General features: G+C 30.5%; 6 protein-coding genes and 1 pseudogene across 8 annotated transcripts in view; 2 read left to right on the plus strand and 5 right to left on the minus strand.

Annotated features, from left to right (window-relative positions):
- Positions 1-2,895: 2,895 nt before the first annotated feature.
- LOC114182193 (disease resistance protein Roq1-like) lies at positions 2,896-6,696 on the minus strand. Its single transcript, XM_085672773.1, has 5 exons — positions 6,141-6,696; positions 4,929-6,033; positions 4,479-4,769; positions 3,596-4,384; positions 2,896-3,516 (listed from the first exon to the last, which is right to left on the minus strand). Exons 1-5 carry the CDS (start codon positions 6,608-6,610, stop codon positions 2,959-2,961), a joined length of 3,213 nt encoding a protein of 1,070 aa, XP_085528899.1. The 5' UTR covers positions 6,611-6,696; the 3' UTR covers positions 2,896-2,958.
- Positions 6,697-13,510: 6,814 nt separating this feature from the next.
- On the minus strand, positions 13,511-16,320 carry LOC114181790 (disease resistance protein Roq1-like; annotated as a pseudogene). The gene is made up of 4 exons (XR_014994677.1): positions 15,789-16,320; positions 15,307-15,597; positions 14,427-15,217; positions 13,511-14,341 (listed from the first exon to the last, which is right to left on the minus strand). The product of XR_014994677.1 is annotated as a disease resistance protein Roq1-like (transcript).
- A 2-nt stretch (positions 16,321-16,322) lies between these two features.
- LOC146886668 (putative disease resistance protein At4g19530) lies at positions 16,323-19,812 on the minus strand (the record flags this gene model as incomplete). The annotated part of the gene is made up of 4 exons (XM_085672629.1): positions 19,258-19,812; positions 18,689-18,918; positions 17,726-17,777; positions 16,323-16,774 (listed from the first exon to the last, which is right to left on the minus strand). Coding segments are annotated over exons 1-4 (1,173 nt in total), but the record flags the coding sequence as incomplete, so codon positions are not given.
- A 19,355-nt stretch (positions 19,813-39,167) lies between these two features.
- LOC114181730 (Leucine-rich repeat protein kinase family protein) lies at positions 39,168-41,581 on the plus strand. The gene has a single exon (XM_028068266.2). The coding sequence runs from the start codon at positions 39,334-39,336 to the stop codon at positions 41,149-41,151; it is 1,818 nt and encodes a 605-aa protein (XP_027924067.1). The 5' UTR covers positions 39,168-39,333; the 3' UTR covers positions 41,152-41,581.
- A 3,805-nt stretch (positions 41,582-45,386) lies between these two features.
- Positions 45,387-46,948, minus strand: CLE25 (CLAVATA3/ESR-RELATED 25). The gene is made up of 2 exons (XM_028069316.2): positions 46,475-46,948; positions 45,387-45,697 (listed from the first exon to the last, which is right to left on the minus strand). The coding sequence occupies exons 1-2, from the start codon at positions 46,762-46,764 to the stop codon at positions 45,658-45,660; spliced, it is 330 nt and encodes a 109-aa protein (XP_027925117.1). The 5' UTR covers positions 46,765-46,948; the 3' UTR covers positions 45,387-45,657.
- A 4,786-nt stretch (positions 46,949-51,734) lies between these two features.
- LOC114181217 (methyltransferase) lies at positions 51,735-56,387 on the minus strand. 2 transcript variants are annotated; one of them, XM_085672164.1, is made up of 9 exons: positions 56,154-56,387; positions 55,959-56,059; positions 55,206-55,307; positions 53,433-53,537; positions 53,214-53,318; positions 52,854-52,992; positions 52,595-52,710; positions 52,461-52,517; positions 51,735-52,069 (listed from the first exon to the last, which is right to left on the minus strand). In XM_085672164.1, the coding sequence occupies exons 1-9, from the start codon at positions 56,296-56,298 to the stop codon at positions 52,043-52,045; spliced, it is 897 nt and encodes a 298-aa protein (XP_085528290.1). In that variant the 5' UTR covers positions 56,299-56,387; the 3' UTR covers positions 51,735-52,042. The 2 variants fall into 2 exon arrangements, with proteins under 2 accessions (XP_085528290.1, XP_027923410.1); XM_028067609.2 differs by having other exon boundaries at positions 51,735-52,050; positions 56,154-56,383.
- A 13,565-nt stretch (positions 56,388-69,952) lies between these two features.
- Positions 69,953-72,089, plus strand: part of LOC114180342 (uncharacterized) — a 4,276-nt gene continuing 2,139 nt past the window's right edge. Inside the window, exons 1-4 of the mRNA XM_028066638.2 lie at positions 69,953-70,308; positions 70,545-70,616; positions 71,340-71,561; positions 72,051-72,089. The exon at positions 72,051-72,089 is cut by the window's right edge and continues 97 nt beyond it. Coding sequence (XP_027922439.2) covers positions 70,137-70,308; positions 70,545-70,616; positions 71,340-71,561; positions 72,051-72,089 — 505 coding nt within the window. The 5' untranslated portion in view covers positions 69,953-70,136. The remainder of the gene's footprint in view (positions 70,309-70,544; positions 70,617-71,339; positions 71,562-72,050) is intronic.

Genomic DNA, 72,089 nt, shown 5'->3' on the forward strand with positions numbered 1-72,089 from the left:
TCGAAGCAAGTTGACGTTGGACCTTGCAAACATTGTATATTTGGAAAGCAGAAAAAGGTTAGCTTCTCCAAAACAAGTAAGTCGTCTAAAGTTGAAAGACTAGCACTAGTGCATACAGATGTTTGGGGGTCAGCTCCAGTGAAATCTCTTGGAGGTTCATAGTATTACGTAACCTTCATTGATGACTCTACGAGAAAGGTAAGGGTTTATTTTCTTAAAAATAAATCTGATGTGTTTTCTGTGTTTAAAAGGTGAAAATAGGAGGTTGAGACTCAAACAGGTTTAAAGATTAAATGTTTGAAGTCTGATAATGGTGAAGAATATAACAGTAGTCAATTCAAGAAGTTTTATTCAGAGAACAAGATCAGAATGATCAAGACGGTTCCAGGAACACCAGAGCAAAATGGTGTGGCAAAAAGAATGAATAGAACCTTGAATGAGAGAGCAAGATGTATGAGAATCCAGTCAGGATTACCCAAGGTATTTTGGGCAGATGCAATAAGCACAACAACCTATCTCATAAACAAAGGACCATCAGTTCCTTTAGGCTATCAATTACCTGAAGAAGTATGGTCTGGAAATGAGGTAAACCTTTCACATCTGAAAGTTTTTGGTTGTGCTTCATATATTTTGTTGAACTCTAATAGTAGAGATAAATTGGACCCTAAGGCAAAGCGATGTGCTATTTCATTGGTTATGGATCTGACATGTATGGCTACAGGTTTTGGGATGACCAAAACAAGAAAATTATCAGAAGTAGAAATGTTACTTTTAATGAAAACATGTTCTATAAGGACAAGACTGCAGAATTTGCAAATGCAAATAAAAGGCCAGAATAGGTATCATTAGAAGAAATTTCAGAAAGTGATGTAGTCAACAGAAGGCAGAATACAGAAGTAGAACCTAAGTCAGAGTCTAGGTCAGAACCTGAACAAATAGTAGAGTCAGTAACTCCTGAATTACCGACTAGAAGGTCTAGCAGAACAATTGTAGCACCACAAAGGTATTCCCCTTCATTGCATTACTTGTTGTTGACTGATACTGGTGAGCCAGAGCATTTTGCTGAGGCTATGCAGGGAGATGAATCTATTAAGTGGGAGCTAGCAATGGAAGATGAGATAAAGTCTCTTCAGAAGAATAAGACATGGTCTTTAACCAAGCTTCCAGAAGGAAAGAAGGTTTTGCAAAACAGGTGGGTCTATCGGTTAAAAGAAGAACCAGATGGCAGCAAACGATATAAGGCTAGACTCGTAGTGAAAGGGTTTCAATAGATACAAGGAATTAACTTCACAGAAATTTTCTCTCCTGTTGTCAAGATGACTACCATCAGAGTTATCTTGAGTATAGTAGCTGCAGAAAATCTTCATTTAGAGTAGTTAGATGTGAAAATTGCATTCCTAAATGGAGATCTTGAGGAAGAAATCTTTATGGCACAACCAAAAGGTTTTGAAGTACAAGGCAAAGAGAATCTTGTGTGCAAGCTTCATAAAAGTTTGTATGGATTGAAACAAGCACCGAGACAATGGTACAAGAAGTTTAATGAGTTTATGAGAAACTCAGGATTTCACAGATGTGAAGAAGATCATTGTTGTTACTTGAAGAAATATGTTGACAGTTATATCATTCTTGCCTTGTATGTTGATGACATGTTGATTGTTGGTGCTAATATGGCAGAAATTGACAGGTTGAAGAAACAATTGTCAAAAATTTTTGAAATGAAGGATCTTGGTCCAGCCAAGCAAATTCTTGGTATGAGAATTTCCAAGGATAGATCTGAAGGTATTCTGAACTTATCTCAGGAAAAATATATAGAAAAATTGCTTAGCAGGTTCAATGTTGGAAATGCTAAAACCAGGAATACACCTTTGGGAACTCAAAGTTCTCAAAAAGGCAATCTTCTCAGACAGAGGAAGAAGAAAGTGACATGTCTAAAGTGCCATATGCATCTGTAGTAGGGAGCTTGATGTATGCTATGGTTTGCACCAGACCTGATATAACACATGCAGTGGGAGTTGTGAGCAGGTTTCTATCAAATCCCGGAAAGGAGCATTGGGAACGCGTGAACTGGATATTGAGATATTTGAAGGGCACTTCAAAGATACATTTGTCTTTTAAAAGAAGTAATTTCACTTTACAGGGGTTTTCTAATGCAGATTTGGGAGGTGATTTGGATGATAGAAAGAGCACAACAAGTTACATTTTTACGTTGGGTGGTACAACTATCAGTTAGAAGTCCAAACTTCAAGGTAGAGTCTCCCTTTCAACCATTGAAGCTGAATATGTAGCTATCTCAGAAGCAACAAAAGAGATCATATGGTTGAAGAATCTTCTAAAAGAATTAGGAAAAGGGGAAGATGAATCTCCATTGTTCAGTGACAGTCAAAGTGCCATTTGTCTTGCTAAAAATCCAATTCTTCACTCCAGATGCAAACACATTAAATTGAAGTATCATTTTATCAGAAACTTGATAAATGATGGAGACTTGATTTTGTTGAAGATTCCAGGTGCAGAGAATCTAGCTGATATGTTGACCAAGACTGTCACAACAACTAAGTTGAGACTTTGCATTGCCTCAACTGGCATTCGAGAAAATTGATGATGAAGGCACTACACTAGGTGGTAATGTAAATCAAACCCCAAGTGAGAGAATTGTTAGTATTATGGTGCTTGATTTAGTCCCACATCGCTTAGAATTGTGAGATGTGGTTATCTATTTTACTATATAAAAGACCTTATGTAAAGCTTTTGAGATACACCAAAAATAAACATACTTCTTAGTATAGTTGTGGACGTAGGCATACACATTGTACGCCGAACCACGTTAAATTCTCTGTGTCTTTTTCTCTCCTTTATTCTTTCCTTTATTGCCTTGTTCCTAACATTACAAAATCCAAATGGATCAACCAATGTCAATTGATTTGAAATATATTTTATACAACATAAACCCAAATAGAGTTGTCATATTTGGGTTGAGTAGGCCATGAGACTTGTAAATAAAATGAGAGCTAAGAAAAAGCAAAGAAGGAAAGGAAGAGAAGTTATAAACATTTTTGTGGTGGTGTAAGGATCATCATATCTAATGTCCTTCATGCCTCTTCTTTCCTCTTTGACTACATGGATTCCCATTGCTTTGATGAGTGAGGTATCAAACATACCTTGGTATGTAATCTCCACATGATTCCACTCCTTTTCTGAAGGCATTTCCATCAGACCTTCCCGGAACGGTAACAGATGTAGATCAAAGATGTGTATATGATCAGATTCCAGCATCCTCACTTCTCTCTCCATACTATTCCAACGATATTCTTGAACTTTGCCGTTGATTAACACCACGGGTGTATTAAATTCCACAGTGATATCAACCGGTTCAGGTGCAATAAGAAGACAAAGAACTTTGGGAGGGAATTCATTACGAAACCAGAAAGAAATTGAAGGTCCCCTGCTTTCTTTATCCAACCACCTTGGAATACTTCCTCCTGGAAGCACAAACATAGTCTTTCCAGCCTCGTGAAGTTGCTGCAAGCCACAGTTCATTGAAAATTCATTAAACGAACTATATATTATAAAATCAAATTCATTAAAAACAAGGCAAAACCTGATTCAACAACATGCTTGAAGCCGAGGAAGTCAATGATGTACACTTTATTGCCCTCAAACGTTTCAGGTTTGGTGGAAGCCCTCTAATTTCCTGTAGACGCTTGCATCTATTCACATTAAGATAATTCAGGCAGTGAAATTCTTTGATGCACCCAGGAAGGAATGTGATATTACTTCTCGATAGGTCTAAAGATATCACTGTGCTCAACTGCGTGAAACCTGCTGAAAAAAAATCATCATCTAGATTGCAACTCGGTAACCAAAACCACCTTAGATTTGAAGATACAGTTGAGCCCACTTCTTCACCATCTTCTGAATTTATCCATTTCCACTCCTTGCATTTACCAACGTCGAAAACATGCAATGTAGACGTGAAGGCAATGTTATTTAAATGAAGAAAATCACAGTCCACGTATAACACATGGAGTCCAGTAAGATTATGAAATGAGACTGGCAACTCTTTTATGGCAAGGTTAAACAAATAAAGTTCCCTTATATTTCCCATCTTTCCTAATATTTCTGGAAAATTCTCAAGACTTAAACAATATGAAAGTTTCAGTTCTTCAAGAGAGGGCAAGTTGAGAGGTGGAAAACTCATAACCTTGGTACATCCTTTAGCATTCAATATTTTAAGTTTAGTCATAAAGCCAACTGAGTCGTCAACTGCAATTAAATTCTCACACCATTCAAAAGAAAGTTTCTCCAAATTTGGGAGTTCAGATACTTCAGGTATCCATGTTAAAAGTTCGCAGCGGTCAAAATTCAAGTTGGTTAGACTCTCGAACTTCTGCAAAGATAATAATAGAAAAACAGAAATAAGAACAGGATGAATAAATTGGAAGTGTATTTATCAAGATGAGGAATATATTCCGTAAACTTGCCTTTGATGAGCAAGGGAATTTAAATGACGTAAAATGACTGTTGGGTAACTGGCATGTCACAAGTTTGTTCGGATGAAAATTTGATGGTAAACAATTTGAAGGGTATCCATGCCATTCCAGTACTCTCAAACTTTCTGGCAAACAATTGGGAGCTCCGGAAACTTTGCCATTTCTAATAATTACTATTTTTAGGTTTTCCATATTTTCAAAGACGTCTTCATTCCAATACAGTGTTTCTTCTTTCTCGGATACGGAGATATCAAGACATAAAATCTCAATCCTATTAGTTCCCTGTTAATGCAAAGAGGCACACGGATCAACTACTTTTATGCAACACATCCAGAGAAATTGTACATCATATTGAAAAAAAATAACTACGATGGAAATATATGAAACAGAAAAATATATCAATTTGAGAAACAAACCCAATCATCCATGAGTCTCACTTACTCTCTTGTCCTTTAAAACTTGAATTATATCTTTAGGTAACCATAACCTCTTGCGCTTTCCTGGCTTTTTCGGTGATTCTTTCAGGTCAATTTGTCTACCCATGTCCTCAATCAAGTCATGCATTTCAACTGTACTAGACCAACCAATCTTTATTAGAGATTTATCAACTAGCACACCAATATGATTTTTCATGTAGTCATCATATAGAGCACGAAGCATAATCTCAACCTCTGTCAATTCGTATCCTTTGAAGCAACAAGCAATGTCAAGAAAAACACTCTTCTCCTCTTCCTCCAAAGCATCGAAGCTTACTTTAAGTATATCTATGATTTCATTGTTAGGAATTCTTTTATACCGACTGATAGCAGATTTCCACTCTTCCACACTTTTTGCAAACAGATTGGAACCAATTACTTCCAAAGCCAATGGAAGGCCAGAAGCATATGTTACTACATCATCCAAGACCTCCACGTAACTTGGATCAGCTTGTTCCGTTTTGAAAGCCTTCCATGTAAGCAATTGAAGAGCATCATCTTTATTCAATGTCTCGACCTCATATGTTGTTTTGACCTGATGAGATGCAAGCAGTTGAGTATCTCGAGTTGTGATGATGACCCTGCTGCCGGGACCAAACCAATCAGGGCTTCCAGCCAGTGCCTGTAACTGCTTGCACTTGTCAACATCATCAAGAATCAAGAGAACCTTCTTTCGCTGCAACCTTCGTTGTATCATTAAAATTCCTTCATGTTCACTAGCTAAGTTGATGTGCTTCTCTCCAAGAATTTTTAAAAGAAGGATGGTCTGGAGGTGTTTTAACCCATTTTTATTTGATTCTTCTCTTACATTTTGAAGAAAGCATGAACTATCAAAATCATCAGCAATCAAATTATACATTGCTACAGAAAGTGTTGTTTTTCCTAACCCACCCATTCCATGGATCCCTATCATGTGAACATCATCAGATCCAACATCCAAAAGTTCCTTGACTTTCAGCACCTGTGACAGTAGGCCAACTGGGTAATCCGCAACATATAAAGGAGAACGATTAATCTCCCTACAAACCCGTTCAACAATTCTCCCAATAAACTCGTACTGATATTCATCTCTGTTCCAAACATTAAAGTTTGATTAAGGTAAACTAGAAGCATTGTATCCATGTCTTCATACATATGCTAATTTTAAATAAAATAAAAAGATTGGTAAGGTGGGTACCCATCTTTGAAGTGATAGCCAGAGAAGTCAGCAACTTGACGCAGAGTCATCTTCCATTTCTGTAACTTCTCCTTCTTCGACTTGAACCTTCTCTGATGGTTAGTCAATGCTTCTTCATAACTCCCTCTCTGGTGTCTCACATCTGAAGGATCCACCTTATAAAATACTGGTATAACAAGTAGCCCTTTATTCTTGCAGTCAAGGATGGCTGCAAGTTCATCCAAGCAGAAGGAGGAAGAAGCATAGTTGTGAGAGAGAACAATGATGGCAATCCTAGACTCTTCAATTGCCTTCGCAAGTGCTGGTGTGATTTCCTCTCCACTCTGAAGATCCTCATCATCGATGAAAGTGTGAATTCCTCTGTCACAGAGAGCTTTGTAGAGATTGCCGGTGAAACCATAACGCGTGTCTTCCCCTCTAAAGCTGAGGAACACATCATACGTGAATCTACGGGAACTTGGAGTTGCCATTAGAACAAAGTCTGGAGTGATTATTGTTAGCGTGTTGGGACTGTAAATGGAATCAAATTTTGAATAAACATGAAATTGCAAGAATGAAATGTGTTGGGAATAGTTCAAGTGTGAGTTAAAAAGTCCCATATTGGATAGAAAAGACAAAGTTAAACACTATATAAGAATAAAGACCCATAACAACATTGCCTTAAGGTTTTGGTGTAAAAGTGGTGTCTAAGGTCTTATATGTGTAAGACTAATGTCATATAACCATATAGAACCACAATCTCTCAATGACCATAACTATGCCATGACCATGTCTATAACCATATCATATATGAAAAATTATATAACCTATCAAAATGTAAGGTAATGCAGAGTGAAGGACCAAGCAGTAATTGAAGGGGTCCTGTTGCAGGTGAAAGCGCGTGAAACCTTTGGAAAATATTTTTTTTGGTTCTTTCTGATTTGCCTCACTATATTGGTCAATGCAAACGATAGCCACACAATAATATTCATTTATAAAGATTTATATAAATTATGGAATGACATAATTAATTAACTTGGATTAGTTCACTTGATTTTGACCTTTGATAATTCTATACCCAATCCAAACAGTTGAGTTTCAATTGATTTGTTTGATTAAGTTGGGTTGATCTAAGTCATATTCATTCCTAATAATCTCAAACTATTGTTTTTACTACTTCCATTCGTACGTGCACTTTGATTGTCTTTGCAACTACATCTCTTGTAATGAAAAAAATTTATTTTTAAATTATTGATTCATTTCCGTTAATTGTGAATGCTTTTTAGTTTTTCTCAATTTCAATCTTTCTTCTCTTTGATAATCTAAAAGCTGATTATATGTTTATTGTTACAGTATTATTGATTATAAGTTTCATGACTAGATTAGTTGACTTTTTCAAAAGGAGTAGGCAGCCCAATCTGTGAGTTAATGTTTAGAGATATAGTTCCGCGGATATTCTAGAAGAGATAAGAGGAAAATTTGAGATAAGATGCATAATGTAATGAGTGAATAATATTTGAGATCAATATGGTATCTCATAACATAATTGTTTACGCACTTTCAAATTCTTAAGTTTCAAGGCTGTCAGTAATAAACGAACGAAGAAACGAGTACATAAGAAATGTATATTTTTTTTTCTCCAAAAAATGTGATATTTTGTAATATACGGCGAAAAAATAGAGTTCAAGGATCCGTGCATGTTCAAAAACAAAAGTCCATCTTAGTTTTGGAATTGTTTCATGAGTACAATGATTTCCTTCACAAAAACCATGAAAATTTTTGAAGTGCATATGCTTATAGAAAGACAAGTACGAATGTTATCTTCTTTTAAGACTCCAAAAAATTACTGATATAAAAAATTATGATAAATTACAGAAGAATCACTCTCTAACTAAAGTTTTTGAAAAACTCTCCCTCTAAACAGACTTGAAAACATAAATAATCATCATAAACTTAATATAAATAGAATTTTGAGTGTTATTATTCACGCAAAAAAAAAATATTTATCAGATAATTCAGATAAAATGTTTCTACAAATTTGAGGTTGAAGCAAAATAAATATATTAATCTAATTGAGTTAGATTAAGACAAAGAAATTAATTAAAATATAATAAAGATACTATTAATATTTATTTTTAAAAAATTAAAGAAAAAATTATTCCGGAGCCAAATTTCATATCGAAAAGTCTATGAAGGAAGGTAATAACATCCTAAAACATATATTTATTTTATATTTTAATTTAATTAATTTTACGACAGCTAAATTGAAAATACATCTATCGAAAATACTTAAATAATTAAATGTCAAAGCAGTTTTAATTAATTTTTGTATGAATTACAAAGATTGAAGTTATTTAAATTAATTTTGTGTATACTTGTAATAACCATCATATTGAAATGCACCTGACATAGATATTACTAGAGATTTATTTAATAAATTATAAATATTTTTGTAATTTAGATATATGATGTTTTATAAGTTATTATTTAAATATTATACAAAATGGGAAAAGATTGGTTAAGAAATGAAAATGACATCATGTTGTAGGGTAGCATTGGTATACAATAGATCAATTAAAATTGTAAAAGGTCGAGAGAACATGCTGCCTCGTATGCTTCACGGATTGGAAACAAAGGTCCAAATTCTAGAAAGAAAAAAAACTTTTTTTTTTATACCTCATAACACTTTTAACTGGTTTTCATGAGTTTTAAAATGATTATTTTATCATTTATAAAGGTAAATTTTGGATTCTTTCCCCGTTATATTTTTGTACCGTTATATATATATATATATATATATATATATATATATATATATATATATATATATATATATATATATATATATATAATCTTAAACAAATATAATAAGTGAATTTTATAAAAAATATATATAATCTAATAATTATATTTTATAATAAAAAAAAATAAAATAAACATTTAAAATATCAAATCTTATATATTTTATAGATTTTATTTTTGTTACTAATCTTTATTTTATTTTGATAGAAGATAAGAAAGATTACTATTTTTATCCTTTAATTTCCTTTTTAATTTTTTTTTTAGTTTCCCTTTATTCTCTCAAAAATATCAATCTTTTTGATACGTATATATAATATACAATGAATATCTTAAACCTGAATAGTTGTGGAAATGTTCACTCGTGAGATTTTCACTCTGAAATTGGGATTCGCAAAATTTTTTTCCAAATTACGTATCTGATGCAGTATCCAAATAAATGAAGGCGTATCTGATGCAGTGTTCAAATTGATGGCCGCATCTCATCCATGAGCAAGCTCCGGACACCGCATCGTGCAGGTGTCTACACCGCCTCCGTGTCGGTGTCTGCTTCGGGAGCGGGAAGGGCGTTCCAAATGAGGTGTCGGAGCCAAGAATGATTCTTCATATTTTGGTGTGGTTTCTTGAGCGAAACAAGAAGATAGAAGAACCTCCAAGTTTGATAAAAAAGAAATGGTTCGAATGATACAAGGGGTGTTGCTAGTTTTTTACGGCAAGATGTTTGATGATTGGAAGATTAAGATGCTAGCCATCTTTGGCTTTCAAGATGCTGCAGAAGTGGTGGTCGATGAGCTGTCAGAACTGGGGTCCAAGATCACCGATGAAGAAAAGAAAAATTACAAGGTTCAGCAAAAGCTTGATAGCAAGGAATAGTTCCTCATTTATCAACGTGTGAGTCCCAAGATCTTCAACAAAATCTCAAAAGCAGCCATCGCCAAAGAAGAATGGGGAATTTTGGTCAAGACCTATGATGATGGTAATAAAATCAAGAAGGTAAGACTCCAAATTCTACTACAACAGTTTGAATTTCTGACTATGGAAGATAGTGAGACCACATCAGATTATTTTGAAAAAATTCAAGAACGCGTATTCATGCTATGGGATCTTGTTGAGATAACATCTCATATCAGCAGGTTGTGGACAAGATTATGAGAACTTTACCTCCAAGGTTTGACCATGGAGATCGAAGAGTTGCAACATTTGCTTGAAGCGCATGGTTACAGGATAAATGAAAGAAGACACATCCAAGGACAAGCTCTCCAAGCAAGGTCTGGTTATAAAGGGAAGAATAAAGGGGGAAAGAAAAGGCATAAACAAAAACTTGATCACAATTCTAATGGTTCTGGTGACTCTACAAAGGCTAAAGATTAGAAGGTGAATGCCTCTTCCAGTGGAAGGAAGGAGTGGAAGTTTGATAAAAAGGTTGTGTTATAATTGCAAAAAAATTGGTCATTTTGCTCGACATTTCTAGGATGGATAGGGAGTAAAGATTTTGTTCGTATCAAAGACACTCAAAGAGTTACCTTTCATAGTCATCATTAACCCTTTATGTAATAGTTGACCCAAGCTTAAGAGATTTGTGTTCAAACCTAATACATACAACACATCTTGGAAATGAAATCTCTGCCATGAGCTGCCTCATTTATACGAGCAAAGAATAAACCGAAAAACGAAGCAAATCTACAAGATGATAATTCTGATTTGGAAGGGATAATGTTGATGGCTCAAACTGGCACTGATGTTGTGGATGAATCATCCTGTTATTTGGACTCAGGATGTTCAACACATATGACTAGTAGAAAAGACTAGTTTGTTCGTATAAATGAGGCAGCTCATGGAAGGATTCACTTTGCTGATGATAACAACTTGATTGCTAAGGGCAATGGACATATGGTTTAAAAGATTATGATGGCAGAGATGTCATTATCGAAGATGTGTTTTATATACCAGGTTTGAACACAAATCTCTTAAGCTTGGGTCAACTATTGCAGAAAGGGTTAATGATGACTATGAAAGGTAACTCTTTGAGTGTCTTTGATACGAACAAAATGTTAGTTATACATGCTAACTTGTCTCAAAACAGGACATTTCGTGTCAGAATGAGCATTTTGAAATATCAGTGTTTTTCCAGTGCAGTGAATAGAAATGAATGGCTTTTGCATCTTAGATCTAGAAATTTGAACTTCAGAGATTTACATCAGCTCAACCAACGAAATATGGTGTTTTGATTGCCTATTGTACTGCTTCCAGATGAATTGTGTAAGGAGTGTATTCAGTGCAAATAGACAAAGGGAAAATTTTGTAAATTTTTACCCTAAAAGGCAACTGAAAAGTTGAAAGTCATCCATTCAGATATTTATGGGCTAATATAGGTTGAAACCCCTGGTTTTATTTTGTGGTTGTTGCTTAGAAAAGGCCTTGCTTATTGCAGATTTAGAATCTGTGACTGCAAACATTCCATTCCTGATATGGAAAGTAGAAGTGGTGCCAGTTGTTTATATTATGCTTTAGCTATTGAATTCATATTAGTGTAGAAGAAGTCCAAAAGCATGTCATTGTTTGTCCAGCTAATTGTGAAGCATAGCATTCAATCACTCTATTGAAACACTTAAATCCAAATTTTTTCTTTAAAACTATAGATAACTGTAAGTTTGTAGATGATATGAATAGAGTGATTGAATTGTTATGCAATGGAACTAATTTAGAAAACAAGAAATTTTACATGTCAGACAGAGCCAAATAAAAGGAGGTAGGAAACCTTTGACTTGTAACTATTTCCTTATCTGAAATGAAAAAACATGTGGTATTTCTTAATATTTTGTTCTATCAACATGAATAGTTTTGAAAGTTTAACATAAAGGATCTTATATGTGATCCAGCAAAGAGTGGTACAACTAGAACAATGAGGATAAGTAACTCGGAAGTTATGTGGTATTGATAGGAATCTACCTTCTAAGTGGGATAGGGCTTTTTAGAAATATATCATCGAAGGCCTTAATTTTTTCAATCAGGGGAGAGTTAGCTAGAGCATAAAGGAGTGTTGTGTGCTTCTGTTATTCTGTGCCGGATTACCTATTCTTCTTTATGTTATTTCCTTTGTTTTCTGCAGTACCTTAAATTCAGTAAAAAAGTCCAAATTCGTCTGTTTAACAGGTTCTTATGGAGTTTAAGTGTATTTATAAGAGCCTAATTGGTATTTACTTATTCAATTGTTATTTTGAAAGAGATGGAGGATTGAAGTGTGAGGTTCTGGTTATCCCTTTCTTTCATCTGTATAGGGAAATACTTTATGATTTAGATTTAAAGAGAACAAATTCCGGTTGGGTACGTTGAGGCTTGGAAAGGCGAAAGGATTATAGTGTAACATGTGTCACAATTTATGGGCTAATATAGGTTGATACCCCTGCTGGAAATAGATATTTCATCACATTCATTGATGATGTGACTAGGAAAATGAGGACTTATATGCTAAAAAGAAAGTGTGACTCTTTGGATGTGCTTAAAAGGTTTAAACGGCTTGCTAAGAAACAAAGTGGACACAATGTTCAAGTGTTGGGAACTGATGGAGAAGGAGAATACACATCAGTATAGATTTCCAAAGTCTCTGTGCAGATAAAGGGATATTAATACATGAGGTAACACCCTTATACATGCCATAACATAATGGTACTGCTGAAAGGAGAAACAAAACTCTCCTAATCATGGTACACTGCATGTTAAAAAGTAAAAGTCTTCCACTCTTGCTAAGCTTTGTAATATGTTACTAAAATAAGTTACTAACAATTGGCATCAGAAAGCATTATTGCCATTAATGGTGTTCTCTACAAACCATGTTTCTTCTTTTTGTTTACATGAACTTTCTATCATTCTTGATTCTCTACTTTTATGTTGGTGTAAGGATCATCATATAGAATATCCTCCATGTTGATGTTTTTGTCTTTCACTACATGGACTCCCATGGCTTTAATCACTGAGGTCTCAAACACACCCTCATAGGTAACCTCCACATGCTTCCATTCATTTTCTAAACCCACTTCCATCAGAGCACCATGGGAAAGAAACCTTCGCAGATCAAAGAGATGTGTGTAATCCGATTCCAACATCTCCACTTTTGTTTTCATAGGATTAGAAAGACATTTTCTAACTTTTCCATTGATGAACACCATGGGTGTAACAAACATGAAAGAGCACATTAGAGGTGCAATAAGAAGACAAAGAACTTTGGCAGGGAATTTATTTCGAAACCAGAAAGAGATCGAAGGTCCATTGCTTTGTTTGTCCAACCACTCTGGAATTCTTCCTCCTGGAAATATAAACTCAGTCCCTCCCACCTCGTGAAGTTGCTGCTGATCACAATTCACCAACAATTCATTAGATGAACAATATATTATCAAATCAAATTCATTAAAAACAAGACAAAACCTGATTTAATGATGGGTTTATATATATTTTTCACATATGGGTTACCCATCTAGAATCAAGAGAACTTTCTTTCTACGAAGCCTTTGTTGTATCACTGAGATTCCTCTTTGCACACTTACTAAGTTTATGTCCTTCTCTCCAAGTATTTCTTAAAGAAGGCTGTTCTGGAGTTGTTTTTACCCATGTTTATTTGATTTTTCTCTTACATCTTGAAGAAAACATGAACTATCAAAATCATCAGCGATCAAATTATACATTGCTAGAGAAAGTGTTGTTTTTCCTAACCCACCCATTCCATGGATCCCTATCATGTGGACAACATCATCAGATCCAACATCCAAAAGTTCCTTGATGAATAAGATGTTTGGAGAAACAAATCCGATTCTTTGACGACAATGCAAAGGAAAATTGATGGGTGATACTAACTCCCCAGGCTTGTAAATACAACAAAAAGGAAGAAGCAAGAAAACAATATTAAAGAACCTATCATTAAACCTATGCTCGTTAAGGAGTAGTTTTGTGATTGGAAAGTGTTGAGATGACTGTCTTCTTTATTGTTGGTACAAGGATCATCATATCGAATGTCCTCCACGCTCCTGCTTTCCTCTTTTACTACATGAATTCCTGTTGCTTTAATGACGGAGGTATCAAACAAACCTTCATAGGTGACCTCCACTTGCTTCCATTCTGTAGACACTCCCATAAGATCATCTTCGAAATTTAATTCTCGTATGTCAAAGAGATGTGTATAATCCAATTCCAAAATCCTAACTTCTTTATTCATATGAAAAAGAGATTTTCTAATTTTTCCATTGATGGACACCATGGGTATAGCCAAGTCGAAAGGGCCCAGCACAGGTTAAATAAGAAGACAGAACTTTGACAGGGAATTTATTTCGAAACCAGAAAGAAATTGAAGGTCCCTTGCTTTGTTTATCCAACCACTCTGGAACACTTCCTCCTGGAAAGATAAACACTGTTCCTCCAGCCTCGTGAAGTTTCTGCTAGTCACAGTTCATCTATTCAACATTTCATCAAATGAAACTATCTGTTATCAAATCAAGTTCATTAAAAACAACACAAAACCTGGTTTAACAACACGCTTGAACCCGAGGAAGTCAATGATGTACAATTTTTTGCCTTGAAATGTTTTAATTTTGGTGGAACCCCTTGGATTTCTTGAAGAAGTTTGCAATCACTCAAATCAAGAGCATGCAGGTTGTGAAATTCTTTGATGCATTCAGGAAGGAACGTGATATCACTTTCCTGTAGCCATAGATAACTCACATGAGCCAACTGCGTGAAACCTGTTGAAAGAAAATCATCGTTGAGGTTGCAAGAGAGAGCCGTAAAATCATCTAGCTTTGAGGATACGATTGAGCCCATTTGTTCTTGAGTCTCTTCTGGTTTTTCCTATTCCCACCCCTTACAGTTATAAACTCTAAAATTAGACAGTTCAGGCGTCATGAAAATGCTACTTAACCGAACAAAATCGCAATTCACAAGTAAATTTTTGAGTCCCGTGAGATTTTGAAATGAATTCGGCAACTCTTTTATGGGAAGGTTAATCAGTTCAAGTCTTTTTATGTTTTTCATATTTCCTAATATTTGAGGAAAATTCTCAAGACTGGACAATATGAAAGTTCTAGTCTTTCAAGAGAGGTCAAGTGAAGAGGTGGAAAACTCGTGAGCTTTGAGCAACCTTCTGCACTCAATATTTTAGGTTTAGTCATAAAACCAACTGAGTCGTGAACTGCAGTTAAACTATCACACCATTCAAAGGAAAGTTTCTCCAAATTTTGGAGATCAGATACATCTGGTATTCGTGTTAGAAGTTTGCAGTCGTCAAAATTCAAGCTTGTTAGATTCTCGAACTTCTGCAACGAAAACAATAAGGGAAGGAAATAAGAACCCAATGGATACATTTTAAGTACATTTATCACTTTACAAGATGAGGAAAATATACCTTCGATGAGGCATGAAACCCAAATGACGCAAAGCAACTCTCAGGTAACTTGCATATGACAAGTTTGTTGGGATGAAAATTAGATGCTAAACAATTTGAAGGATATCGATGCCATTCCAGTACTCTCAAACTTTCTGGAAAATAATTGGGACCTTTGGAAAATTTAACATTTCTATTGATAAGTACTTTAAAGTTTTCCATCTCCATAAAGGTGTTTTCATCATATTCTACTGTTTCTTCGTTCTCAGAGATGGAGAAATCCAGACACATGATTTCAATTTTACTTGTTCCCTGATATTGCAAAATGGCACGAATCAACCACAACATAAGTGTAAGACCTCAATTAAGAGAAGTTTAAAAGCTAATATAGACAGAAAAATTTAGAAACTGTACAGAAAAAAATAACTATGATGTGAACAATGATAGACAAAAAACTGAATCAAGATAAGAAAGCAAATTAATAATTGGTGAAGCTCACTTACCATGTTGTATTTTAAAACATGGATTACATCTTTAGGTAACCATAATCTCCTACGCTTCCCTGGTTCATTCGGTGATTCTTTCTGATCAATTTTTCTACCCATGTCCTCAATCAGATCGTGCATTTCAACTGTACTAAGTAGACTAACCTTTATGAGAGATTTTTCAACCAACACACCAATATGATGTTTCATGCAGTCATCATAGAGAGCTCCAAGAATATCTTCTACCTCTCTCAATGCATATCCTTTGAAGCAACAAGCAATGTCAAGAAAAACAACCTTCTCTTCTTCCTCCAAAGCTTCATAGCTTACTTTAAGTATCTCAATGATTTCTTTCTTAGGAATTCTCTTATACTGTCTGGTAGCAGATTCCCATTCTTTTACACTTTTTCCAAAGAGGTTGGAGCCTATTACTTCTAATGCCAGAAGCATAAGTTACCTCACGATTCAAGACTAACTCATAATCTGGATCAGCCTTTTCCTTTTTGAAAGCTTTCAATGTAAGCAGTAGTAGAGCATCGTTCTCATTCAATTCCCTTTCTGGTGTCTCACATGAGAAGGGTCCACCTTATAAAATAGGGGTATAACAAGTAGCCCTTTATTCTTGCAGTCAAGGATGGCTGCAAGTTCATCTAAGCAGAAGGAGGAAGAAGCATAGTTGTGAGAGAGCACAGTGATGGCAATCATAGACTCTTGAATTGCCTTCATAAGTGCTGGTGTTATTTTCTCTCCTCTCTCAAGCTTGTCATCATCAATGAAAGTGTGAATTCCCTTGTCACAAAGAGCTTTGTAAAGATTGCCGGTGAAACCATAGCGCGTGTCTTCCCCTCTAAAGCTGAGGAACACATCATAGGTGAATGTTCGGGAGGTGATTGTTGGCATTAAATGAGAGGTTAGAGTGTATATGGAGTTTATCTTTGAATAAATATGAAATTTATATATGGACTGAAGCGTAGAGTTAGTGTGAAGTGCAGTGCAATGTCTTTCTTTTAAATAAAAATAAAATAAAATTGCAGGCTGCGTAACCCGTGATCTTCGATGAACGTAGTCAAAAGGAAAAGAAAAAGGAAGATGCGTTCATATCTTCGTCTAAAATTATCTGGAAAACTAGATGTCAGAGATAAAATAAATATTTACTGTACATTAAAAGTGATTTTGCTAAAAGTATTAACCTTTGAAACACCGAGTTTATTCTATAATGTTCTAATAAAGGGATCATCATTGGTTTTACATCGAACAATTGAGTTTAACTGGGTTCTTAATTTAGCTCTGAGGAAAGAAGAAAAAACAAAAGTGCTATTTGAAGATTTGTTTTTAGTCCCTTAAAGTGAGGAAAAAGTTGTGTGGATGGCTTGTTTGGTCTCCAAAATCAAACTGAATGATGAGATTGAGAAAATGTAACGCAGAGTATACCAAACATATAGGAAATACCATACCAGTGTTAATTATTCGGAATGAACTTTATGGAAAATCTCTTTTTTTTCCCTCTATTTTCTCTCAAAAGTCAACACCATGCACAACCCCTATGTACGTGACGAGACAGGTCTTCACATTTAAGTCGTCTTAGAAATTTCCCATAATAAAGTGCACACAATTATTTAGAATCATTTGCAGATCTGTTTAAATTTACACATAATAAAGTATAAATTTGTTATGTGTATATTTGTTGGCAGTAGACACAAGCAAATTTATACTTTCGTCACTATTGAAGCACCAAATTTTGAAAAAACTACGAGTTTTAACCACTATATGTTGTTTGTTTGAGTTAAAGTAGGATGAATCCTTAATTTAGAAGCCAGTTTCTTTGCATCCCATATTGTAATATCTTGATTGTTCTTCAGCAAAGGTATTACTTGAAAGCTTTTTGAAGATTCGTTCCGTGCACAAAGGTATTTATTGAAATATTGAAAATGTTTCTTTCCCAGAACTATTGGAACTTGGAAGCATATGCCAACCAAAAACACGCTCCGAGTCCGACTGCTTCAGATGCTGCAGTTTAATAACGTACAAAGTAATGTGCCATCATTTTTTTCTTTTTGTTTGTAGACAACAAATTCTCTCTTATGAAAAAACTTGATTCACCCTCTGCTGATGTTGTTATTCATGCAATTAACATTACAATTTACAGACACATATATTTGTGACAGTTGTACTCAAACCAGACAAAAATGATTATAAACTGTTAGTACATTAATTACCACAACACGGTTAAGACATTAATTATCGTAACTGCTAATATATTTAAGTTTATTCCAAACCCATTGATTTAATATATAAAGTAATACACTCAGACAACATAATATGGATTGAAGTCTGATTTACTACTCCTCAAGGTGTTTGGATGTCTCTGCTATGCATCCACCTTACAGCAACATAGTAGAAAGTTGTGTTCTTGGGTCATAAGCCAACTATGAAAGGTTACATTCTGCTAGATCTAGCTACTCATGGGTGTTCGTTTCTATGTGCAGTTTTATTAAAAGGTGGCACCCTTTAAAGATTCCTCTGTCCTTACCCAGCGACTCTACATCTGTCTAGATCCTACCATTAACCCCTCTCCATCCAATCCCATCCACATTCTAATTCCAATTTCTCCACTAATGATTGTGTTGATCACACACCAATGTCTCCCTCACATAATAGACCTCTGATTTAACAGCATGCTTGAACCCGAGGAACCCAACGATACACAGTTAATTCTCCGAGGCATTCAGGAAGGAATGTGAAACTACTTTTCTCTAGCCATAATTGTCTCACTTGAGCCAACTGCGTGAAACCTTCTGAAAAAAAATCATCATTCAGGTGTAAGAATAAGCCCAAAACGATTCTACATTTGAAGATACCTTTGAGCCCATTTTTTGTTTGCCCTCTCTAGATTTTACACATGCATCTGTCTCACTTACCGTGTTGTGTTTTAGAACATGAATTATATCTTTTGGTAACCATAATCTCCTGCGCTTTCCTGGTTCTTTAGGTGATTCTTTCTGCTCAATTTGTCTACCCATGTCCTTAATCAAGTCGTGCAATTCAACTGTTCCGCTCTGACTGACCTTTATGAGAGATTTTTCAATTAACACCCCAATATGATGTTTCATGCAGTCATCATAAAGAGCACGAAGCATAATCTCAACCTCTGTTAATTTATATCCTTTGAAGCAACAAGCAATGTCAAGAAAAACACCCTTCTCCTCTTCCTCCAAAGCATCAAAGCTTACTTTAAGTATCTCAAGGATTTGATTATTAGGAATTCTTTATATTTATTAACAGCAGATTTCCATTGTTCCACACTTTTTGCAAATAGGTTGGAACCAATTACTTCCAAAGCCAATGGAAGGCCAGAAGTATATGCTACTACACGATTCAAGACCTTTACATAACTTGGATCAACTTGTTCCGTTTTGAACGCTTTCCATGTAAGCAACTTAGGAGCATCCTTTGCATTCAATGTCTTGACCTCATAAGCTCTTTTAACTTGATGAGATGAGAGCAATTGTGCATCTCTGGAACTTCTCCTTCTTATCTTTGAACCTTTTTTTATGCTTAGTCAATGCCTCTCCAAAACTACCTCTATGGTGTCTAACATCAGAAGGGTTGACCTTATAAAAGAGCGGTATAACTAACAATCCTTGGGTGTGGCAGTGAAGGATGGTTGCGAGTTCATCCAAGCAGAAGGAGGAAGAAGCATAGTTGTGAGAGAGCACAACTATGGCAATCCTAGATTCTTCAATTGCCTTCTGAAGTGCCGGTGTGATTTCCTCTCCGCTCTGAAGGTCTTCATCATCGATGAAAGTGTGAATTCCCCTGTCACACAGAGCTTTGTAGAGATTCCCAGTGAAACCATAACGCGTGTCTTCCCCTCTGAAGTTGAGGAACACATCGTATGTGAAACCAAGGGAACTTGGAGTTGGCATTAGAACAAAGTCCGGAGTGAAAATTGAGCGTGTTGGGACCAAATGGAATCAAACTTTGAATAAACATGAAATTCAAACAATGAAATGTAAGGTAATGCAGAGTAAAGTATGAAACAGTAATTTGGAAAATATCTCTGTTGGTCTCTTTCTAGTATGCTCCAGTTTTGGTCAATCCAACAGTAGTCAACACAATAATGTTAAACTTATCTCCATCTTATAAAGATAATATACACTATACGTCATTTTCATTTTGTTAATTCTATCTCTCCAAACGGTTCGATTAGAATTTATTTGTTTGATTAAGTTGAATTTATATAATCCACATTTATTCATAATGATTTTAAAATATTTTTTTGCACTATTTCTTTATATATATATATATATATATATATATAAGTGATTTATTTAGAATAATTGTTTCTTTGTCACATTTATTATTTACTATTTTTTTACTTTTTATTCTCAATCTTAATTTTTCTTTCCTTTTTAATACTCTAATAATATTACACATTTAATTATAATTTATATATATATATATATATATATATATATATATATATATATATATATATATAAATATATATATATATATATATATATTAATATTATGAATTAATGATTGTTCATTGATTTGACACATATACTCATATGTAATATTCATTACTTCTCTTTATGTAAATATTTGTATTAACTAATTTGATTTGTTTCTTTTATGGATCAGATGGATTACATGTTGTATCTATATATAGGACTCAATATTAATACACAAATGAGTTGTTCCCTATTCTCTCATTCTCTATTCTCTATTGTTTCTTCTCTTCTCTATTATCTATTATTCTCTCTGTTATTGGTTCTCTTCTCTTTCATAACATGTTATCAACACGATGCTTCAACCAACTGAGGACTAATGGAAGTTTTTTCTCTCTAACGACAGTGCTCTGCGTGTCTCAATCCAGGCTCTTTTTAATCCTTTCTCAATTTATAAGTTTACCTTATATTCTTCCTCTTGTGATAAGAATTGTTTGACTTTATCAATTTTCATCTTCGTCTTATTATTTTTATTTTTATTATGATGGTGATTATTATTATTTTGATGATGATTATTATTATTAATATTATTATTTTATGTGTTAGTTCTAAACACGCAAAACGTTGCAAAATTTGGATTTGTGACCCTTGATATTACAAGGAAGAATTCCTTATATTGGATTTTAAATATTGAAATACATTTAGATGCAATGGATATTGAGATACCATTAAATAAAGAAATAAAGCATCTAAACAACTAATTTGCTCATGCAACAAAAATATTGTGAAAAAAGATTTCACAAATATTATGAATTTATTTCATGCCTATGTATGGCTGGCTGGACAAAGCAATAAAGCTTTTGATGAAAAATCACAAGATCCGCCTAATTTGCTCCATTCCCAGTGAATGCAACAATAAATATTATGAATTTATTTCATGCCTTTGTATGGCTGAACAAAGCAATGAGCTTTTGATAAAAAATCATGAAACCTATCCAAATTGGTTCTACTCCATTCCCAGAAGTGAATGCATCAACATTTGATTTATATTTTCATGATCGTGATCGTGATATTGATTATGGACATGGTTATAAAGAAAATTTCAAAGACACATTTTGTCATCAGAAGTGGCACAATAATGTGAAAAAGGGAAAAAGAAAATTTGAAAATATTGACAAAAGAAAAGATGAAAGTATATATTATCTTTACAATGGTAAAGACCATTTGAGTTTTACTTATTGTACACTAAAGCATCTTACAAATAATGTGAAGATCATAGAAACACATTTTGCTTATGAAGATGGTGATTCTAATTATGGCCATATGGATGTTACTCATCTTTATACTATTATTTTCTTTGTTAAATCAGATGGAAGCATTGATCACTGATCAACTCATTAGTTATGAGAGTGTTAAAAAAAATCATATTGATATTTACGTTTATATGAAGAATGAATGTTGACACTAGTACCAAAGGTTGTGTCTTATTGACAATGCAACAACTTATACAATTCTCAAGAGTAATAAATTTTTCTATTGTTTGATAGTGCTAGACATCAATGTTAGTATTATTTATAGTACTACAAATATATTTGAAGGCTCTAGAAGAGCTTTAATACTTCTACCAAGAAGTTGAATAGAAACTTATTAAGTTTCAAGGATATTTGTCTAAATAGATATTATATTGAGACAAACAATGAAAAAGATATGAAATATCTTTATATCTCTACGATTGAGTTGAAAAAAAAAATGTATATTGGAGAAATTATCAACATTCTCTTATGGTTTGTTAATTCCAAAGACATGCTTGAAGCGTGGTAGGTCGATTGGTTCCAAAGATAAAAACTCTTGAATGAGAAAGGGAGCTAAAATGCAAGATGACCTACTCGAAAAGGTGAAAATCCCAAAAGATTCATTTCATATAATTAATGATTCGGTTCTAGAAGAACCTCAGGTACCTGAAATTGTTCAAAATGATGAGATCTCAATAAATTATGTCATGAATCATATAATATGGAACCAAAATGAAGTTAACATTGACAAAACTTTTACTTATAATATAACGATGAATGCTATGAATGCCAATGAGGATCAATAAGCAATGATCATTGAAGATTGTCGGCAAAGAAAAGATTGGCCAAAATGAAAATATGCAAAAAAACATAATTATATTTGCTTGCTAAACGAAAGGTTTTTGGACGTATAGTTCGCACACCTAAAGTTGGGAAACCCGTTGGATACATATGGATTTTTGCACAAAAAACAAATTAAGAATGATGAAATTGTTAGATACAAAGTACAATTGGTTGCTCAAGGTTGTTCACAAAACCTTGTATTGATTTGTGAAAAAACATATTCACCAGTATTGGATGCAACAACATTGCAATATTCGATTATCCTAGTTGCACAACAAGGTTTGCATTTACATCTAATGGATGATGTTACAACCTATTCGTATGGTTATTTTGAGAATCTTATTTATATGAAAATCCTTGAAGGATTTTATTTGTCCAACAAGACAAATTCTAAAGAGGGTTATTCAATAAAATTGAACATGCTCTTTTATTGATTAAAGCAATTAGGACGTGTGTGACATAACCGTCTTATTGAGTACTTATTAAAAGAAGATATAGAAATTATCCTATTTGTTCTTGTATTTATATGAAAAGATCCAAAAATGAATTTGCCATAATTATTGTTTATGTAGATGACATAAACATCGTTGGAACTCCCAATGAGCTCACAAAGGCAATTGATTACTCAAAGAAATAATTTGAGATGAATGATCTTTGAAGGGCAAAGTCTTATTTGAAATTAGAAATTGGAAATTGAGTATTTAAATAAATGTGTTTTTATACGTCAAGAGGCTTATTTAATTAAGGTGCTTAAAATGTTCTAAATGGACAAGTCATGTCCATTATGCACTTTAATAGTTGTTAGGTTGTTAGATGTTGATAAAGACTCTTCTTAGACGTCAAGAAAATGATGAAGATCTTCTTGGTCCAGAAGCATCATATCTTAGTGTCATAGAAACACTAATGTATCTTGTTAATTATACTCGATCTAATATTGCATTTGCTGTAAATTTGTTAAGCAAGATATAGTTCTTCAACTACAAGAAGAAAATGGTTTGGAGTAAAACATATACTTCGTTACTTTAAGGGTACTACGAATATGAGCTTATTTCATCCAAATGATTCAGATTCAGACCAATGGGTTATGTATATGCACGTTATTTTACATATTCTCAAAATGTCACAATGGTTGATCACAAACAAGATGTTTGTTCACATGTGGTAGCACTAGAGGTGTCAATTTGGCCCAGCCCACAGGGCTTGACCCTGACCCATGTGGGCTAGGGCCAAAAAAGCTCACATTGAAAAAAAGGCCCCCAACAAAGAAGCCTACAGGTCCAAAAACCCTACAAAAGTCCTGTGGGCCAGGGCCAACCTATGGGCTTTCATCTTCCACATGAAAAATATATTACTATTTGTGGGACAGGCCCAACGAACCGGATAAGCACGACGACCCGAATAGATCGAACGACCCGGACTTGCCTGAAGACCTCTACAAGAACGACGACTCGAATGGACCTGATGATCCAAACAGGCCTAAGGACCCGAACGGGCACGACGACCCGGACGACGCGAACGGGCCGAACAACCCGGACGACCTAGATGGGCCTGACAACCAGGATAGGCCTAACGACATGGACGAGACCAATGACCCAAACAGACTCGATGACCCAGACGAACCTGACGACCCGGACGAGACCGACGACCTGGACGGGGCTGACGACCCGGATGGACCTTATGACCCAAACAGGACCGACAACACGGACGGGCCTGACAACCCGTTTGGACCCGACAACCCGGACACGCCTCGGGCCCGACGACCCAAACAGGTCCGACAACCCGGACGGGCTCGACAACTTGGACGGACCCTACGACCTAGACTGGCCCGACGACCCGGACGACACCGACGACCCGGACGACCCCGACGACCAGAACGAGCCCAACGACCTGGACGGGCCCTACGACACGGACGGGCCCCACAACTCGACAGACTTGACGACACGGACGGGCCCGACGACCCTAACCGGCCCTACGACCCAGATGGGCCCAACGACCGGGACGAGCCTAACAATCTGAACGGGCCCGATGACCTGGACATGCCCAACGATTCGATAGACCCAACGACCCGAACGCGCCCAATGATACAGACAGGCCCAACGACACGAACGAGTCTGACGAATCGGACGAGCCCAATGACCCGGACGGGCCTAATGATCCAAAATTGCCCAACGACCCGAATAGGCCCATCTGTGTTGTCGGGCGGGATGGGTCATCGGGCCCGTTCTGATCATTGGGCCTATCTAGATCATCGTGCCCGTCCGGGTCGTTGGGTATGTTTGGGTCATCGGGCTCGTTTCGGTCATCGGGACCGTCTGGGTCGTCGGGCACGTCCGGGTCGTTGGGTTTGTCTAGATAATCAGGCCCATCCGGGTGTTTGGGTCGTTGGGCCTGTTTGGGTCATCGGACCCGTCCGGGTCATCGGGCCTGTTCGGGTCGTTGGGTCTGTCTGGATCATCGAGCCTGTCCAGGTCATTGGGCCCATTGGGACCGTCTAGGTCGTCGAGCCCGTCCGGGTCATCGTGCCCATCCGGGTCTTTGGGCCCGTTCGAGTCGTTGGGCCCGTCCTTGTCATCGGGCTCGTCCTGGTCATCACGCTCGTCCTGGTCATCGGGCTCAACCGGGTCGTCGGGCTCGTTCGAGTCATTGGGCCTATCTTGATCCTTGGGCCCGTCTGGGTCGTTGGGCCTCTTCGGGTTCCGTTCGGATCGTTGGGCCCGTCCGAGTTGTTGGGCCTGTCCGGGTCGTCGGGTCCGTCTGGGTCGTAGGACCCGTCCTGGTCGTCGGTCCCATCCGGCTCGTTGGGCTCGTCCGAGTTGTTTGGCCTGTCTGGGTTGTCAGGCATGTCCTGGTCATCGGGCCCGTCCTGGTCATCAGGCCCATCCGGGTCGTCGAGCCAGTCCAGGTCATCGGGCTCGTCCGGGTCGTCGAGCTCGTCCGGGTCATCAGGCTCGTCCGGGTCGCTCAACTTGATCTTTGACTTTAGCTTAATGTAGTATTATTTGGGGGGGCTAATCCACCTTAGCCCTAGTCCTAACCCACTAAAGAGGGGGCTTTGGGGGCTGGGGCTTTTTTTTTGGCCCCCTTATTTGGGGGCCCCCTAAAAAGGGGCTTTATGAAGAGTGGGCCAGGGTTGGCCCATGGGCTAAGGGTCAAATTGACACCTCTAGGTAGCACAATGGTTTCATGAAGGTATATGAAACAAATCATAATAGCAACATCCTCTAATCATACAAAATTACGAGGAAAGTTGTGAATATGTTTGGTAAAGGTCTATAATTCAACATGTGCAAGAAACTTGTGACTATCCCCGACAAAGATGGAATCAACAACCCTATATGAAGACAATAATGTATTGTTCAATTGAAAGATGATATAAATATCCAAAAATTCATTCATGTGAAAATATGCCAAGTCTATTTATGAAGTTTTTGCCAAGAAAAAACTTTTGAGCAAATGATTCACAAGTTCGGACTCCGTCACCTTAATGATGTCAATTTACATAAGGGGGAGAAATAGAATATGTGATGAAAAATATTGTATTAAAGAATACAAAATGTTGTACTCTTTTTCCTTCACTAGGTTTTTTATCACAAAGGATTTTTCCTAGTAAGAACGTGGCACATTATTTTATCAATGACACTCAAGGGGGAGTGTTATGAATTAATGATTGTCCATTGATTTGACACATCTACTCATATGATTGATACTCATATGATTCATTACTCTTTATGTAAATATTTGTATTAACTAAGTTGATTTGTTTCTTTTATGGATTACATGTTGTATCTATAAATAGGACTCTTCCTATCAATAATAATACACAGATGTGTTGCTCCCTATTCTCTCATTCTCTATTCTCTATTCTCTATTGTTTCTTCTCTTCTCTATTATCTATTATTCTCTCTGTTATCGACTTTATTTCATAACAGTTAAAATAATTGTTTTGACTTTATATATTAAATCACTCCACTAAATATTTAAATTAATTTGATTTTACACATTTTAAAATAAAGATTAATTTTAAGGTCTTGCATGAGATACATGAGGCATACTATTTCGCATGTGGTAGAAGCAATGACTCTATATTCATCTTCTGATGAACTTTTAGAGATAGTTGGTTGTTTTTTGATTTCTAGAAATAATGGAATCACTAACAGACTGACGTGAGTTCAGACATACAACTCAATCAAAACCACTAAAAACTTTGAATTAGACTTAAATTTTGTCAGCAAGATCCAAGAGCTTGTTTGAGATGTTGAAGGATACACATATAAGTTTGATGGTGTTGAGTGGTGAGTGAATTGGCTAAGATGATGACCAACATGTTTTATGCAGTCAATACCAGATTCGTTTTCAGGGAGTAGTAGATGAGACCTGATATTGCTCTTTTGATCATTCAATCCTCTTAAGAACTTCATCGCATCCGGTCAAGAGTTAAGGTCTTAAGTTATTAAGTTCATCCCAAATAATTCTTAGCATTATGAAAAATTCAATAATCAAAAGATCTTCGTGTCTCAGAGAAGAGGCTTTCATCTGCAACTCTAAAATCCTTAAGAGATGTCTTCGGCTTTGTCCATCCAAAAAATGCTTTGTTTTATCCCAGAAGAAACCAAATGTACCGGCCAAGAAAGCACCATGTTGTTGCATCTCTTGCATGCTTGATATGAAAAATCATCTATATCAAGTTAAACAACTGTCCCATCTATAAACTCAAGTTCATATTTGGAACTTAAAGTAGTAATAAAAAATCTACTCCATGAATGATAATTATTTGAATCAAGATTATAAGAAACAAGAGAAATAATATCAAGACAAGAACAAGAATAAAGATAACAATATCAAGCAAGAAGAAAACAAGAATAAAGAAAAAGAAAAGAAAAGATCAGATATACCCATTAGAGCTCTTCAAATGAAGAGCTTTCATACCATCTTGGAAAACACTGTGATTCTGGATGCACCTCATTAACATGATATTCAAACCTTGAAATGATCGAAAACCGTATAGAAAAGAAAAACAAAAGAACAGAAGAAAAGAATAAAGAGAGACTACGAAAAGGATGTAAACTTTTGAAAGGAAATAGTCTGTGTACAACAAGGAGGCATAATGTCTTCTATACAAAACAATAGAAAAACGAAAAAAAAAAATAGAAAAACACGCTTAAACCTGAACAAGAGGCGCTTAAGCGTGATAAATAAAACTGTAAAACCAGTCAAAGCGCCGAGCGAATCTCAGTGACACTTAGCGCAGTATGCAGAACAAATATTTTCTTCATTTTTTTCATGATTTTGAGACTAAGCAGACTAACCTTTATGAGAGATTTTTTAACCAACATACCAATACAATGTTTGATGCAGTCATCATAAATAGCTCTAAGCGTATCTTCTACCTCTCTCAATGCATATCCTTTGAAGCAACCAGCAATGTCAAGAAAAACAACCTTCTCTTCTTCCTCCAAAGCTCCATAGCTTACTTTAAGTATCTCTATGATTTATTTTTTTCTTAGGAATTCTCTTAAATTGTCTAGTAGCAGATTCCCATTCTTTTATACTTTTTCCAAAGAGGTTTGAACCTATTACTTCTAAAGCCAATGGAAGACCATAAGCATAAGTTACTACACGATTCAATACTAACTCATAACTGGATCAGCCATTTCCGTTTTGAAAGCTTTCAACGTAAGCAACCGAAGAGCATCATTCTCATTCAATTCCCTCACCTCATATGTTCTTGTAACTTGATGAGTTGCCAACAATTGTTTATCCCGAGTTGTGATAATTATTCTGCTTCCAGGGCTGAACCAATCACATCCTCCAGCAAGTGCTCGTAATTGCTCGAGATTGTCAACATCATCTGTCCAGGTGAAGGAGATCACTTCGTGTATATATATATATATATATATATATATATATATATATATATATATATATATATATATATATATATATATTTCATCACATTTATTGATAAGGTATGCACTCCTGGTCATTTACTACATGGAAAAGCTTCTTCCCAAACGCCAAAATATTTTATTTATTCTTCGATACTCTTTGATTTAGATAAAAGTATTTAAGTTCAACTTTTTCTCTTGATATACATGTTAATTATTGTTTTAAAAATTGAACATATATGTTGTACAAAGTATATATAAATAAAAACAAATAAATTAATTAGAAGTTATTTTTTTATGGAAACAATTAAAGCTAAATTTGATTATTTCATTTTATGAAAATTTTATTAGTAACTCATACAATAGTTTTATAAATTAATTTAATTTTTCGCTTATGGGTCTTATAAATATAAATAAATAAATAAATAAATATATATATATATATATATATATATAGGTAGATAGATAAATAGATAGGTTTATCTTTTATCTTGTATTGTAAATTTTTGGATAGGATTGGGTGTATTTAATGAATGAATCTTTGCTATTTATCATATAATGATGGTACAGTGAAAGCAACCAAGGAGAGTGAAATTAATAACAAACAAAACAAAAAAAAAAAGAGGGAAGCACATTAGATAAAAGGAGAAACATAATAGTAAGAAGCAAAGAAAAATCAGAGTTGAATGGTGCAAGATATTTTCCAATCTCTGAGTTAAAGAGAGAGACATTTATCATTTTATCTGTTTATTTATAATGTTTTTTATCTCTTCATAATTATTTTATTTTTATATTTACCTTAAGTAAGGTGTCTTCAACCTCATTCTAATTTATATTTAGTTCTCATTCTTATTTATTTATTTTATTCATCTCCAATTTTGCACTGGTCTTATTTATTTGATTTATATTACTCTCATTTATTTATTTATATTTACCTCATGTTACATATTGATTTTCTTTAATTATTTATATTTATCTCCAGTCACGTACTGGTGTTCGTTATTTATCTATATTTGTTCCCAGTTATACAATGGTTATGTTTATTTATTTATACAATTATATAGTTTAATATAAAAATAAAATTTATGATAAATAAATATTTGATTATTGTAGTTGGAGGTATGATCTTAGAGATTGAAATGAGTAGATATTACTTAACATGAGATGTTTTTGGATTACTTTGTTGGCCATGATGGGGCTTATTTATCCTGGTTAGTCACTACAAAATTAATCAAAAACTTTATAAAGTATGATAAAAACCTAGTTTCATGAATTTGAAAGAGTTTTCATTTTATTTTATTTTCTTGAGATATGTTATATTTTTTTATGTGATATTTGTCTCACTTCCCTATTTTATGATTGTGTATACAAAAAATATTATAATCTCATCGTAGATGGTGTCCCTAACATGCTTGACTCATTCCTTGCCAATATAGTAGTAGTATTTTTGAGAAACGCATGGTAAACCAATGCGGTAAATAATTCGGTAACATTACAAGACAATGAAAATTCTACCATTACATTCCTAAATGCTCCAAATGCGCGGATTATCTTAGAAGGACAAATTTGAGTAATTTTTTATTTACCTCCAATAGTCTAAGTGAATCCTATCCATAACATTTTTCCTCCACATATTTAAAGGTTAACCTACGAGGGGAAAACTAAATAAATAATACTTCTTCATCTTCTAGTGTAAAAAATATAATATATACCAAATGATATAAATTTAAAATGCATAGAATATTGTCAAATATATAAATATTTTAAATATATTATATGTTATCGTAAAATTATGTGTTAAATTTTGTTTACAAGTATAATATAAAAAATAATAATAATAAAAAAGAAATAAAAGTAAAAATAAAAATTTGGTCGTCACACTACTCCACACTTATGAAAAATAATCGATTAAGTAAACAATTTTTTGTTGTTGTAAGATTATGTTTGTAAGGTACAATAGATGTGGGTAAATAAAATTTGGGTTTAATAAATATGATGAAAGAATTTAAAAGACTGATTGCTATACTTTTAAAAAACTTGTAAAAATGAGACACGAAAGTATATATATATATATATATATATATATATATATATATATATATATATATATATATATATATATATATATATATATATATATATATATATATATATATATATTCATGTGTTTAATTAAAGTTAATAATATACATAAGGATTTAAATATAATTAAATAAAATAAAAAATGAAAAAGAAAAATTGTAATTTGGACTAAGTCATGTTGATAACTAAATGATTTATTGATTTTTTACTTTATTTTTATGAATTTTTACAAAAATATAAGTAATTATTCATAAGAAGTTGAGCCTCAAATGTTTAATCATAATCGCCCCATCTCTTTCCAAAGTGACAACAAATTCTTTTGTTAATCAAACTTTTCTTAGTTTCAGCATCTTCTAAATCAAGACTTTTATGTCATTTTTATCAAATTCAAGCATTGTGTGAGTGTTTGATTTTAAATGAGTATTTTTTTAATATCTTTTATACAACTTCGAAATAGACATGTCCTAATCTACTATAATTAAGTTAATATTAATATTTAATATTTTAATTCATCACAAAACTAGTTAATTATTTTCTAAAATAAATATTACATTATTTTTATATTTTATTTGTAATGTTTCATATATTTATAATATTTACATGAATACGTTTCAATTATTTTTTATATAATTATTAAATTTAATTACGTATATTTTGATTGTAATATTTAATATATTCTATTGTAATATAAATACTTAATTTTCTAAAATAATTATCATATTTATTATATTATATTATATTAATGAAAAAAAAATCAGTTTAAAATTCCATTCCCAAATGATTAAATTTTTACTGATTTATAATACTGAAAAGCTAATTTCACAGTCAGAATGTGGTCCCTGAAAAATTAAATTTTATCGGAAACAATATATCATGCTAATTCTATAATTAAAAGGCACAATGTGCTACGACAAAGAAAAAAAAATCGTAATAGTATTTGAAAGTTTTAATTTTATTTTTTTCTTGTGGTTATATTTGAGAAGATAAAAATGGAGTATCTTATGAATTTGATAAAAGGTAAGATGGATTTAATTGTGTATTTAATATACAAAATTGAGTAAGAATTTAAAATTAACAAAATGAATCCTAAACACATTCAAAATATTTGATCACGAGTGTCCATGACTTAGTCAACTTCATTAAACAATGGTATAATGACTTTTTATCTTTGACAATTCACTATAACGTTTTAAAAATGTTTTCCGAAAATAAAAATGTTAATTTTATCACTATTTACTATTTAATTTACCATTTTAAGTAATACATAATATAATTTTTGTGGTGGAGAAGGAACAAGATATGGAAATAAAATTATGCAAAAAAGAAGAAGTTAAGATGACAAAACAAACAAGAATCAATTATCTAAATTAATATTTTTTTTATTTGAATTTTCTCGGGTGGAAATTTTATTCATTAAAACTTGATGTTCTTTTATTATTTAAATTCTCCTCAATCTTTTCTTACTAAGGAATTTTTGAATGGATGAAAATGCCTCATAAGATCTATGCCCTAAAACCTAAAACATATAATATAACTCGAAACTTTGATTCTAAATAAACTTTACTTTTAATAAAAAACAGAATGTAAGAAAACCATTTTTGTTTTATTTAAACACATTTGCCAATTTTTTTTCCTCTTTTGAATTTATACAAGTAAAAGATATATATAATAATCACGTGTTATATGGTAAATTCTGAGGTCAAACACTTAATTTAAACAATTATTATTATTATTATTATTATTTTAGAAAAAAGATAAGTGTCCAACTAAAAATAAGTGACCTAAATTGGTTCTATCCGTATATATTTAATAATCTTATTTTAGGAGTTGATAAAAAAAGACAATTTAAAAATAAAACTATGATAAAATTTCAGATTTTAAAATAGATGATATCTTAAATACGATAATATTATTTTAACAAACTTGATATCCTAAACTAACATATAGTTTATTGTTGGAAAATTTAAAACAATTAAATTCATAAAAAAAATATAAAAGAGTTTATGCATTTTATATATGATTTTGAACCGTTTCATTTGCATTGACCGTGGACTTTACCAACCTCACCTTAAGAATCTTTTCAAAAGTGCTTTTCACTTTCCAACCCACACCACACTGTCTAAATCAACTTTTGGCAAATAAAAGAAATTGAAGAAATGGACTTCATAACTATAATTAACTTTTGGGTTAAAAATGACATCAAAAATCTTAATATAGTTGGAGAGTAGATGGACCGTTCATTCAATGAAGTGGAACCGAAATTAAATATGTTTTTGTACGTAACTTTCAGTAAATTTTGAAATTAGTTTATTTTAATATTTTAGACCAATTTAGTTATTCACATTTTAAAATATGTGAATTTAATCATTTTAATCAAATTTTATTAAGTTTATTTGACATTTCAAACGCGTTTCATAATAATATTTGATTTAACATTAAAGCAAAAATATATCAAACAATATAAACAACTCAAATATAATCCTGACATGTATAGGAAACATCAAATAAACCTAACAAAATTTGATTAATATAACTAAATTCACACATTTCGAAAGATGAAAGACTAAATTGATCCAAAATTTCGAAATGGACTAATTCTAAAATTAACTGAAAGTTAAGAGACCAAAAACATATTTAACCTAACTGAAATTTATGAAATTAATGATATGAGGTTTTTATTTTTGTTATACATTATATATATATATATATATATATATATATATATATAATGTTATTTCTCCAAATAATTAAGCAAATTTGTGGTAACCTTATCATAAAATTTGTCTTGTACGGTTAAGACAAGAATTTACTAATAATTCTTCATGAGAAGAGGTTTGTCCAAAGCCATAACATGTTTCACAAAAATTCAAATCCTTCAGTAGAACACTCTCCTCAATAATCAATTTTTAATACTATTATATATATATATATATATATATATATATATATATATATATATATATATATATATATATATATATATATATATATATGTTATCCTTCACAAATCACAATCAATTTGATGTTTTCTTTACTTAAGAATCACTCCATAAATAAACGGGTCATGTCTTTCAAATTAAAATATAAACTATACATTTTTTGTAATAAAGCACTCGTCAATTATTGTTAAATCAACTCACACCATGCACAACAACATCTTAAAAGTTTATTATAGTTTTTATCTTTAATTTATCAGTTTATTACTATTTTTGTTTCCAAATTTCTATAATGTTATACATTTTGTCTTTATATATATATATATATATATATATATATATATATATATATATATATATATATATATATATATATATATATATATATATATATATATATATATATATATCTAAAAACCGTCAATGCTTCCTTATGATTTTTAACTGATAATAAATACACTTATTTGAAATAATTATTTTTAATATTAATATATTTCAGCCGTCATTGTCAAAAATATTTTATTATATATATATATATATATATATATATATATATATATATATATATATATATATATATATATATATTAATTCATTGTTCTCTGGGTGTGTTGGTAATTGAGGTGTGAGTGTTATTAAAAGAAAATATATTTTATTAATAAAAACTGTTACAATATTTTATTTATTAAATATAGTTAATTAAAATGCATGTTTACTCTAACATCGATGTTTATAATGTTACTATTTACAACAATGTGGCAACCGTTATCTCTTAATCAAGGTGTTTATTCTTAATTTGGATGACATATATTTTTTTATATAAAATAAACTACATAAAGAAGTTTCAGAAATAGTTGAAACAAAATACATAGTGAATTATAATAAACATAGTTTCCAGTTTGTAGCATTTTCTTGAGTTGCTATTTCTCTGTATGTTAAGTACATACATTGTTCATGTAAAATGAATCAATTATTTAAGTGTGACTTATTACCTTATGAAATCAAAGTGAAAGACTTAAAAGTGAGGTATATATGTTACCTTAATTATACCATGCAACTAATAAAAAATGCAATATATGATGTGGACATAAAATTGTTCCATAATTTTTTTAAAGAAAAAAATTAAAATTATTTTTTTACAAGTTAAAATTGGTTTATGAACAAATGAAAAGAAATAAAAAATTACAAAAAAGGTTTCTAGAAATATACTTATATATAATTAAAGAGATTAATTTTGTTTTTTCTTAAATAATTTATTGAGAAGTTCATAGAAAAATGTTTATAATATTATAAACTTGCACATTTGAAGATAACTTTCATGGAACTGATCTTCATGCACAGCAGAAGCTATATATCTTTCATATGGGCCAAAAGACTATTATTTAATATCTTTCAACTAAAATTAACTTATAAGTGTAAGCTTTATCTAAATTTTAATATGAAAAATTAGGTTTAAATATATTTTGGGAAGGCAGCACATTCTTTTTTAATTTCCTTATAAAAATATTTATTTGATTTTTTTTTTTTGTAACATTCAATAATTTGTTTCTAGTATTAGTGCTCATCTTAGGACTTTTGGTGACAAGAATAACAAATATATTTTTGTAACCTACAGTACCAATTTTAGAAGTATCAGGAGATATGCTTTGAAACAATTAGCTTGATTAATTCCTTTTTTTAGAGGTATGATTATGTTTGTAATCAATTGGTTAAATGAGAAAATTTAACCTGTATGAAAAGAAAATAATTATTTAAGTTATAAATGTTACATACAATTAATTTATTTAAAATATTTAATATTTCTAAAATATAATTTTTATACTTTTCAAAACTTTTTTATTTCATTTCCATTTGTTTTTATCAAATCATTATATACTAAAAGGTAATGAAATATAAGACGATGATTTAACTTGATTAAATTTTAGTTGCGTAAGTTTTATCATTCTATTATACATGTAATTCTTATTTTCTTGTGCATGCATGTATGAGTATTTATGGTTTCATATGAAATTTAAATAAAAAAGATAATTTGTTTTGCTATTTTATATATTTAGTGATATATTTAACTTGTGAATCAAGTTTTTGAAAGCACATAAGAACTTTCTTAGCTTTTTCCTTTTTTTTTAAAGTATTTGACACAAATTAATACTACAACAATTTTCTTAATTATTGAGGGATTATTACTGACAGGTCAATAATCTCAAGTTTATTAATGAATTTTTTTGATGGATTTCACAATTTAATTTATCGACGAAAACTTTTCTCACTATCAAATTTGTTAGAAAGATCTGTCAATAAATTATAATTTGTACTACTAAAGAATATTCTCATCAATAACTTATCATTACAGTTATTGACGATAAAAGTCATTGACATCATCCATCAGTAAATTATAATTTTTATTATTGACAAATATCTTCGTTGGTCACTTATCATTTCTCATTCTACCGATAAATCCATTGGAAATTTGGATGGCACATTTCTCATCCAATCTGATGGAATTTTTTTTGTATATAAAGAAAAGATGGGTGAGAAGAAGATAAGAAAATGAGAAGGAAGAGGAGGTGACACGACAGTGGCTCGGTTGGTGATGCAACGGTGACTTGGTGGGACATGGATGAACTTTAATGACATGACGATGATGCCGAGGTGGAGGACGTCGGACGATTGATGCCAAAGTTAGAGAAGGAGGTGGAAAAAGAAAAAAATGGAAGAGAAAGATAAATAGGAGGAGGAAGAAGATAAGGATGAGGATGAGTTGGAGGTGGCGGTGGTGACGTGACAACGCGATGACAATGAGGAAGAGAGGAGGAAGAAGATGAAGAGTAAGAGAAAGAAAAAGATCTAATCGCGTATTTTACTAATAGATGTCACCAATTTTCAAAATCTATTGATAATTACTGTCGAATATTTACTAACATAAAATTACTAACGAATTTGTAGTTGTTGATAATTATTGATATATTTTTCTATTCGTCGATAATCAACAATCACCTTACTAATGAATTTTTGACCAATATTAATTTGTCGATAAACATAATTTACTAATAAAATTTTATTATTACTTGTGATTTGTGCTTATCACTAATATATTATTATTTTATTGTAACGTAAGGTAATGAAATTTATCTTTAACTACCGCTTTAAAAATAAAATGATAATTATGAGAATGAAAAGTTAAAATCTCACTATACACATATATAGTTTATATTGAATGTGGAATTTTAATTATAAAATATTTATGCAATCTTATTGTTGAGTTTTATTTCTCTAAAATTTTGATATTAGATTTTTGTCTCATTGAATTTTAGTTATTCTATTCTAATTTTAAAATGTATAACTTTTTGTTGAAAATATATTATTTAATAGTATTAATAAAACACGGTAATAGTTATGGTTCTTTCAATATTTTTTTTTTTGTAAAACTTATGTTTTTGTTTATTCTATAAAACTCATGTTCTTATATATATATATATATATATATATATATATATATATATATATATATATATATATTCTTTTTGAATGCATTTCACACAATATTTATAATTTTTATAGTATTTTTTAACGGTTTAGAATCACTATAGAAGGAGATTACAATCAATTAGGAACTTACAATCATAATCTATGACATATTTGAATATTTATAACTATATAATTACATAATTACATGAGATTATTCAAATCCCACTTGAGTATAATTTCTTAAATATAGACAAAATTTCTCAAATATTTATAGTCTTATAAACTATATATATGATTACTATAATCATATTACAACAGTTACAACCAAGTCTATTTAGGTAAATATTTAAACTATAAAAATATAACCGAGATGTATGCATTTTTTTTAATTATTATAAAAAAATTACAAACTATATAAGTCCAATTTCTTTAGTATTTTTTCTAATTAGGAGTGATAATGTGAATTTGGTTCGGTAGACCGGTCTGTAGACCTGCCAAAAAAATATGGGTGAGTCGAGATATTGAGTCCGTTGGCCTACAAAATCCAACTTGCATAACTCGTAATCCACGTGAGCCAATCGCGACTCGTATAAAAAAATAAAATAAAAAATTGTATTTATGTATATTGGTTAATTTCTTTCTCAACTTCTATGTTCCAAATTTTCGTATGAGTGAAAAGTAAAAAAGACAAGTGTTATGTATTTTTGAATGTGCTCAAGTTTGAATAATACATCGTGTATATCAAAGTACGAATATGAATATGATAAAAATGTTGAATTATTAATTTATCACAAAATTCTTCAAAATATTTACTTAATTTTATGAATTTATTAAAATTTCTAAATTTGTGTTAAAATTTATAAATTTGTTAAACATCGAAATCTTATCATATTTTTTTTTTTTTAAAGTCCGACCATATTACCACCCTTATTTCTAATAGAAAAATTGCTTACTTTGAGATTTTCCTCCCTAAGTCCAAAATTTAATAACTTTGCAATAAAAAAGGATGACACCAAATTCACTATGAACATTTTCTCTTCAAAGTTTTTTGTTCGTTCTAGTAATTATATTTTAATAATTTATTTATGTAAATATAAATAATAAATCACGTACTTTTTTTCCTCACATTCACATTCATAAAGGTCTGGACCAGTTGCTATTAAATTGAGTCTGTCCAATTTATTGATTCATTGTAAGCCAACACACTTTTGAGTTCGCCTAGGTTAGGTCTATTTAATGTTCGACTAAAATTTCTTCATGGGCGATTTTTAAAAATACATCTGAATATTAAAATAAGTTAAGAAAATAAAAAAAATTATTTAACAACTTAATAAAATAAATTTAGTGAATGCAATATAAATTAAAAATATATAGATTATCACTTGTACCATAAAATGGAAAACAAAAATTATAAAATACAACAATGCAAATAAGGTAGATCTTAAATTGTAATGATAAATAAATGTTAGGCGTTTAAAGCAAACTAGTCCACTCTATTATTGATAAGTCTAACTTAAATAATATTACGAGTTTAATGATTATGAACAGTATACAAACTGTTATTTTTAATATTTCATCAAAATTATGGTTAATATAATTTTAAGATAATTCGTAAGAATTTTACAAACTTATCATACCTCATGAAATTATGTTTAAATAATTATATAAAACTATCTAATTACAAATAAAATTACACATTAATATATAATTTATATCACATTTTCTAAAAACGTAAATTTAACATGAGATAATCTAAAAATATGGAGCTAAAAGACAAACAAATATTAAGATCTTACGAAATTTTGATTTGATGAAAACTCAATAAGAGATAATATATCATTTACCATCTTAATCCATGTTGAACATAAATCTAACACAAGACATATTTCATATGTAACATGTCTTAAAAAGAACCATTGCACTATAAAATGAAGTTATGCAACAAGATATATTATTGATTATTAGATGAAAAACTAAAGAAGTAAGAAAATAATATTAAATCACATTAAAAACAAATCTAGCACAAGACACTACATTAAGTAACTTTAACGTTAAATCCTCGTTACCTTCTTATTAACATATGTTCACATTTAATACCTAAAACAAAATTACCTTAAAAAATGTATGTAGTGAGGTTGGCAACTTGTTTTATTTGCCTTTGAAAAAAGACAAATAAATGAGAAAATCAGTTAAAACAAGAAGAAGGTGCACTTAAAATTAGTTATTTATAATAAATTGTAGTGATTTAGAGAGGATTTAATTAAGTAAGATTTTTGTTAATAAATTTATCTATAAACCAAACTAAACCATTGGCATTCATTGATAATGGATGAAAACCACAGTCAAACAACCTCTCCCAATCAGGATCTTCAGTCAAAGAAGCTCTTTTCAATCACCAAATCTCACTGTATATGCATACACAGCTCCAAAACAACACCAAAAATTTCTTTTTTTTAACCATCTTCCACTCATTTATCTCTCTGCACTTTTTATCTCTGCATTTTCTCACACCCCACAAGTCAATGGCACCATTCCAACAGTGTTAGACCAAAACCCCACCATAAAAATCAAACCTTTCCCTCACCCCACAACCTCCTTTCCCCTCCATGGATCGCAGCAACACGTTTTCCTCTTCCTTCTTTCTGCTAACCCTGTTGGGGTTTCACGCGCTTCTCGCTTCGTCGCAGGTCGAGGACGATGTTAAATGTCTCAGTGGCATCAAAGAAGCTCTTTCGGATCCGCAGGGTCACCTCGCCCTGTGGCGGTTCGAGAACACCACCGTGGGTTTCATCTGCGACTTCGTGGGTGTGACATGCTGGAACCAAAGGGAGAACCGGGTCTTGAGTTTGGACTTCCAAGATTTCAAACTTTCGGGTCGGATCCCCGAGGCTTTGAAGTACTGTGGGAAGAGCCTTCAAAGGTTGAATCTTGCTTCAAATTCTTTCTCCTCCGAGATCCCGCACGAGATCTGCAAGTGGATGCCGTTTCTGGTTTCTCTAGATTTGTCTGGTAATCAACTCTCGGGGCCTATTCCTCCCACACTTGTGAATTGTTCATATTTGAATGAGTTGATGTTGTCGGATAACCAGCTCTCTGGGTCAATCCCCTTTGAGCTGGGGAGTTTGAGTAGGCTCAAGAAGTTTTCTGTGGCCAATAACAGGCTCAGTGGGACAATCCCAGAGTTTTTTCATGGGTTTGAAAGGGAGGGTTTTGAGGGGAACAGTGGGTTATGTGGGGGTCCTCTCGGATCCAAGTGTGGTGGGATGAGTAAGAAGAACCTTGCTATTATCATTGCTGCAGGGGTGTTTGGTGCTGCTGCATCATTGTTGCTGGCTTTTGGTCTCTGGTGGTGGTATCATTTGGGTGGGAAGAAGAAGAAGAAGGGTTATGGGGTTGGTTCTAGTGTGGGTGCTGCTGGTGATTGGGCTCTGAGGCTAAGAGGGTATAAGCTTGTGCAAGTCAGTCTCTTTCAGAAGCCTATTGTGAAGGTGAAATTGGGGGATTTGATGGCTGCTACCCATAATTTCAGTGGGGAGAATGTTCTTTTTGCGACAAGAACAGGGACAACGTACAAGGCTGATCTCCCAGATGGTTCCACGCTTGCAGTGAAGCGGTTGAGTGCTTGTAGGATTGGGGAGAAGCAGTTTGGGATGGAGATGAACCGGTTGGGGCAGGTTAGGCACCCAAATTTGGCTCCTCTGTTAGGGTACTGTGTGGTGGAGGAGGAAAAGTTGCTGGTTTACAAGCACATGTCTAATGGAACTTTGTATTCCTTGTTGCACAAGAATGGTGGGGTGCTAGATTGGTTGATGAGGTTCAGGATTGGGTTAGGAGCTGCAAGAGGGCTTGCATGGCTGCACCATGGTTGCCACCCTCCCATCATACAGCAGAACATCTGCTCCAATGTGATTCTTGTTGATGAAGAGTTTGATGCCCGTTTGATGGACTTTGGTCTTGCAAGGCTCATGGCTTCAGACTCAAATGGTAGTTTTGTGAATGGAGATTTGGGGGAGATTGGTTACATAGCTCCGGAATATCCTAGTACTTTGGTTGCTTCATTGAAAGGGGATGTGTATGGTTTTGGTGTTTTGCTTTTGGAGTTGGTGACAGGGCAAAAACCTCTTGATGTTAGCAATGGGGATGAAGAGTTCAAGGGTAGCTTGGTGGATTGGGTGAACATGCATTCTGGTTTGGGAAGGATTAAGGATTGCATTGATAAAGCCATATGTGGAAGGGGACATGATGAGGAGATTCTGCAGTTTCTGAAAATTGCTTTGAATTGTGTGGTTTCTCGCCCCAAAGATAGGTGGTCTATGTACCAGGTTTATCATTCCCTAAAGGGGTTATCCAAAGATCAGAGTTTCTTTGAACATGATGATGATTTTCCCTTGATCTTTGGTAAGCCAGAAAACGAGGCAGCGTAGTGGTTGTTGATGATGATGATGAGATTGTTGTCGTCATTGAACTGCTATGTGAATCAGAGTGGAGATTGTTCTCGGATGGTGCTAATGTTTTATGGTTTGTTTGAGCATTTCCTCCATGGGTGAGGTCAGACCCTAATCAATCAGGTATAGTTAGTTGTATTGTATGATATAATAAATTTTCTGATAGGTTAGATTTTATGAGATCTATTTGTTTCACTGTTTGTTGTATCCAAATGCAATCTCTCTGATGATGTCCGTCCAAGATGTTTGGAATATATACCTCGGATTTTAATCCTCAAAAATATATATAAACATGTCCTCAAGACCAAAAACATTGGACATCATCATCATCATCTACTTGTCCTCTGTAAAGACATCTCATGATGTTATGTTCATCATCTACATCTAATTGATTGGAAAGTTTGAAGCATTTGATTTCTGTTTGAGTAAAAATACTCCTAGGTGGCCATTTCAACACTTCATGTTTGTTGTTACATGGATCTTAGAATGATTTATTATTTGTAGTGAATTATCAAATTGGATTCTCTGCTGAGTCTTTGTGTGTGATTCCTCTGTTATGCTTTAAAAAATACACTGATGAACAATGAACAATGATTATTATGTTTCAAAATATGCTATAAAGATTTTTACAGTACTAATATCAATGTATTTTTAATGTTCGGCAGAAGACAATATTATAAAACTCAGACTCAAAACTCAAATTTCATAATAATGATGATGAATAAACCCTTAATTAAACTCTTCATTTATTCTATAATGCATTAAGTTGCATGATCTCATAAGGTTGAGATCTCATGTAGTGATAATGTCATTGTGGAAGATTTAGTTCCTTGAACCATTGAGAAAAAAAAAATTATGTTAATGATAGTTTTTATAAATTCTCTAGTAAATAAGAAGATTAGATGAAAATTTTGTAAGGATTAAGATTATTTATTATTTATTATTTATTATTAGCTTGTATTGGAATGCGTGATGAATTGGATTTTTTATTTAAATTTATACGAAACTTTGAAAGGTCAACATGTGTCGTTGATTCAAATCATGTTTATGTCTCAGCTGAATTTATACTTTATTAAAACAGTTGTCGTTTGAAGACTTTTGACCGAGTAATTTATTAAAATAAGATAAAAAAAAGTCATCAATCAGTTTTATATTAAGATATGAGTTTCTCATAAATAAATAAATTGAAAGGTTTTTAGATAAAATATATAAAATAATTTATGCAATCTAACTTGGTGTGGAGGAATTTCCTTTGTCTAAATTCTCCAAATAATAAAATGAAAATTATTGGGTCAATGTTCATAGTTTAGAAAAGTAAAGGATGATGGCAACTTATGTGGATCATTCCAATCAAGCAAAGCAATGTTCTTGAACAAAATGATTATATCAATGACTTTGAACCCTGTGTGGCGTATTATGAGGGGAGGAATATGAAAATTTCAATTCAAATAAATAAACAATTGAAGGTCCTCATTTTTTTAATCAAAGATTCTTCTTATTACTTTAATATTAAATATGTTTTTTTTTTCAAACTATTTTCTTATTGGTCTTTAAATTAAATTATGTATCTATTTTCTCCTTATATTTTATATTTTATAAGAGGTTATATAAAATATTATTTTCAACACATTTTACAATATTATAGTTCACGGTACTTCAATTACCGTTTGTTTGTTGTAAATAATGTTTTACATTATTTTTATAAAGTGTAGGAACAAAATAGTATATAATTTAGTTTAAAAATAAAACAAAATAACTTCACATGAAATGATATAATATATAATTTCGTTTAAGAAAGAAAAAATTTTTAATAATAAGAAAAAAAATAATCTTTATTAATATAACTTGTTTTTTATTTTTATTAAAATAGTAGAATTTTAACTTAAATTAATTTTACCAAAACTAATAGTTGTCTCAGACGTGACATTTACATCAATTTATCTATATATATATATATATATATATATATATATATATATATATATGTATAAAAAGAAGATTCTTTTCTTTTATAGTACATGTTTCATGATTTCAATTTTACTTTTTAAATTAACTAACTTTCAATAATAACAACTATATTAATTTTTTTTTCTAAGATTGTCACGTATTTAACTTTTTTTAGTTATATTTGTAGTTTCTTTTCTAATATTCAGACACTTTATATTATTACTTTCAATTTATTTTTCTCTTGAAAGTTAAAAAATCAGAGACACATGTGTGTGAAGCTTGTGCTGGTATCTTATAATTCGATTATGTATGTAGGATTTCCAATTATTTTCTATCAGACATACTTTATTTATTTTGTATTTCCTGTGGAAGTGAAATAATAAAAAGAGAATGATATTTTGACTACTAAATTTTGACAATTTTCTCTTATAACATGAGGTGTCATTTTTTAAGTGATTTTGAAATATTAAAAATGAGAAAAAAAAAATGAAAAACCACCTAGAAGATGACACCTAAAAGGAGAATGATATTTAGACTACTAAATTTTGACAACTTTCTCTTACAACATGAGTCATCTTTTAAGTGGTTTTGAAATATTAAGAATGAGATAAAAGAAAAAATGAAAAAATCACTTAAAAGATGATACCTAAGATTGTAAGAAAAAATTGTCAAAATTTAATAGTAAAAAAATAATTTTCCATAATAAAATACTAAAAATAGTAAGTAAAATTGAAACAAAGGAGAAATGGGACCCCCTTAGAGATCCAGAAGGTGTTTGATAAATGGTAAAGAAAGAGAGATTGTGATCCAATTGAGCAGACTCATCTGCGAAAGAGAAACAAACACTGGCAGGGGTGAGAATCTGTCTCCCATGCAATGGAGGAACAAAAATCAAACAGATTCATAATTTCAATCTCACTTACTTTCGACCAAGTCACATCCTTCTCGAATCTATAGAAAATCACACCACAATGAAAAAGCAAACATAAAAAGAAAAAGCACCACCCAGGGATTGCTCCTTTGCTTATTTATTTGCCTTTAGTGTCATACCTCAATTTGCAAAAATCTCTGAAATTCCATTCATCTATAATCCATCACATTAATGTTAATGAAAAATAGCTCAGAACAAGTATCAGTATGAGTTCCACACCAGGTAAAAATGATAAAGTTGAATACGAATGTCTATAAACCTAATATTTTAAAGTTATTAAGTTAGTCTAGTAGTAAAAATCGGTTGAAAAAGTGAGAGAGGGTGTAAGTTCAACTTTCACTAACATTTGAAAGATATAAGATTGATTTAAAGTTTATAAAAGAGAGACAGATTGAGAGATACTCTGAGTTCAACTTCTCTACTAACAGAATTACCAACTAACATTCGCTGATAAAAAAAATCGAGAGGTTGTAGGTTCAACTTTCATTAATATTTGAAAGATATAAGATTGATTTGAAGTATATAAAAGAGAGACAGATCGAGAGATACTCTGAGTTCAACTTCTCCACTAACAAAATTACCAACTAACATTCACTGATAAAAAAACCGATTTTCAATAGAAAAATGACGTCAATTCCTTATATAAAGTTAGTTCAGATCACGTTTATATAATCTCTTTCTGATCTTCGAAAAAATGAAACTAAAAAAAAACATTTGTGTAGGATTTGACAGAAAGATGTTTAGTGTAACCAAGAAAATATTATGAAGGCACTAGACAAATATTGCAGTAGGAACCTTCCTATACTTGAGGCTATTATAGGGTCTATTTTAGAGCCCTATGTATATGTTTTATTTTGTGTGATCTTAAATATTAACTAAGTGGCATCACTATATGGTCCACATGGCAGGGCAAAGAGAAGCCATGTTTATTTTGATGCATTGATGAAGGTAAAAAGGGAAATGAAAAGGAATTGTTTATATGTATGAACTTTAAATTAGGGAAAGTGCTTTGTTGAACACAAGGCACTTGAAAGAGGGTGCCACCATAAAAGGAATTCCCCAAAGATTACTTAAAAAAATTAAAACCTAACTAATAATATGATGCATGGAGACTTGGCCTTTCTTCTTGTCTACTGCTCCAAATAATCCAAAAATTACAAATGCTTTCTCTTCTTTTTTCTTTTTCCCACAGCATATCCAAAAATCTAAATAAATCTAGGAAAAAGTTTTTTTTTTCTTTCCATAAATAAGGGGAAAAAGTAAATAGTGTTGAAAAGGGTAGTCTTTCTCAATTCTCACGTGTAGTTTTTAGGATAAGAATGATGAGAAAATTGGATTGCATCCAAAATTTGGTTACTTCATTTCCTAAGTTCTTGATTTACAACACCATCAAAAGGGTACATTTCAAAGAGAAGAAAGAAAAAAAAAATAGAAAACATTAAGGATCACACTTAGAACCTCAAAAGCACTTGCAATCATACTATGTAACAAGTAATCATAACATGATCTTATAAGAACACACTCTGAATTCTTCTTCCACAAGAGAATAGCAAAAATTCTTCTATGATTTGACCTCAAACTTGCTTTGGAACTTCACAATGCAATGCTCATGCTTGTGTAGGTGGCTCTCTGCTTTTCACTGCTCTCCTGAATAATAGTTCAGAATATGAGAGATGAAATGAAATGAAATGAAATTCCAAGGTACGGTAGAATTGTGCAGTGCATAGTGCAACAGTGTGATGATCATCATCATAAAGGGTCCTCAAAACATTTAACAATAACATCATCATCAATAGGAAGCAAAATTCCAATTTCAAATAAGACATGAATTGGATTGTTTTATGCAAATAAGGTTAAAAGTAGTTCATGATCCTCCAATAAATTAATCAAGCTTTCCATAGAAAGGAAAAGGAGGCACCCAATTCTTTTTTCCCCCAATAACTAAAGTGGCACAGTTCTTCACCCGATGTCTTTTTTGGTTTCTCATGAAAATAAGAGAAAGATTGTTAGTTAAAGGAGCTTTTCATAAAGAGTGAAAAATCATGCTTCAGCTCCCCCTTTAGCTAAGTCCTAATGAATTGAATCAAATCAAATGGATCATGAATTAACTCCAACAATGTCTGCTGCTTCTTCCTTCATTTTCATGATCTGACATGAATCAATGTATCAGTAAAACTAAAACATGTTTTTGTTTTGTTTCATGTTTTTTCAAGCATGTGTTTGAAGATATGCACTTCATGCTTCAGTTTCACACCAAATAACTAAGATGAATGCAGAAAAGTAACAACTAGCTGAGTCTAATCAGAGGGCATGAATGAAGGTTCTTGAGAAAAATTGTTTCTTTTCATTGTTTAAACCATGCAACAAATTACATGAACAAAAGCATCATCGTAAAGCATTTCAGAAAAAACACAAATGTTGTACCTGTTGTGTATTGGATCAGGTCCATTTGGCACTCTTCTTTTGCTCACTATGAAGAGTCTAGAATTTGATGAATGCAAGACATGCCTCTGCATGCTGACCAACTTCAAATGCTTGGAGACAACATTCATTGGAGCAATCACTGTTCTTTTGGTTTGTCGGTTCACTGAGATAGCAAGAAACATAAACCAGATGACTCCTAAAGATAGCAATGCTCCAAGAAGCAACCTTTTACAACTCATAACACCACCAACACCCATATCTTCACCCCTCTTATGAGTGTGACTTTCCATGGCAAGTGGAGGCAAAAGGGTGAGAATGTTTCAGCAACATTGTGGCATTGATCACACAAGAAGAAGAAGAAGAAGAAAGAGAGAGAAAAGAGAAGAAAAGAAAGAGCAATATCTGATTCTAACTTGGCGGGCTTGGAGAAACTTGCTCTATTTAAAGGCAGACAACAAAAACTGTTCTCTATGGGGTGTGTATGGAAAAGATTTTCAATACTTTTAGTATACAAGTACTTCTTCTATATCAAAACTGTGACAACTTATATGTACCTTTTTTTCTTAGGTAAAAATGAGAATAGTGTTAAATTAATATAAGTTATAAGATGTTTAAGAACTTTGGAACTATCATTGAATTCAAACTCCTTCAACCACTGAGTATATGTCACAGTTTGGAGGCTTTTTGGTAAAAGGAAACTCCATGTACTGTAATGACTCATTTTGTGTTAGTTCTCTGAAGTGATGAATACAATATCATTAAAGTGTACTAATAATGTAAATGGCTTTTATAATGATGCAAAAGATGCATTTAGAATGGTTTTGATTATGTAAAGCAGATATGTTTATAATCAGAGTTTATAAACCTGTGTAATGAATTGACAGTGTTGGAAGAGAGAGAAATGGAAAGTGGAATTGGGGGAAAGGGTGAAGAGAGGATGGAGAAACATAAAAGGCCAAAATGAATGAGAAAAGGTGTTTAGGTGTAAGAAAAGTGTCCACTTGAAGTCTCTTTTGCTGGGTTTGTGCATTTTCATGCAACTTGGAAAAGGGATCTCTAACTCTTAGCTCTCACTAGGTTTGTACTTAGTAGGAACTAAATTGAAAATGAAAACCTTGGAAAATTATAAGTGCTCATCAAATGATACTTCAACAATGATCAATGTAATGTAAAGAACACAATTGTTGAAAATTTAGTACAAATATAAATATTAAATTAAATAAAAATGAAAAAAATGGAATACTAAGAAAAAGACTTGTAAGATCATTATCTTCAAATTTTAAGTTGAAAGTGATAGACTAAATGTGTGTTTGGTTCTATATCAAAGTGATGTAAAATTGGTCAAAATTGATTTTCTAATATAAAATTAGTATATATTTAGTTTTCAAAATTAATTAAAAGGTAAAAAATTCACGTTGATTTATTATTTTTGCACCGGAATCAATTCTCCAACACCATCATATCTTTTAGATCAATCATCTTCGGAAACACGGTTGAAATTTAATGGTAGCAACTAATTCAAATCCTCTCTAAAATTTTAATTCTAAGTTTTTTAGATGTGAATATATTTTTTTCAAATAGCATTTATACAAAAAAAAACATTTTTTAAAGTTTAAAACTAGTGTATGTATAAATAATTTATAGAAGTTAATTAATTTCTCTATAAGTTAATTTTTAACAAAATTTAATTAAAATGACTAAATCCACGTATTTTGAAAAAATGAAGGATTAAATTAGTCCAAAATTTTAAAATTTCAAGATGAACTAATTCTAAGATTCACCGAAAGTTAAGAAACAAAAAAAATATTTAACCCTTTTTTTTAATTTATACACATGTTTTGATTTTAGATTTTTAAAGAAGTTACTTTCTTTTCATTCCTTTTTTTTTTTTCAATGAAAGCTTATGAGAGGTTCACACAAATAATTCTAAAAGTATACTTATGACCCACTTTCTCTTAAGAGACGTTACAATCTATTAGAGATATTTATCCCAGTCATCAAGTTGCTAAAAGTATATTAACACTAAAGTGAAATTTAAAGCATGTTGAAAGTGAAAAAATCATTTATTATATTTTATACGTAAAATAGTATTTTATATTGTAGTCCACATTATTATAGTTTAGGGGTCCCTAATTTTTAAGTTCTTTCTACCCTACTTAGTTCAACTAATCATTCCATTTATTTTGTGCTTCTTTATTGTGATTCTTTTAAAAAAGTATAAATTGATTGAAAGTTCTTTTTAGTAATGAAAATAAGTTTGAGAGCGAAGGTTTGAGTATTTAATATAAAAAAATTATATTTATCATGTCTGTGACACAACACATATATCTATCTCTATTAGTTTATACTTGTTTAAATATTGACTAAATATTTTTAAAATAATTTAAATAAAATAGTATAGTATTATTAAAAATTTCGAAATCAAGAAGACTTATATTTTATATCATTTGACGTTAAATAATAAAAAAAAAATATAATTATATAAATGTTCAATTAGAATATCAAATAAATTAATTATGTTTTAGTAATTTATAACAATACGAAGATTTCCTCTTTTGTATTAAATTTCAAAATTCTAATTTTACCCTTTAAAATATAATTATTTATTAAATTTTAAAAATTAACAGTTATTTTTACAATTTTTTATAAAATCGTTTATTTCTATTTTTTTTCTTTTTTCCTATTTATTAACCGTTATTCTATTATCTTTTTTGATATATTTTACTTTATTTTTAATAAATATAATTTTATTTTATATATTAATTTAATAATATTATAATATCATTACTTACTAATATAATATCATACATATTTAAAAAAATGCATACACATGTGCTCGCGCAGGTGTTTACGTCACTTTATAATAAAAGAAATTACTAAAGATGTATACTTATTGATCCTTTTATTAAATATAAAAAACTAAATATTATTCATATTTATAATTAATTAATTTTAGAAAAAAATATTAAATATTGATTAATTTTGTGATTGGATATGTAGGGCAAAAATGGATTATCCTTCTTTTTAAACATTTGTACAACTCTTTGGAGGAATCCCTGAAAACAAGGATTCCAAGTTTAGGAAGTTGGTGGTAGTTGAAGCATTGGAAAAGCATAAAGCTATAATATGACAAACTAGAGAATATTATTTACACACCAAAATATAAATAGTTTAAATAAATTAAACAAAAAAGAGTTATCTATGTTTACTTTTTGCCCTCATTCTTAATTCCATAAAGTTTTATTTTTCTTATTTTCAAATAGTTTATAAATGCATAATTGAGTTTGTCTGCATATTTCTTAATGGGTCCTAATATGTAAACATTTATTAAAAAAAATTATGTACAATTAAAAATTATTAATTTATTTCCAATCATCTGATAATTATTTACTTTGATCCTATGTATTCTTAATTTGTTCTTTATACATGTAACATGTTTTTAGTTTGGATCTTTATTTACAATGGAGAGCAAATTAAGAATGTGTTATGATATAAAGCTACTTTAAAGTAAATTTGTAACAACCAAACTAAAAATACATACTAAATAAGTTTTCAAGAAGTTTTTATGAGTAGACCTGAATTGAGAATTTAATCAATTATACACTTCTCATATAAAATATTTATATAAGAAAGAATAAAAAATAATGTAATTATTTTCATTATTTATTGTATAGAATTTAAAATATACAGAAATAGAAATAGATATCACAGTAAAATAACATTTGCCATTAAAGAAACTTTTTTTAAAACAATAAGGATAAAATTATAAAAATAATTTATTCACCTAATACTATTATTGAAATTAGTATTCCCTTTATCTATAACTAGCAAAAATACATATGCTTACTTATATGTATATTCACTTTTTTATTACATTAAAATAATAAAAATTAATATATATATATATATATATATATATATATATATATAATTATTTTGTAAGAATAATATTGAAAAAAAATAAAACAATAAAATTTAAAGTACGTAATAATAGGATTAAAAATGTATTTGATAGTAATTTTTAAATAGAGAATGTACTTAATTATTTAAAGTAGAGAGAAGTTGTTTCATTACTTATTTTATTAAATAAAAATAATTATTTATGGAAGAATAGAATTGTCTAATAAAAATATGACATCAAAAGAAATTACAAAAAGGTATATTATTCTATATAATGGTATAAATGATAATGATAATCACTAAAAATTAAACACAGAATTTGGTGTGTAAATGGTTATTCTATTTAGCATGGTGTTTGGATCTGCCATTTCATAGTTTGTAAAACAAATGAATGCACCTTCAAATGTGAAGAAAGACTAAATTCAATGAATGAAGTGTTAGTGGGTGAGAAACTTTATTCCACTAGTTTTGACCATGAGTTTTTTTGTAACAACACAAGTCTCTTTTTGTGTTATCTTTTTTGGTTTGAGATCTTAATCAAGCTTTATCATGTTTACAATGGTTGGTGTTTGGATGATAGACTATTGCTAAAAATATGGGATGATGTTGGAAGTCCTACATTAACTAGAGATAAGGTCAATTCACAATATATAAGTGAAGTGCAAATCTCACCTTACAAGTCGGTTTTGTGGAGTTGAGTTAGGCTCAAAGTCCACTTATAACATGGTGTCAGAGTCAAGTTAGTGTCTATCCTAACAAACTTTCTTGGACATTCTGTTTCACCCGATATCAGACCGCTAACAGACCACCCACTAATTTCTAATCCCACGTACGAGATGAGGATGAGTTGAAAGAAAAACTGAAAAAATGTGATAGGTTACTATGATGAGTAAAGAAAGAAAATGTTAAGAGATCAAATGTTTCTCAGACATTTACCAATTTAAGCATTGAAGTATGTATGCAAGCATTTCTACCATAACTTGTATGAGTACTAATAGTATATGTTTATATATATTCAAAAATATTTTAGTGCAAAGAGAAAAAGGGGATGATTTTTCTTAAAGAAAGATGAGAAAAGCATCTTTTGACAGTTTATGTTTTTCTTCCCGTGATTCTAAGGTTACGTAATTGTTGTGATTACATTGTTTGACGGCATACACGTGATGTTGTTTGGTTTTGTCGTCACTACATTGTATGCTAAATTTCAACACACAATCACATACATGATCAATCTCTTACTTTTGTTCAAATTTAAATACCAAAAAGCTTATGGGGGAAAAGGGGTTTTCCTTTTTCGTTTTACAATCATAATCCACTTCTGCTATGGCCAATGAACCTTAAACTACAACCAAGAAAGTAATTTCAAGCTGAAGAGAATCATCACATATCATAATGAAAAAGAATACAAGGTTCTTTCTTATAATTCACCACATTACATGACATAACATGGTCTGTTGCAGGGAACATTAGACTGTGTACAGTAACAGCTTTTGAAGAAGTGAGATAGGTGCCAAAAGCTAATCCTGTTGATCCATGTAACAGATAAAATATTGCATCAGCATGTTTTTCAGCCTTTACTGCAACTGTGGCATATGAATGTGTCATCTCTTCTTCTTCTGGGACCATGTTGGTCCATAAATCGCCAAGAGCGTGCGGCCAAACCGTCTGTCAGTTATCTGTATGTACACACATCCCCTTAAACAGCTCAAATTGGAGTGCATATCATCAGGGTCGGCTCAAGGTTCAAGCAGGTAAAATCCTTGTTAAGGATCTCAACAAAACTTTTCTAGTACTAATTGTTTTAGGCTTTGAACAAAAAAACCTCAAAAACAAAATTTTAGTACTAATTGTTTTAGACCTCCAAGAAAAAAAAATGTCTAATTCTTAAGTTTGTTTTAGGTCTGCCAGATCCTTGAGCCGCGCTTGCATATCATTGAAATCTACAAGTATTGCATAACATAAATTCATAGATGTAGGTCCCATGTTCTGAACCCCATCAGGGTAAAAGAATGTTAAGAAAAATTAATGGTTGACAATTAGTACATATATAAGGCTATGAAGATGCAGTATTGGTTCCTTAAATTACCTTTACAAGGTTTCCACAAGAATCCAGCATGTCAGTTTTCAAAGGATACTCAACTACCTGATTCAGATCATAAAAATTCGTGAGAAGAAGACCAATACAGTGACAAATATTGAAAGTATGAAAACGGTGCGCACAATAAAGGTATTCTCTCCAAGCAATGGTGATTCTGATATTTGCCTCATCAGCACCCCATAGTCAACTTGTGTATAGGGAGGGGTGACACTAATGTAATCAAATGGACCACTGTTACCTGCATGTAAACAATTCAAATTCACAGCAGCAGAAGAAATTACATGTAAATTTTGGTGTTAAATTACATGAAAATTATAGTGGTACAAAATCATTTATAACACTAATGATTACAATGGAATTGAAAGGAAAAGATACACTTGCCTACAAATTGCTCTGCACGTTCAAAGAATTTTTCCACACGGACAGTGTGTATGACTGAAGCATCAAGAAAACCAGTTTCCTCTAAGTTTGGACGCAAAACATCTGATACAACCCAAGGATCCATCTCAACAAAATGCACCTGATTCATCATATAAACAAGGGACTTCAGCAAGAAGTATTATTTTGTTCAGGAAAATGTAAAAACAGATTATTGAAAATCCTTTTGTGCATCTCCCTGAACTTGATGAAAATCTGCTAATTCCATTTTTCAACAGAAGGCTCAGTGATCATAATTCTTGAAAAACTCATTATCTATAGTTATAGTGCATGTAATAAGCTTGTTACTGAAAACATTAATACCTCAGAACAACCTCGGCTAAGCGCTTCAATTCCAACAGAACCTGTGCCACTATACAAGTCTAACCACCGACCAGGTCTCAACGCTGCAGGACAGCCACCAGCTGCCTTAGTATTGAAAATGAAATTATTAGCATAAACAGGAAATCTGCTGCAACAGAATTGTACATAATTAGCAAAAGAACAAGTGTGGTGCATAGGAGATAAACATGAAACTGGTACCTGTAATATGTCAAAGGCTGCACCTTTCACCACTTCCATCATGGGGCGTACATCCATGCCCTTTGGTGAGAGTAGCTTCACTCTCCGAGCTGTTCCTCCAAGAACCTATGTGGGGTCCATTTCACATTCAAAATCAATTATGCCAATAGAAAAGTTAAAAAAATTCACTTTTTTCATAATTAATCATATCAGCACCAAAGTTGATTAAGAAATTATTTTGCACCAAAGTTAAAAACACCCATTATTACTGTAGGACTCAGATTTAGTCACCCTCCTCCATTGTTTTGAAGTCAACTAACCAGCCTTGTAGTACTGGAAGAAAAGGCCAAGGTTTCATCACTTTCAAATACTATTTGTTATGGAATTTAATATCAGTAAATCAAGGTCATATCCCCTTAAGTTTTGAATGTCTTGAGGCAAGTGAAACTAAAAAGCACATGACTATTTTACAAAAAGCATGAAAATCTATAAAAGAAGACAACAGTTAAATATCTGAACGCATTGCATTAATTTTCTGTACAAGTTAACTACTTTAAGCGATAACGACTTGAACACAACATTCAAAATAAAATAAAACAATAAAATGTTCAAGTGATATAGTTCACAACAAAAAATAGATGAGGCAGCGCTAAGTTTTTAATATCGGAGAGATGAACATATCTAGGCAACAATGGGTGCAAGAAAGAAATGGAGTAAAATTACCATACCATTTTTCAGATATTTTTTAGATGAAACAGAGCTGATAACCATACCACCAGTCATAACTTTCATTTCCATCTAATAAATAACCAACTAAAGATTTTAAGGAGTTATGAACTGAATATGGTAGAGTCATACTGATATACTCCATAAGCTTGTCTTTTATTCTTACTCTTTAAAATCAAGAATGACCTTCAAAGAGGAAAATATGAAGCCCATAAATATGGGAGGGTATTATAACATAAAAGTGATAAAATCCCAATGGAAATCTCACGTTGGCTAGTCACTAGTGATGTACATATTATCACTGGAGGGAAACGCTCACCCTATAAACTAGCTTTTGAGGTTGAGTTGGTCCTAAGTCTAAAATCTAAGGTGGTACAGAAAAAGTCTGTCTAAATGGTTGTTGCAAAAGTCCTATTGGACTGGTCATTAGACTACTCACAATAGCATTGTTTAGTCCAGAATTTCACACTTGAGATGTTTAGCTCCTTGGTGTGATGGAGTCTAATGAAGATCTCACATTGACTAGTAATAAGGTCAAAATAGTGTATACAAAAATGGATGACAATCCACACCCTATTATCTAGTTTTTCAAGCTAAGCTTAGTTCAAACTCAAATTTTAAGAAATTTCATTCATCTCTATTGTGAGGAATTCAAGTGTGGAGTCAGGAGTTCCATACTGAGTGGAGATAAGTGAAATGAACAATATATAAAGAAAAAGACTCATAAACAATGCCTTAAGATTTTGGATTAGAAGTGACGTCAAGTCTCTTATATGGGTTTATTCATGGCTTGAAACCCATCGGATCTGGTTCTCCCCAGCATGTCTACTCAAAGGAGAGCCCAACATCTATTATGTTAAAACCTTTAGGAATGCAGGAAATTCATCATACACAAAGTAAAGCCAAGCATGAAAATGGGGTTAAATTAACAACTGTTGAGTGTTGGGCGCATTTTACTTGGAATGCATCACTTACACAGTTTTGTTTACAAAATACAATTGCGCACTAGCAGTCTATTTTCATCATCAATTAGCACTCTAAAAGATGCAAGTCCTAAAATGAGAATACCTGAAGCAATTTATGGGTAGTACGAGGAGGCTTGGGGTCCTCCGGTGGATCCTGTACTTGCTTCCCTCCCCTTCTTTTTAGAGGCTCCTTTCTCCTCTTGGACTAAAGTGTTGCATTCAGAAGATTAAAACAAAAGGGAAAACACAGCAAAATTTACAAAACACAATTTCAAAAGCCTTCATTAAGATAGTTAACCACTAGTTTCATTCTTGAACTATTGTACTCACCAAAGTGTCCCTTAAGTAAAGTATTAGAAATTACCAAATTAGTCCCCAAATATTATAGGACTTTTCAAATGGGTCCTTGAGCTTTACTTAAAAACATAAACAATGTTTGGATAAAATTGGCAAATGTTGGGCAAATTCCAATGCACAATATGAACAAGAGTATGTTTAGACTAGAGTTGCAAGAATTCAAAAATATTTTGACTCCAGAAGCAACGGATGTTTCCTTATCAATTCATATATTGAAACACACAACTTTGCAAAGGAAATTCCCCAAAGTATTTATGTAACTCTAATCAAACATGTACTGAATTTTGTTGCTGCCAGGGTAAAAGTACATTTGAGTTCTCCTAACTGAAACTAAAACATGCACTTAGACTAAAGTGATAAATGTTCAATACTTTGAGAATTACTTAAGCAATTCGATTGCTTTAAAAACCACTTGAGAGAAATGGCAATATCTTGAGACCAAATTGGCAGTTATCCTATTGAGATATAATATGGCACATAAATTTTCAAGCAGAGGGACCTTAGAAGACGAGTGAGAAAAGTACTCATCAGCATCAATATCGTAGCCATAGCGCTCAAGCAAGATTTTTTTCTGCTCACTGGCCAACCCATTTTCGGATTCTGCAAAATAAAGAAGAAAGACGAGATTCCAGTTATCTCAGAACATAAAAATTGAATACTTTCCATGTGGGTGAAGTGGCAAGAACAAACTTACTACTGTAAGAGACAGAGAGGGGTGAGGAGGAGCGAGTGGTGGGTGCGGAGGAGAAGGTGAGAAGTGGAAACGATGGTGGTGAACCGAACTCTGAGTTGGTGTTGAGAAGCAGTGGCGACAGTGTTGAAGGCGATAAAACCGCCATTGCTAATGTTGGAAGAAATAACAAACAATGGAGTTTGAGAAAAAGGGGTTGAATGAAGAGAAAGAGAAAAAAAAAAACAGAGATAAGTTTCAGAGAGGTACCGTGATAATGTTGTTACTGATTGCAGCTTAGGTGAGTTAAAAAAGGAGGCTAAAATAATTATAAATTTAAATATTTATTGAAATATATTAACAACATAAAATTTAATAAAAAAATCTTGAAATGTGTATTTCAATTACTAATAAATAAAACATTAATTAGATAATATGAAAGTTTTGTATCGAAGTAAAAGTTGTAAAAGATTTTAAAACAAACAAAAACTATAAACTTTGATTTGTATACTAACTTTTAATATTATTTTTTTTCTTATTATTTAAGCTTTAGGAGTAGCTCCATAAAAACACTTCTATTTTTCTTATTACTTCATTATTCTTTAACTTCTATTCTTCTTATTGTATTTATTAAACAGAAACACAAAAATATTTTTCTTTTGATAATAATGACCATAATAAATTGAAACAAAATTTATGATATTTGTAAATGTTGATGAAAATAAATAATTACACAACATATTTAAAGGAATGTTATTTAGTTTAATTTGTTTAAAATTTAATTATTTTTGAATAATTTGAGTAGTGTATCAACTAAATTAGATTTGTGAGAAAGTAAAAATCATTTAAACGAAATAAAGTTGAAATATTTTATTAATTAAGTTAAAAGTTCATAAATAAAAATATTTTAACTTTATTTTATAAAATTATCATTTCTCTAAAATGTGTTTATTTTAGGTTCTTTTTAGTTTTATTTGAGTTTTGTAATTAATTTTAAGATCGAACTTGTTATGACGACATTAACTGAAAAGAAAACATAATATACTAATTAGTTTTGCGTTAGAACAAGTTTTTCTTTATCTATTTCTTTTAGGTTGATTGATTGTATGTTCGGTGATTTACATTCCAAAAATTATGTGTAGGCATGTCTAATTTTATAGAAAAAGATTAATATCTATTAGGTTACATCATAATGATACTTTGATGATGAATGTTTTTTATGAGTAGAATTAAGTTTTCTATGTTAAAATCAAGCACTACAATACGCCATTTTTTTATAAGTAATGTTTTCTTTTTACCGATAATGTATTGGTATTTACAAATTACCTACGAAGTAAATTTCGTAGGTATTGAACTGGTAGGTAATTTTATTTACGAAAATTAAAAAATTGAGACAAAATCAATTGAAAGAAAATAGTTAGCCACCGACATAGATCCCCAAAATGTAAAACCCTAAACTCATCACTTACAATTCTTTCCCAATTCGTGGAGGGTTTTTGATTCCTTCTTATGCGCAAAGTTATGGTTTGTGAAGGGAGTTTTGCTTTGTGAACATGAATGTCGTTTTGGCCAGGGTTGGAGCATGAACCTCAACCTCGTTGGGACGCGTTGCTGCCATGGAGTCACATTGTCTGGGTCGACGATGAAGGTCGACGTTGCTGCGTGGGATGGAGGTTGCTGCCAAGTTCTTGTGTCTGTGACGGAGTGACGGGTTTCGAGTGTGGAGGTTTTCGATGAGTGTGAAGGTTTTTGTTGACAAAGGTTTCAAGTGAGTTTGAGGTGAGGTTTCGAGTGAGTCTGAGTTAAGGTTTTGAGTGTGAGGGTTTTCTTTCTAACTAAGAAAAAAAATTGTTTGAACGATTGGGTAATACGTAGTAACTTTAAAATATTGTATTTTTAATAAAAAATAATATAATTTTTACATATGAAATATTTTCGTAGATAAAGTTTTTTTAAATAATTTATATATATATATATATATATATATATATATATATATATATATATATATATATATATATATATATATATTATGATATTTGTTATCTACGCCGAATTTCATAGGTAACACTTTGTAGAAAAGTTTTCCACCAAAGTGAGTCATGGTTATCTACGAAATTCTCGTACGTAATTTATTTTTCTTTTACCTATGAACTATTACATTATCTACGATACTTTTCGTAGATAAAATAAAATTATCTACGAAAAATATTTCACAGATAAATTTTTCTAAATAATAGTCAATTTTCTTGTAGTGAAAACTTGCTTAGAATTTTTGTTAAGTAAGTAATATTCAAGTCAGAAAAAATATATTTAATAATATTTGGTGTTAGAATTGGAATGAGGTATTTGTTTAGTTGGAAGGATTTTGGAAAAATAGTAATAATAAGGTTGCATGTATGAAATTTGAATATGTAGAATTAAATTGCATTCTTTAAGTTAATTGTGAGATTTGAATAAGTGCATCAATATGCAAGTTGATGGAATTGTGACATGTGTTGAACATTAATTCAGTAAAAGTAAATGTTTTATTGTGTTTATAATGATGATTTTGAGTTAATTAAAGTTAAACACTCCCTTAATATTTTGGGTGTTGATGAATGATTATAACCTAACGTCAACTACTTATTATTAAAGCATATGCATGTACCTAATTACCTAATTATTGCATGAACCAAAATAGTTGCGACTCCTTTTACATTCATGCATATACAATTATCGAGCAAGATTAATTAGTCTCTCCTATAATTAGTTAAATGGATTTTCTTATACACTTTTTATTTAATGGAAAAGTTTTTCCTTGTATTTTGTAGAGTGAGATATATGAATTTATTTGATTTTGTATGATTAAGTGTCTTAAAAGTTTATATTCTTAACTTAAATTCTTACTTTAAAAAGTTTAAACTAGCGTTGTAATTATCATTTCAATCTTCAAAAGTGGTGTGTGTTTTTTTTTTTCTGTTTTCTTAACTTAGCCATTTGATTTTCATTTCTCATGGGTTTTGTCTAATTCAGAAATATATGTTAGTGTTCTTAGTCGAGTAGTTTGATTTAAAATTTTCTTAGACATATCTTTCAAGTCTTAAAAAATAATCATACGGTAAAAGAGAAAAATAGATAAATTTCAAACATACATAATAAAATAAGTGAAATCATAATAATGAAATAATGTTCAAATCAAATTATTATACATTTTAGAACGATATTTAATCATGAATATAAAATTATAAAAATAGATAGGTTAAATTATTCATGTGGTCCCAATTTTCGTATGTAAATTTGAATTTGGTCCCTCAATTTTTAAAAGTGTTAACTAGGTCCCTAATTTTGAAAATTTGTTTTAATGAAGCCCCTTCCGTTAAAATGGCAGAAACGGTGTCAAGAGCACAGTGACGTGGAGATGTTAGACGGAACTGAACAGTGAAGTGGCACATTAAATGTGGTACACATAGACATTTGAATCCTGTAATAAATAAATAATTTCGAAAGAAAAAAATTATGCTAGGGTTTACCAACAAATTGGGGATTATTCTAGGGTTTGCCGCAGAGTGTGAAACTCAACCTGCCTAAACCAGAGTGGATGAATTTCTTGTTTGATTCCACGTTCCAGAAACATTGATGCTATTCTTGCACCCCACATTTGAATTTCCACAACCGAATCAACCTTCACAGCCTCTCTTAGAACAGAAACATTGATGTTATTCTTGCACCCCAAACTATTTAAATTAACCACTTCAGTACTCAGCACAAAAAATGCAGGAAGACCACCATCTACGAGGCAGTTAAATGCTATTGCTCCTTCAATATTCACACTAGACGTATATCCAAGAAAATCGCAGTTATATAACAAAGTGTACTCATCATCATTAGAAGTGTATTTAAAGAAATCAGGATCCAATAGCAACACCAAAACTCCTCTCCAAATCAGTTCTTTCTATTTCCTCCCAATCATCCTCATCCTCCAACAAGTCCTTGTTTTTTTCACCGATATCCTCGTTCCTACCAGATTCATCAATCTGATTATAGTTTATTTTGAACTGCAAGATCTCAACCTCTTCAGCTTTGAGCACTCTAGAAGAATCATACTCCACCAGTTCCACCTCAACTTCGTTAATTTTCACAACCCTTCCTTCCTCCAATTTCAGCCACGAATGCAAACCCTAGAATAATCCTCAATTTGCTGGCAAACCCTAGAATAATCCCCAATTTGCTGGTTAACACAGACGCTGATTCTGTTTTATTACATATTAAATGCACACCATTTTTTTTTGAAATTATTTATTTATTACAACATTCAAATTTCCATGTGTACCACATTTAATGTGTCACTTCACTGTTCAGATCCATCTAACATCTCCACATCACTGTGCTCTTAACGCCGTTTCTGTCATTTTAACGAAAGGGGCTTTATTGAAACAAATTATCAAAATTAGGGACCTAGTTAACACTTTTAAAAATTGAGGAACCAAATTCAAATTTACATACAAAAATTAGGACAAAATGAATAATTTAACCAAATAGATATTACTTTATTTCGAAATAGATAGATTCAGTATGATAAAATTAGTTAATTTTAAATAATAGTATTATATTTCTATAATTACATAAAGTAAAAAAATTATGACAATATACTAAAAGAAAAAATAAAATTTCACCATTAGTTATAATTTACTTTAACACAAATATGTATAAAAATTATTGAGATTTAATATATATATATATATATATATATATATATATATATATATATATATTAAATGACATACATATTAATTACAAATATTTTTATTGGCCTTCATACATCAATAATTATTTATTATTGATTAATATTTAATAGTTGTATATGTGATTCATTTAAGCACTTATAGTTATTAAATTTGGACGTCAAATTTTTTCTATCTGTTGTAAAGTATAATATATCTTGATTTTTACACTTTAAAAATAATAGAAATAGTCATTTTAATTTAACGAAATCAATTTTTTTACATATTAAATAATATTTTAAGTTGAAATTTATCAAAAGAGATTAAATGTCCTCCTCAAACATTATTTGAGTAAAAGAAATTTTACACAATTATATTAAAAACACTATATCTATTATTTTAAAGTTTGAGAATAAATAATATCAAATTTTGTAAAAAAAAATAAATTATTTTTATTTTTAAATTTAGAAATTAAAAATATAATTAACAGGAAAAAAATTAAAGTCGACAACAAACCTTAAGACTTCGATTCATTTTATTTGGGACAAAATTGTTCATGTGATATAATTTCTGTCGGTGAAATTATCTTGTTCCAGCACAACTTACTCAAAAGTCATAAATATTTTAAAAACTCTCCTTTTTTGAAGAACAGGTGCAACCATTTTAGTGAGTAACTGTATATTCACATTAAATTATATACATAATTTAATGTGAATATATATATATATATATATATATATATATATATATAATAAAACAAAAAATTAAAATAATAATAAAATGAAATAATTTTAATTTTAATATTTATGAAAATATTTTAACTTATTATTTAAAGCACTAACTTTTTATTTAGGTTTTTTCATATATGCTGTGGTTGATGGTTGCTTCTATTTGTTCCAGAGTTAATGTTGAAATAAAAATAATATGACAAAAAGATCACAAAAACATAAATAAAAATTTCATTACAAATTTTATATTAAAGATGACCTAAAATACCATAACATCATATTAATATCATATTAATGATGAATTAATATATCATAATATGTTATTAATCTGGGTGTAAACCTTGACAGAAATAATTGATATCTACATCATATTGTCAAACCCTGATGAATAAATTGTTAGGTATTAAATAAATAGCCATAATTGATGTATCTACATCATATTTATAGCTAAAACAAGATTGTGTGGTGGTAATTTTGGTTGAAACAGCTATAGTCACATTCACATAATAATGTCTGGTTAGTGGAATATTTAAGAGAATATGTGACAGAAATAAATGTCTTCATTATTTTATAAAGGTGTAAAAAAAATAAATTATATCATCTATGGAAACCACGTTCCTTACATAAATACCACTAAATATCTTTTATCTCTTAACTTTCAGTCAATTTTAGAATTAGTCTATTTCGAAACTTTGAACCAATTCAGTTTTTCATATTTTAAAATACGTGAATTTAATTTTTTTAATCAAATTTTATTATATTTATTTTATGTTTCGTACGTATTTCGTATTTTAAAATTATATTTAAATTTTTTATATTGTTTGACACATTTTTGTTTTAATATTAAGTCAAATATTATTATGAAACACATTTAAAATATTAAATAAAATTAAAAAAATTGATTAAAATGACTAAATTCATATATTTCAAAAAGTAAAAAATTAAATTAGTTCAAAATTTTAAAATAGACTAATTTCAAAATTTACTAAAAATTAAAAAAAAATATTTAACCTACAAAATATAGCCGAAATAAATGATAAAAAAAAGAAAAAAAAAAGATCGAGTTTTACTTTCCATGATTTGAGGCAAGTAATGTCAAATATGACAGATAAGGGATTTCAAATAATCATGCCAATTTAAGCTTGATTAGATATTTGAAACACCAATTATGAAAAGTGATTGAGAAATCATTAAAGTGGTGAATCATCCACAGAAAATTGTTGTGTGAACACACAAATTTATAATTCAACTATGTTATCTTTACAATATAATATTTAATCTTTTAATTTATTTTTTACTTATAACTTCAAATTTAAACATTAAAAAGTCAACACCATTTTATGCTTCAATTTTAAAAATTAAAAAAAAATAATAAAATAGGACCCGAAGGATTAATTCAATGGCGTAGATATTATGACTTTGTGGTGTTTTTAGTTTAGATAGTTGCAATGAATTCCGATCCCTATGTTACATACATAACATTGTTTGTGCTAATTTTATTATTGTTATGTACCAATAAATTAGAGATGCTTATAATTTGGGGATAATTGCTCCCCCTTGTGATAATTTAATAAATTTTCTTACATTACATTAGTTTTTTTTTTCTGAGATATTCAAAGCTAGTATACAAAATTTATGAATAATTTTGTTTATTTTTTGAATTCATATATATCATACATAATAGTTCACAAATCTTATAAATTCTTATATGTATATGTATAAATATATTTATATTAAAGTTAAAAGTTTTTGTCTAAGAATCCAACAACCTACTTATGATTTTATTTCCTTTTCCCTTATCCTTATACATCTATCTATTTTGGGTTTGGATTGTGCAAAATACCAAAAACATAGCTTGTGTTTTGTCACAACACATCTTCACTATTGTTAGGAAAATTATTCAAGTGCAATTTTCAATATGTTCATCATTGTTTTTTCCCTTTGTTGTTGACTAAGTTTGCATAAAGAAACTTAGAAACACAAGCGACCTGTGATTACAGCTAATAATTAAAGCTTGTAAATGGAATTTTCATATTGAAGAAGAGTGAATGGAGTGAAAGAAAGAGACACAAAAAACACTATTTTTTACTAAAAAATGAATATTGTTAGAAAATAGTTACGGACATGTCTTTTAGTTTTGAGTTAAGGATAAACATGTTTTTTATCCCTCAAGTTTAAGTGAATTTTGAAATTAGTTATTCTTTGAAATTTTTTTATATCAATCTAGTCCTTTATCTTTAGAAATGAGTGGATTTAATTTTTTTTACCAAATTTTGTTAATTTTATTTGACATTTTAAATATATTTTATGATAATATTTATGTTAACATTGAAGCGAAAATGTGTTAAATGGTGTAAATAATTCAAAATTATCATGAAATGCGCTTGAAACATTAGATAAACTTAACAAATTTTGGTTAAAATGACTAAATTCACACATTTTTAAAAATGAAGGACTAAATTGGTCAAAAATTTTGAAAAGGGACTAATTCCAAATTTCACTAAAACTTGAGGGACCAAAAACATATTTAACCCTTTAGTTAAATATGTTTTTTATCCTTTAATTTTCGGTGAAGATTCATATTAGTTTCTTTTTTAAATTTTGACTCAATTTATTCTTTCAACTTTATAAATGTGTAAATTTAGTCTTTAGAACCAAATTTTATTAATTTTATTCGTTCCACAAATTTCTGCTTCAATATTAGCTGAGAAACATATTTGAAACGTCAAATAAATTTAACAAAATTTGATTAAAAGTATTAAATCCACGCATTTCAAAATACAGAAAACTTAATTAATTTAAAGTTTTAAAGAGAGACTAATTCTAATTTTTTATGAAAGTTAAACGACAAAAAAACATATTTAATTTTTAATATATAACATATTAGTGGATAATGATGAATTAGTAAGATGAAGTTGAAGAGATGATGAAGGACAAGCAAGCACCTAAAAAAAAAAGCAAAGACAAAGAGAAAAGATGAGGTGTTTGTGAAAAGTGGCACTGATTCTACATCACATTTCTAAACAAAGCAACATGTATTATGAAGTGCCAAAAGTTGCTCCATGGCAAAGAAAATTGTCCACATTTATGTGACTTATATACAAACTAGATAAGATTCCTTTAATGTTTATGTGGCTAAGAATCAAATTATTAACATTCATTTTAATTCAACAACCTTTCAATGCTTATCTACATGTATTGAGAAATCACCTTTTTAGAAAGTAAATCACCAGAAGTATCATTCATCAAAAATCTATTTTCATTCTAAAAGTATACTTTCCCTAAATTAATTTCATTTTGGGTTGGTAGCTAAATCAATTTTGTAATTTGAGATGATTTGAGAAAGGGACAAAAAGATGAGGATTATTAATATATATATATATATATATATATATATATATATATATATACATCAATTAAAAATAAAAAATAATTTATATAAGTAAAATTTTGTAGGAACACACCATAATAAATTTTATGATAAAATATAATGAACTGTGTTATAAATATGGTAATGAAACTTTACATTATAATTGAGTAATAGGATATCTATTACGGTGTTTCTTTTTTCAGTAATTTTACTTTGTATAATTAATTTGATTATTATTATTATTATTATAGAATTATATATTATGGTGCTTTCTTCCTTTTTTTAATTATAAAAAATTATATGAATTTATTTATATCAGAAATTGAAGTGGAATTAGTAAAATGGTTCAGTTTGACTCGAAAAGTCAATAAAAAACTGTGTTGACTCAGTTAAACTTGTATTTTAAACGAATAAAATAATTTCGTGTCATTAATCCTCTAGATGACTAATAGATGATTTTATTTCTATTGAAAATAAAATACAAAATATGATATATTTAAAAAAATATATTTTTTAAACCAAATTACGTAAATAAAATTAATTTCAATTTTAAGATACAATAATGTGATACTTATTATTACTTTCTAATCATTTTTAAATTATAATTATTATTTTTAAAAGACCAAACACCTCAAAAACTTATAAATTAGCACAACCAAAATTGATTCATTTTTAATTTAATTTCATATTTTATTTTATTTTATTGAACTTATTTGATGTACTTTTTCAAAACGGTATATCACATCAACTTATTTTTCCAACTCTAAATTTAATATATCAAAATGACTTTTTAAACGTATTTTAGATTCCAAGTTTAGTATTTATAAACTCAAATTTAAATAGATAAGATGTGCATCTATTCAATTTAGTACAAAAACAGAACTTAGTCTAAATTTTCATCCATTTTGCCCTACAACCATTATTTTAAGTATAAATATAAAAGTGGATAATTTATGAGATAACGATAATTTAATAGTAAACTCAAATTATTTTGCAGAATTCCATAACTTTCCAATACCTTTCTATACTTCTAGATTGTTCATAATATATGGTCATATGATTTTTTTTTTAATTTAATTCACATTTTAACACATGTAAATATTGGCATGATACTATTTTTTAGAAATTAAAGTAAAATGTTGAAATTGTAAAAAGAAAAAGAAATTCATAAGTAATGTAATATAAAAAATACACACACTTATAAGTTCATAATCTTATAAAGAAAAGTATAAATAAAATTATGAAAAAAAACGAATGAAAAAAAATAAAATAAACGGAAAAGGAAGAACAAAAGACCATTTGGAGGATTGATTTGTCCTTTTGTTCATAAAGAGGACAATTCTTTTATTCGGTTTGGTTTGATGTAGAGAAGAAAATAAAAGGAAGATTTTAAAAATTAAAAAAATTGTACAAATTAAAATAAAGGGATTCTAAATTAAATAAAACATCATTTATTTATTATTATTATTATTTTGAATTTGACGGCTTCTTTGTATCACCTATCCAAGTCTTTCCGAGATAAGATAAATAGAGACTACCTTTTTTTTCTCTAATTTTGTTTAAAAATGGAAATGGTGAAAGAATATTTATAATTTAGAAAAGAGTATAAATTTTTTAACGAGTTTTTCTATATTTCTCTACTTTAATTCTAAAATGCGATCATTTAAACAATTGAAAAAATGTATTTTTTTAAATATTTTTCTACTATAATTTTAAAAGTACTAATTTAATTATATTTAAAAATTAAATTAAATATGCTTTTAGTTCTTAAATTTATATAAAAATTTAAAATTTATTTATCTTTTAAAATTTAATACATCTTCATTTCTAAATTTTAAAATTAAATAAATATGGCTATTTAAATTTAATAACGTTAATTATATTTTTAGATGTTAAATAATATTTTAGACTTACATTTAAATTATGTTAAATAATGTAAATCATTCTAACATCAATCAAAATTGTTGTTAACATTTTAAAAAAATTATTTAAAAAATAATCTATTTATCTTTAAAAATTAAAATTCAAACTGTATTAAAATATAAAATAAAATAAAATATTAATTTTATATTCTAAAAGTTTAAAATATTTTTAACTGTTATATATTTAAAAAGGTTAAATATGTTTTTGGTCTTTCAAATTTAAGTGAAATTTATAATTAGTTCATATTTAAAACTTTTCACCAATTTAATAATTTATCTTTAAAAATGTGTAAATTTAGTTCTTTTAACCAAATTTTGTTAAATTAATATGATGTTTCAAGCGCATTTTATGGTAGTATTTAAATTGTTTATATCATTTACCGTTTCACACATATCATTTCAATGTTAACTTAAATATTATCATAAAATACGTTTAAAATGTCAAATAAACTTTATAAAATTTGATAAAAAAGATTAAATTTACATATTTTTAAAATATAAAAGATTAAATTGATAAAAAATTTGGAAGAAACATTAATTTTAAAATTTATTAAAACTTAAAAAAAGACAAAATCATATTTAATCATTTAAAAAATAAATAAAACAATAGTTAAATATAAACTAAATTAAGGGAGATGAACACGTGGAAACAGTATCCGATGTCGGAAACTCTGACATAAATGTCTGCACGTCACTTCCACAATAAACGCAAGCACACGCTTTCCTTCTTTTACTTTTTATTTTTTCTGAAATTTTGACCACAATTTATTTTTTATACGCTTCCTTTTATTTTATCTGTTTTTTGCAAACGTTTTGACCACAATTTTGTTCTTTACATTCATCCACGTCTTGAATTTATTTAATATTTCACCAATTTAAAAATATAAAAACATGTATAAACTATATTTTTTGTGTTAAAAGTAGGACGAACATGTGGATAACACATGATACTGTAGATAGATAAATAGATTAAAATAAAATGTTTTTTTTTCTTATATTTTCTTAAGACTTATTAATGTTATAATATGCCATTTTGAATTTAAACCTTATACTACTAATTTTACTATTATTTTTATCTTGAAAGTTCTTACAAAATTTTAATTAAGTTAAAAAAAATAAAACGAACTTTTTTTATTGTTAAATTGACTTTTTAAAACTAGAAAATAAAATTTGTCATAGTATAATATTATATTCTCCAAGATTGTTTTTTATTCTTTCCATAATAATTATAAAATGCTTGTGTCATTTAATTTATTCTAAAAGAAGTTTGTCATATTTTTTTTGTTTATAGATTTGTTTTCATTCATCATGCTTTATTATTATTATAATATTTATTTGTGATAACAAATATTTAATATATTTTAAGATGTTAATTTAACTGAAATAGCATAATATACAATATACATTGTTAATTAACATGAGTTTTATAAATTACTTCCGGTTGAATAAGTGAGAGAATACAATAAATACATTACTACAAATTTATATGCAATGTATAATTTAGTTTAATTAAAACTTAAAAAAAAAAATTTACGGATCAAAATAATACAAATAATACTAAAATGAAAATGATAGTTTAATAATTTCATTTTTTAACAATTTAATAGATACACACACACACACATATATATATATATATATATATATATATATATATATATATATATATATATATATATATATATATATATATATAAAGAAACACATACATGTGCATGCAGGGATAGTGGTAGGATCAAATGGAGAATATACCTTTCCGTTACAAGGATAATAAATTCTTTAATTAAGAAATAAGATTGAAAATACTTTATACTTTTAAAAACTAAATTCACTGTCTATCCAAAAATGAATTTCATTCAATTTGGTAGACTTTTAACTTAATAAATTTTATCTTAACAAATGTAAGAAAATAATCTTTTAAATCAATGTTTTTTTTATCACTATCCTAAACTGGTTCATTTAATAAATATTATAATCAGAAAACTAAATAATTTTAATTCTAACTGCACACATCATTTATAACTTTTCAATAAAAATTATATATTTTTATCAGGTGTAATTTTGCTTATTTAAAGTAAACACAAATAAAAAAGTATAACTCTTCCCAAGATTTAAAATACACTTTTATTTTTGTTTTTGTTTAATGGAGATACATATACTTTTATTTACCCTTGTGTTGGCATAAATATAGAAACATAAAAAAAAATTAAATATGTTTTTTTTATCTTCTCCTTTCTATAAAAGTTAAAGACAAATAGGATTAAATATATCTTTTATCTTTAATTTTAACGGAACATAAAAATAGTTTATTTTCAAAACTTTCATTCAATTTAATTTCTTTATTTTATAAATATGTGAATTTAGTCATTTTGAAGAAATATTGTTAAATTTGTTTAGTGTTTGAAACGCGTTTTATGCTGTCATTTTAAAGAAATATTGTTAAATTTGTTTAGTGTTTGAAACGCGTTTTATGCTGACAAGCGTTTGAAACATTAAATAAACTTAATAATATTTTGTTAAAAGGACTAAATTCATACATTTCTAAAGTTTAGAAATTATGTTGGGTTTTGAGATAAACTAATTCCAATTTTTACTCAAAGTTAAGAGACTAAAAATATATTTAACTATTTTTTTTTAATTTTAGACTAATTTAATCTTTATTATAAGAAATGTGTGAATTTAATTTTTTTAATCAATATTTATTAAATTTATTTGATATTTAAAAAATATTTTTCAACTAATATGAAAATGAAAATATATTAAGTGTAAACATTAAATAAATATAGAACGTTAAAAAAATTTAATAAAAATTGATAAAAATACTAAATCCAAATATCTTTAAAATTAAAAAATAAATTAAACTAAAATGTTGAGAGAGTAATTTCAATTATCAGTTGAAGTTAATGGATAAAATCATATTTAAAAAAAATGGAAAAGGTGTTATTTTATTTTCCTTCTCATAATCATTTATCATAAATTCGACCTTTGCTCTTCCTCCGATTGTCCACGTGGTGCTCCCTTAGCCGTCTGATCAAATCCTGGAGTGGACCCCACACTCTCAAGTGCACTTGCATCATGATGAAAGCTAATGAATGACCCTTCACCAGCTTGCTCAACGACGATGCTTTGCTGGTGACCCATCTCTTCTTCTTCTTCTTCTCTTCATCTTTCGTCTTCTATCTTCCATCTTCATTCTTTGAACACCCTTTTGTGTAAAGCACCGATTTTTTAGCACTGCGGCGCTATCAGCGAAGAGGGTCGGCGCCAGAAAGGAAGAAGAAGTAATGGGTGTTTGCGCGTCGAGGCCTAAGGCGAACGAGGACCTCGCCGCGAAGAAGAAGAACCACCGCAGACGACGGAGGAGAATCCTCCGAAGACGCGTCTCTTCGAGAAAGATCGAAGCCAACAACGTGGCTCACTCTAATTCCGCTTTGCAAGCTTCTAATCGCGCTTCAGGTGCTTCTGCTTCTGTGGACTCTTTTTTTCTTCTGCTTAAAATTTGAATTTATTGTTTTACATTATATGAGAGCAAAATTGGACACCAGAGTTTAATGAATGCTGCTGGGTTTTAATTTAGGTATGCATGTATGTGGACTTAGTCTTAATTGAGGTTTATTATTGATTTTTAGTTTTAATGAATGTTTGATAAACATTGAAGTGGAGATCCTCATTTTTTTTTTCTTCTGTTTTAGATGCTGCTTGGTTTGATTCTACTTCGGCCTTGGATTCTGAGTGTGATGATGAATTTTACAGTGTCTATGATGGTAAGTGAATTATTATTATTTTTTTCTGTTTTTTCTGTAAATTTGGAGTTTAAATTTCAGGTTTTTAAATGGGGGTTGCCGAGCCCTTGGTATAATCGTTGATATTGAGGTTAACTGGGGACAAATATGGCTCATACGGGTGAAATTGTGGTCGGTTGTGGTTGGGGATATTCAAATTCTAGGTTCTGAATTGGGGCAGAGCAGAGGGCTCGCAATTTTGTTGTAATTCTTTGTATTGTGGGAAATTACAGATAAATGCGGTCGATGGGGCTGCAGTTGTAGTTGTTGGGGGAAATTGTTGATGAATGTGACTAATGTAGCTACAATTGTAGCAGTGTTTTGTGGCCAGAGTGTCCGAAATCCTTGATGTTAATGCTGAAATTGTATCTGTAGGCCGTTTTTTTGAAACCTTGATTATATTTTCAATTTATTATTGTTTGTTTTTCTTGTCAGTGTGGTTATATATTTTTTACATGAATGTTTGGTAGATTAGGTGTCTTTGAATGAGAGTGAAACTGTGTCAAGGCCAAACTATTCATCTCCTAAAGGAGTTTGATCCTGTGTTTGTTGATCCCCACCACCACAGCCAGAAACAAAGAGTGCACCCATATAATTATTTTTGTAGCAATTCTTCTTTGAAGATTGCTAAGAATCAAGTCAAACCAAAAGATTCTACATTGCAATCAAATGGCCCTCGAGCTTATTTCAACTCTGTTTCGACAGGAGAAGCATCTTCAGGTCACGCAGATGAAATTGGAGAGGACAGAAAGCTGAGCCTGGATCATTGTGGGATTCTGCCAAATACCTGTTTGCCTTGCCTTTCTTCTAGTGCACTTGCTGTTGAAAAAAGAAGGCCAATGAGTCCTGATACACCCAGTTCACAGAGAAAGTCGCTTTCCAAACTATCCTTCAAATGGAGAGAAGGGTCTTCGGATATGACTTTACGTGAGTATTCTGCATATTTCTTTGCCTGCAAGAATTGCTTTGTATTTCAGTGTTTGCATGCTTTCCAACTTTGTGCAAATGAATGAACTAGGATCTGTTTATTTCAGGAAATTGTTTCTGCTTTGTTCTGTGTGTTCATATATTATTACGAAAATGTCTCTTTGGTTGCACGTTGCTTCGTAAACAAATCTTTGAAAACAGGAAACAATAAGGTGATATTTCAGTAATTGTTTGTGAAAACAGAAAATGTTTTCTCAGATCAAGTAGACTCTTACAACAACTGTGAAATTGTGAAAGTGAAGATACCTTGTTTGCTTGAGTGGATCTTATTTTATTTCTCCTGCCATGTTTACAGCATAGTAAACACGAAAGAATATGTAAAAACTTTAATTTGCTCTTGTTGAATTTGCTGTATCATGCACTTTCCCATTTTAGATGTTTGGTGCCAGTTCTTTTATTTGACTAATTCATGGCTTTCTTTTGTTGCAGTTTCCCCTAAGGCATTTAAACAAAAACATTTGGCCGGTT

Source organism: Vigna unguiculata, chromosome 4 (genome assembly GCF_037176805.1).
Source record: "Vigna unguiculata cultivar grain cowpea cultivar isolate G323 ecotype 2 chromosome 4, ASM3717680v1, whole genome shotgun sequence".
NCBI lineage: Eukaryota > Viridiplantae > Streptophyta > Magnoliopsida > Fabales > Fabaceae > Vigna > Vigna unguiculata.

Excerpts from the sequence above, each read along its gene's own strand:
- LOC114182193 (XM_085672773.1), bottom strand. The coding sequence starts at position 6,610 with ATGGCAACTCCAAGTTCCCGTAGATTCACGTATGATGTGTTCCTCAGC. Across the intron at positions 4,770-4,928 it reads AAGTTTTAAAGGACAAGAGA|GGAACTAATAGGATTGAGAT; the intron begins GTAAGTGAGACT and ends TTGCATTAACAG. Across the intron at positions 4,385-4,478 it reads AATTCCCTTGCTCATCAAAG|AAGTTCGAGAGTCTAACCAA; the intron begins GCAAGTTTACGG and ends TTATCTTTGCAG.
- LOC114181730 (XM_028068266.2), top strand. The coding sequence starts at position 39,334 with ATGGATCGCAGCAACACGTTTTCCTCTTCCTTCTTTCTGCTAACCCTG.
- CLE25 (XM_028069316.2), bottom strand. The coding sequence starts at position 46,764 with ATGGAAAGTCACACTCATAAGAGGGGTGAAGATATGGGTGTTGGTGGT. Across the intron at positions 45,698-46,474 it reads CCTGATCCAATACACAACAG|GAGAGCAGTGAAAAGCAGAG; the intron begins GTACAACATTTG and ends ACTATTATTCAG.
- LOC114181217 (XM_028067609.2), bottom strand. The coding sequence starts at position 56,298 with ATGGCGGTTTTATCGCCTTCAACACTGTCGCCACTGCTTCTCAACACC. Across the intron at positions 53,538-55,205 it reads CTACCCATAAATTGCTTCAG|GTTCTTGGAGGAACAGCTCG; the intron begins GTATTCTCATTT and ends GACCCCACATAG. Across the intron at positions 53,319-53,432 it reads CAGCCTTTGACATATTACAG|GCAGCTGGTGGCTGTCCTGC; the intron begins GTACCAGTTTCA and ends TTCAATACTAAG.